Genomic DNA, 72,089 nt, shown 5'->3' with positions numbered 1-72,089 from the left:
GGGAAGGGCAGAGTCGGAGTGGTCCAGCAGGGGGCGCTGTAGTTGGGGAAGGGCAGAGTCGGAGTGGTCCAGTAGGGGGCGCTGTAGTTGGGGAAGGGCAGAGTCGGAGTGGTCCAGTAGGGGGCGCTGTAGTTGGGGAAGGGCAGAGTCGGAGTGGTCCAGTAGGGGGCGCTGTAGTTGGGGAAGGGCAGAGTCGGAGTGGTCCAGTAGGGGGCGCTGTAGTTGGGGAAGGGCAGAGTCGGAGTGGTCCAGTAGGGGGCGCTGTAGTTGGGGAAGGGCAGAGTCGGAGTGGTCCAGTAGGGGGCGCTGTAGTTGGGGAAGGGCAGAGTCGGAGTGGTCCAGTAGGGGGCGCTGTAGTTGGGGAAGGGCAGAGTCGGAGTGGTCCAGTAGGGGGCGCTGTAGTTGGGGAAGGGCAGAGTCGGAGTGGTCCAGTAGGGGGCGCTGTAGTTGGGGAAGGGCAGAGTCGGAGTGGTCCAGATTTGGCGGAGGGGGAGGTGTGGCTTGGGACTTAGTGAGAGAACTCAAAAAATGGCGGCTGTGGTGCTATAACTCTGTGTGACCTGTCTAACACACGAGAGCGGATGAGAGGCTAGGGGGCAACTTGGAGGAGGAGAAAAGGAGGAAAAAACAGGGGGGGAAGGAAGCAAAAACAACAACGGAGCCTAGAGACGTTATTCAATACATCCAGATATTCCTCATAGCCAATAATCGTTATCTATCTTTATTGATTAATCTGTTTCAACAGGCTAAATCGCCAACCAACGCGACAAAGAGATGTTGTTTAGTATCGTAGTTTATCTATGCGACAGGTCCAGTAGTAATTTTAAAGAAACACAGTAAAAGATATATCCTTTATCTTTGTCGACTTATCTAGGTCTGGTTTTAACGGGTCAAACAGTAGATTGAAGCAACGCAGTAAAAAAGTTATTTATCCTTGTCAATTTATCTAGGTCCGCAGGTTAAGCCATAGACCGAAGCACTACGTCAGAGAGACATTATTCATTATTATCTGTCCATTCTTTCCTTTACCCGTTTTAACGGGCGAAGATAGAGCGGACCACGCATACACTCACTGACTCACTCACAGATCCTCTCTTTCACGCAGACGCACACAGACACACATCAACAGACCTTTCGTTCAGTCTCTCGCAGATGCACACAGAAACATATCAACAGACCTTTTGTTCTGTCTCTCACAGACGCACACAGAAACATATCACCAGACACTGCAAAATAGCGTTGAGCACAACAAAGCAAGCAAGCGCTGCACACATAGCGTTGAGCATAACAAAACAAGGGAACGCTGCACACACACACCCGGGTTATCATTGAATGATTTATTTCTATATTTAGCCGGCTCACAGATACGCTTGTTCTCTTTTTTTTTTTTTTTTTTTCTCTGGGCCTCTCACACACACACACACACATAGTCTCTCCGTCTCAACCTCTCTCTCACTCGTGCATACACACACTGTCTCTCTGTCTCTCTCTCACCCATGCTCTCCTATTCTTCCACCCACGCTGACTCTCGTTCTCGACTCCATACACACGCACTTGCTCTCTGGTCGTGAAGGTGGGGGTGAGAGGTCTCTGCTATCCCTAGTCTGCGTCAGTTCAGGTGTCTGTCCGTCAGTCCCCGCATATGCAATGAATATATAGCTTACCACATAGAATTATTTAATATACAGACAAAGAAGGGGACTCTAACCCCCTCTGGGGGACTCCAACCCCCTTAATACACAGGTGGGGACTCTAACCCTCTTTACACAGGTGGGGACTCAAACCCTCTTTACACAGGTGGGGACTCTAACCCCACTCTGGTGGGGACTCTAACCCTCTTTACACAGGTGGGGACTCTAACCCTCTTTACACAGGTGGGGACTCTAACCCTCTTTACACAGGTGGGGACTCTAACCCCACTCTGGGGGACTCCAACCCCCTTAATACATTGGTGGGGACTCTAACCCTCTTTACACAGGTGGGGACTCGAACCCTCTTTACACAGGTGGGGACTCGAACCCTCTTTACACAGGTGGGGACTCGAACCCTCTTTACACAGGTGGGGACTCGAACCCTCTTTACACAGGTGGGGACTCTAACCCTCTTTACACAGGTGGGGACTCTAACCCCACTCTGGGGGACTCCAACCCCCTTAATACATTGGTGGGGACTCTAACCCTCTTTACACAGGTGGGGACTCGAACCCTCTTTACACAGGTGGGGACTCGAACCCTCTTTACACAGGTGGGGACTCGAACCCTCTTTACACAGGTGGGGACTCGAACCCTCTTTACACAGGTGGGGACTCGAACCCTCTTGATACACTGGTGGGGACTCTAACCCTCTTTACACAGGTGGGGACTCGAACCCTCTTTACACAGGTGGGGACTCGAACCCTCTTTACACAGGTGGGGACTCGAACCCTCTTGATACACTGGTGGGGACTCTAACCCTCTTTACACATCCATTACTTGGCCATCGGTAGTCTTGTATCACTATGCCCGATTCTTATAGGCCCTATGGTCTCGAGGGTATTCTTTCACCATGCAACGAGCCGATATTCGATGTGTCACGCGTTCAGGGTCAATCGGGTTTATGGGGGAATGCTGGGATGGAGCTCTATTCGTCCCCACGAGATATCCCGTAGCGAACCGCTCTCACAGTCTCACCTCCTAATGTGGTTCCTATATAACTATGCAGAGTTTGGATTTTATCAACAGGTTCTGCCTACCTTTTGTTGGGCCCGAGGTGAGACTGCAGGAACCGGTCCGGTGCTCCGGGGTCCCGAGGTCGTGCCGCTCTCCGTCTCTCGTTTCCCAGTTGCGTGTTCAATTCAGAAAAAATCACGTCGGGGTCACCAAATTGTTGGGAAAAACGGTCTGTCTAGCTACTGGACCAGATAAAATGAGACGGAGAGGTAATAAAGTCTATCGGCACGAGGACCTTGGATTTATTAAGTAAAGTGGCAACGGTTATACAGAGTCATAAAGCGTGAGAAATCGAATATGTCTAAGTCCCTAATCAGCGCTGATGGTTCGTCCAGAGCTTCGCCTCCGTGGAAGGTCTGCTGCAGAAGAAGGAATGAGTTCCTGTGTGATACACTCTTATGCTGTATCTTCCTCTCGATGAGGTGTGTGCGTTTAAGATGTGTATGGTTCTGTGTGTCTTTGGTTGACCTTGCCTCCCAGGCTCTAGTGTATGCATGTATATCTTCTTGTGTTCCTCCTGACGGGGGAGAGTCTCACAGAGTCTCCTGCTTGTGGCCCTCCCGTTCTGAGGATGAAACGGTGCATTGTCTGAGTGTTTACCATTTGCCGGGAGGAGAGATGGGGCCTTGGTTCTGGCTTTCACCTGACCATGTTCTCATGTGTGTGTTATGTGTTAAAAATGGACTATATTGTAACGTGACAGCCATGTGTTGTGCTCCTCAAGCTAGGGTGGGAGTTAGCTATATTTATAATGTACATGTGATGTGCTCAGCAGGTTATTTTGCCCAACAACTGTAAACAGAGCGAATGGTACCGTGGCTGCAAGCTGCTCAGGGCCACACCCCCACCCTCCTCCTTGACCCGCCTCGCTCCTCCTCATTTGCATTATAGCTACAGCCACCAAAACAGCGCATTTGGGGGAAGCTCAATGTGCGACTGGCTCGGAGTGGCTATAACTCTGCACCACGGCTGAATTTCGGGAACGTCGTTATGTAACTTACTGTTTTGTTATGCACCTTCAGCACCCCTACACACACAAACAATCACACACCCAGCATGCAACACTACTGATACCACTGATGTTCACACCCCATCGTATGTTCTGTTCTGTTCATTTCTAATATATTGTTCATGCTAATTCTACCCTCTGATTCCAGTTTCTTTATTGTGTGGTCTTTCTCTGCTGACATTCATTCCTTAAGGCTTTGTAGTTATACTTGTATAACCATCTGATACTAGCCAAGAGTTAAGCATATTCATCTAGCAAACTATACCTACCTTGGAGTGTTACAATAGCCAATAATCATTTTATTCCATGTGTCCATCCAGGCAAATTGGTGGATCCAAATGTTATTTAAAAACAAACATACATATATGATGTAATTTCTTTGTAATCATCCAAAATAATGTTAAGTGTATGGGTATTTTTCCCAGAAGGCCACTGACTGTTCGATACGTGCGATCCATTGAGTGGGCAACGCGGCGTGTACTTAGTGGGCCGCGCGCCGTGTATTGAGTGGGCCGGTCTGACAGAAACTCCCGGGCCACTTTTTTCCCCCAGTCCGCCCCTGACCGTGGACACACGCACACACACACACACATACCCTCAAATATTATTACTTTCCAAACATTGGGCAAAATGGAATATCTTTTTATTTGGGCTGCTTCTGGGACATTTTGGGTGGATTTTGAACGGTATGTGGCCAGGACGTTTTTTGCAGGACCTGGCAACCCTGCGCTGTTGCCCGAGGTGCTACAATGCTCCGAAACCAATCTGGATCCATGGCCAAAAGACTTGTATGCCCCCCCTCCCTTTCAATAAATACTATGGCAGAATAAAGAATAAATTCATGCATTATCATTCAACTTGAACATGTGTTTTTACAGTATAGAGTGGTTGAGGGATGACGTATGTTGGCCAACCCGGAAGGGAGCGTCGCCCTGGTTCCCTTGACAACAAGCCAACAGGTTTTTCCATTCGATTGTGGATTATTGTGGAAAATTTTGCATTTTTGAAGCACCTCCTCAAAAACTGAGAATAAATAAAAAACAACGGTGCTCCAAATACCGAAATGTAAACCAATGCATTCTGAATGGGAGTGTTTCTCCGATTTTTCCATGCTACACAGAACGAAATGTAAATCCATGCTAATAAAGGCTCCATGGTCATAATAATTTAAATATAATTAAGTGTGTAGGGCAGGGGTGCCCAACCAGTCGATCGCGGTCTACCAGTAGACCGCCGACAGATCCCAAGTCGACCGCGAGGGGTGAAGAAAAAAATAAAATAAATTAAATAAAATTTGCGCGGGACACATACGCGCGGTAGCGCATGCGCTGTCAACAGCAGTTGAAAGCCGTCAACAGTAGTTACGCACTCCTAAACGTTGGCATGGCTGAGGGGAAACGAGCTAAGACCTACCATTTTCACCCTGAGTGGGAGGAAGATTATTGATTATTGTTGAGAAGGTGCCGTGCACAGACGGAATGAGACCCCCACTGAAGTCCCCCCCCCCCCGCTTGAAGGTAGGTTTGCAATGTTGACACTAGGTTGGTAGATCTCGGGAGGTTGGCTACTTCAAAAGTAGATCTTGGGTCAAAAAAGGTTGGGCACCCCTGGTGTAGGGTATGTATTCTATTTTTTTCCAATGGGGCTGCGTTCACGTCACTTGACTGTCATGGTTGCTATTGGTGGTTGCTATCGACCGCCCCCTCTAATCCTTACATGGCTCTAAAAAACACGCGGCAAAGGAGCTGCCGTCAATTGTGTTGTTTTTGTCGTAAACTAGGGTCCGATGGTTAAAAAATAGACAGATATTCCAAGGTATCCTTAAAAGGCAGTTTGGATGTTTTTATTTTCTGCAGTTTAGACTTCTTCTATAACCTATTTTTGAAAGCAAAACACCAAGCTCATTGATTTAACGAGGCAGGGTTATTTGAAACAATTTATTAAATAAATATTTGTGGGAGGTCATTCCTTCTCCTGAGTTTGCTTCCTATTTATGTCTAGTGTACACCCCTACTGTCCACAAGCATCCCGCCCCATATGGATTTGGAGAATTGTTGCCACGTCCCAGTGGCGGAGGTATCATATATATGAAAGAGGGCATTAAATTATACTCCAATGATCAATTAGGAGGCCGAAGCCCTAAAGGAAGTGATGCAATAGGTGACTGAGTCGAGAACCTTTAAGTAAGCTGTACCTTGGGGTCTCTTATACATCAAAGGGGGTCTCAAAGGATGCATACGCTTAAACCTGTGGCTCCAGCCCTACAGGAAATGACTCAGCAAGTGCTCCATCTTGTTGCACCTCACCCAGCGGCTCACTTGCAAGATTTTGGCCTGAAGTTCTTCCCAGACCTACACCCTAGCCATCCAACATGCATATCCGAGAATCAGGCCTCTCTTTAATAATGACAAAAAGTTACGCGAGAAATTTACTTTTTGTTATCTCATAAGCAGCGTGGTGCCGGCTCCTTTTGACCTTTTGACCCCAGACTTCAAAGACATGGCTCTAAAAACCACGCGGCAAAGGAGCTGCCGTAAATTGTGTTGTTTTTGTCGTAAACTGGGGTCCGACGGTTAAAAAATAGACAGATATTCCGAGGTATCCTTAAAAGGCAGCTTGGATGTTTTTATTTTCTGCAGTTTAGACTTCTTCTATAACCTATTTTTGAAAGCAAAACACCAAGTTCATTGATTTAACGAGGCAGGGTTATTTGAAACAATTTATTCAATAAATATTTGTGAGAGGTCATTCCTTCTCCTGAGTTTGCTTCCTATTTATGTCTAGTGTACACCCCTACTGTCCAAAAGCATCCCCCCCCCCCCTCCCCATATGGATTTGGAGAGTTGTTGCCACGTCCCAGTGGTGGAAGTATCATATAATATGAAAGAGGGCATTCAATTATACTACAATGATCAATTAGGAGGCCGAAGCCCTAAAGGAAGTGATGCAATAGGTGACTGAGTCGAGAACCTTTAAGTAAGCTGTACCTTGGGGTCTCTTATACATCAAAGGGGGTCTCAAAGGATGCATACGCTTAAACCTGTGGCTCCAGCCCTACAGGAAATGACTCAGCAAGTGCTCCATCTTGTTGCACCTCACCCAGCAGCTCACTTGCAAGATTTTGGCCTGAAGTTCTTCCCAGACCTACACCCTAGCCATCCAACATGCATATCCGAGAATCAGGCCTCTCTTTAATAATGACAAAAAGTTACGCGAGAAATTTACTTTTTGTTATCTCATAAGCAGCGTGGTGCCGGCTCCTTTTGACCTTTTGACCCCAGACTTCAAAGACGTGGCCACAGGCCAGCTGTGTCTACACACCTTAAGCAACAAATGTACAACAAAAAATGGGGACTAGAAACTAACCTCTGTATTATGTACATTTTCTGTACTGTTGGAGGTCAGGCCCCTTTTCCGGCCTTTTCGAGATAGCTAGGGATCCTAAAATGTTTACACACATTTCCCGGGGCCCCGAGAACGACATATCCGAGATATGGAAGGGGGGGCCCTTCCTGCCCGAAACTTGGCCCGGTCAGACCCCGAGGGCAGGCCCCCCCTTCCGGCCCTCGGGGTCCGACCGGGCCAAGTTTCGGTGCGGGGGTTCCAGTTAGGCCCTAGAAGAAGGTATTCAAATTTGAGGGCGGTCGGACCTTCCTATCTCAAAAACAGTTTACACCACATTCAGAACCATCAGGTCTTGCAGGCAACACTTCTGAGGGGCTTTGTCCAAATGACAGTCCATTTGGGAAAACTTTTTTTCTCTAAGGGCTGGAACTCCAAATCTCGGATATGTCGTTCTCGGGGCACCGGGAGATGTGTGTAAACATTTTAGGATCCCTAGCTATCTCGAAAAGGCCGGAAAAGGGGAGTGACCTCCAACAGTACAGTAAATGTACATAAGACAGAGGTTAGTTTCTAGTCCCCATTTTTTGTGGGATGGAGGTGTACATTTGTGGTTTAAGGTGTGTAGACACAGCTGGCCACGTTTTTGAAGACTGGGGTCAAAAGGAGCCGGCACCACGCCGCTTATGAGATAACAAAAAGTTAATGTGTGTTTCTCTCATAACTTTTTGTCATTATTAAAGAGAGGCCTGATTCTCACATATGCATGTTGGATGGCTAGGGTGTAGGTCTGGGAAGAACTTCAGGCCAAAATCTTGAAAGCGAGCCGCTGGGTGAGGTGCAACGAGATGGAGCACTTGCTGAGTCATTTCCTGTAGGGCTGGAGCCACAGGTTGAAGCGTATGCGTCCTTTGAGACCCCCTTTGATGTTTAAGAGACCCCAAAGTACAGCTTACTTCAAGGTTCTTGACTCAGTCACCTATTGCATCACTTCCTTTAGGTCTTCGGCCTCCTAATTGAATATTGTAGTATAATTGAATGCCCTCTTTCATATATATGATACCTCCACCACTGGGACGTGGCAACAATTCTCCAAATCCATATGGGGGTAGGGGGGGGGGGGATGCTTGTGGACAGTAGGGATGTACACTAGACATAAATAGGAAGCAAACTCAGGAGAAGGAATGACCTCTCACAAATATTTATTGAATAAATTGTTTCAAATAACCCCGCCTTGTTAAATCAATGAGCTTGGTGTTTTGCTTTCAAAAATAGGTTATAGAAGAAGTCTAAACTGCAGAAAATAAAAAACATCCAAGCTGCCTTTTAAGGATACCTTGGAATATCTGTCTATTTTTTAACCATCGGACCCTAGTTTACGACAAAAACAACACAATTGACGGCAGCTCCTTTGCCGCGTGGTTTTTAGAGCCATGTAAGGGTTAGAGGGGGCGGTCGATAGCAACCACCATAGCAACCATGACGGTCAAGTGACTGGATGCAGCCCCGTTGAAAAAAATAGAATACCACCCTACACACTCAGGAGATTAATGATATTTAAATTATTATGACCATGGAGTCTTTATTTGCATGGGTTTACATTTCGTTCTGTGTAGCATGGAAAAATCGGAGAAACACTCCCATTCAGGTTAGTGAGGTCCCCCCTTCACTTTAGGCGTCTTTGAGTGTTATTAATTATTATTATTCTTCATGTTTAACCTCTGTTTTCCTTTTATTCCTAGTCTGTTTTACATAGTTTTGAATGATGACTATATGCTCTGTAAGGTGACCTTGGGTGTCTTGAAAGGCGCCTCTAAATTAAATGTATTATTATTATTATTATTAGAATGCATTGGTTTACATTTCGTTCTTTGGAGCACGGTTATTTTTATTTATTTATTTATTTTCAGTTTTTGAGGAGGTGCTTCAAAGATGATAATTTTTCTGCAATAATCCAAAATCCAATGGCAAAACCAGTTGGCTTTTTGTCAAGGGAACCCAGGGCGACCCTCACTTCAGGGTTGGCCAACATACGTCATCCCTCCACCACTCTATACTGTAAAAACACTTGTTCAAGTTGAATGATAATGCAAGAATTTATTCTTAATTCTGCCATAGTATTTATTTAAGGGGGGGGGGGGGGGGGTGGGGCATACAAGTATTTTGGCCATGGTGGATCCAGATCTGGAGCATTTCACCACCTCTTGTTGTTTTAGCAGCGAAATGCATTGTGTGTGTGTGTGTGTGTGTGTGTGTGTGTATATACCACACTATTTTATGTTGAAATGCGACGTAATCCAGTGTTTACGAAAACGTACACTGTCAACGTATGCTTTTGGCGACTGGTTTGGCTCTCAGATAAACGTGTTTCTAACAAGATGATATCATTAAAAGTTACATAAAGTAACGGTTAACGATAAAATCTTCCTAATAACTATAAAACTATAGATCAGACACAATCACTGACTGAAGATTATGCAAGTAAAAAGTATATTTCTCGCTAGAAATGTTATAAGCAGCACGTTTAACGGTCAATCTGTCCTAAAATATTACATTTCCCATTCAGATAATAAAGATTAATAAAGATCATACTCATTCACTTACTGGAGATTATGCAAGGAAAATGTATATTGCTTGCTAGAAATGTTATTAGAAACGCGTTTAATGGAGTATCTGTCCTAAAATATTGCATTTCCCATTCAGATAATAAAGATTAATATAGGCTACGTAACAATTTCACCAAATGCTAGGAGAACGTCCCCTGTTGGTGCTATTCCTCAGTGGCGGTTCCTTAGAGGAGGCAACGGAGGCAACTCCTCCTCGTGATTTTCGTAAAAAAATCTAAATAAATTATTATTAAAAAATATAAAAAAAATTTAATTAGCTATGTGCAATGTGTGTTTATGACAGAATAATTGCATGAAAATGTTAAAAAACAACTGCAAAGTGCCTTTGCAAGCGCGGAGGCTGGCCTACGTTACTCTCAGCATGTTGTTCTTGTGTCCAGGGTTGGCCACTGAAGGGAGCGGAGGCAAAGAGGCCAAAACTCACTTTTGCCGCCTTTGAGAATAAAAAATAACCAATCACAATTCAGTTTCACTGTTGCGAGGTAAATCATCTATACCATGTTAAACATAGGAAGGGAGGCCAGCCTCATCTTCTCCTTGCAACCAATCACAAATCAGTATTTTTTTAAATAATGTTCTGAGCAAATTCGTTCTTTCTAGTCAGTTGCCGCGGCTAAGAAAGATTACGACTAACAACGATATCAACATGGAGGAGAATATAATTCAATATCTACAAGAACACAATTTTCGAGGCTACAGTTTGAGCATAAAGAGAATGGAAGATCAACACCGAGGCTGAACTTTATCCAGACCACAAAAGCAGGTGGCTCACGAAGCTTCAAGGAGGAGAACTACGCTCGGACGGAATGGCTAGCTGGCTCTGATCGGAAATTATTCTGCTGGCCTTGCATTTTGTTTGATGAATCACCTACACCTAACCCATGGATTAGCATTGGATTTGATGACTTAAAGAAGAACTTGCAAAGAGCCATGGAGAGACATGGCAAGTCAAAGAGCCACATTAATTCCAACTTAAAGTTGAAACTGTTTGGACGTGTACAGATTGATGAAGCCCTCAGCCAGGCAGCTAGCATCGCTACCCAGCGCCACAATGGACTTGTGAGAAGAAATCGGGAGATACTACGTAAAATGATTATTGCAGTGGTATATCTTGGGAAGCAAGAGCAGGCCTTCCGTGGGCACAATGAGTCAGCTGAATAGCCTTAATAAGGGGAATTACGTTGAATTGGTGAAGTCTTACTGTGAGGTAGATCCTGCTAGCTCAACATCTAGAATCAGCCACATTTTTCAAAGGGACATCAAAAGCCATGAAGAACGACATCATTCATAGCATAGCAATGGTGATTAAGGCAGACATCGATCGCGAAAATTCATCGCCGTGCAAGCTGACGATACAACTGATGTGTCCTGCCAGTGTCAGATCTGTCATCCTTAGATAATGTGAATGAGAAAGGGAATGCGTGCGAACGATTCTTCGGATTTGAGGATGTCAGTGCAGAAAGAGATGCCGCGGCTTTAACTGAAGTTGTAACGGGAACATTAAAGATCCCATGCCATGCTATTTATGGATGCTTTAATATAGGTATTAGTGGGCCACAAACACAGTATTCAAAGACGTCCCCGAAATTCCAACCCAGTCGCCAAGAAAAAACGTCAGTGGTGTACGTTTCCATGAACACTGGATACGTAGCATTTCAACGTAAAAAATAGCGTGTTATACCTACAATATCCACGTGTGCCGCTGTGGATGCGGGTTTCGGGGTTTGGGTTTCACGGCTTTCGCGGCAAATTGTGGACACGATTGTTTAGGGGGGGGGGGGGGGGGAGACTGTTGATGACCGGGGAGGGGGGGGGGGGAGGGAGAGACACGTTTGTTGAGGGGGGACAACGACACACGATTGTAGGGGGGGGGGGACACGTTAGTTGAAGGGGGGGGGGGGAGGCACGTTTGTAGGGGGGGGGGGGGGGGCACGCTCGACAACGAGAGTTGGTTTTTATTGAACGCTCGACAATGAGAGTTGATTTTTATTGAACGAGACTTCAACACGGAACAGCTGCGCGAAACGATGGTCACGTCACTCTCGGTGACGGTGTCGACAATAATGAACACACGAACAATGTTAATAGAACAACACACAACCACATAACATCCCGAACCCATTAACCCCACTTAATCCTAACAACAAAACAAGTTAACAAAAGCCCCATTTGTCAACTGAGAACCCCAATTCCCAGAATCCCCCGCGGCTCCGGAACACGGCGTAGCTTATATTAATCTTTATTATCTGAATGGGAAATGCAATATTTTAGGACAGATACACCATTAAACGCGTTTCTAATGACATTTCTAGCGAGAAATGTACATTTTCCTTACATAATCTTCAGTCAGTGAATGTGTATGATCTTTATTAATCTTTATTATCTGAATGGGAAATGCAATATTTTAGGACCGATTCACCGTTAAACGTGTTTCTAATAACATTTCTAGCGAGAAATATACTTTTTAATTGCATAATCTTCAGTCAGTGATTGTGTCTGATCTTTAGTTTTATAGTTATTAGGAGTTGATCGGCTCGCTCGCATGTTTCAACGACGTCAGGTTGCTTTCGCTAAACTAGCAGCTCACGTGCTTCCTGCGTTTGTGTTATTAAACTGTTACTTTATGTAACTTTTAATGATATCATCTTGTTAGAAACACGTATATCTGAGAGCCAACCCAGTCGCCAAAATCATACCTACGTTGACAGTTTACGTTTCGTGAACACTGGATTACGTCGCATTTCAACATAAAATAGCGTGTTATACACACACACGCACACACACACACACACACACACACACACACACACACACACACACACACACACACACACACACACACACACACACACACACACACACACACACACACGGTGCATTTCGCTGCTAAAACCACAACAAAAAAATATTCCCTCAAATATTATTACTTTCAAAACGTTGGCCAAAATGGCCAATAATATCATTTTTTTTGGGATGCTTCTAGGACATTTTGGGTGGATTTTGAACGGTATGTGGGGGGCACGTTTTTTGCAGGACCTGGCAACCCTGCGCTGTTGCCCGAGATCTGGATCCACCCCGGCGTGGTGCCGTCTCCTTTTGACCTTTTGACCCCAGACTTCTGGGGGAATAGCTGAATCAATTCATTAGTCAATCAGAAGCATGTAAATATCTTTCCGGTGGCGTAAGAGGACAAACAAGGTATCCTTCAACATCTACGCTTCCAGGCAATTGCAACGGTGCCACACATGAGCATATTCGAACATGTTTAATGGTAGTAATTAGCTGTCGAAATTGGAGGCCTTAATCAATACTGAGCAGCTATTGATTTGCATCCCGATAAAGATTTGTCACAAATGACATGTTATTTAGCATCTACACGTTGAGCTGAGTCCAATGACACCAAGAACGACACTCTAGCTAATGGTAACATGTATTTTACATGGTACACCTAGGTCTAGGACATGATGTCGGTGTAGCAAGAGGCCGAGCTTGATCTCATTGGACTCAGCTTAACATGTAGATGCTAATTAACATGTAATTTGTCAAAAATCTCCATCGGGAAGCAAATCTATAGCTGGTCATTATTGATAAAGGCCTCCAAAATCGACAGCTAATTACTACCCCGAAACATATTCAAATATGATCATGTGTGGCACTGTTGCAATCGTCTCGAAACGTAGATGTCAAAGGACACCTTGTTTGCTCTGCTGCACCACCGGGAAGATATTTTCATACTTCTAATGGATTGATTCATATTTTAAGGTTCTCGGAGTGAGACTTTAAGTGGCTGCAGCAGAAGTGTTGAGACGAAAGATGATATCAAGAGATTTATAGAATATTCCCATTCACATTATGATTCTTCGTCGTAATATCCGACCAAACATCCTTTACATTCACAGAGCGAAGATTATGAAAGTCCAGGCTCAGCAAGTGCTCCATCTCGTTGCACCTGCACCCAGCGGCTCGCTTGCAAGATTTTGGCCTGAAGTTCTTCCCAGACCTATACCCTAACAGTCCAACATGCATATCTGAGAATCAGGCCTCTCTTCAATAATGACAAAATGTAATGAGAGAAATACAGATTCACTTTTTGTTATCTCATAAGCGGCGTGGTGCCGGCTCCTTTTGACCTTTTGACCCCAGACTTCAAAGACGTGGCCACAGGCCAGCGGTGTCTACACACATTAAGCCACAAATGTACACCTCCATCCCGCAAAAAATGGGGCCTAGAAACTAACCTCTGTCTTATGTACATTGACTGTACCGTTGGAGGTCACGCCCCTTTTCCAGCCTTTTCGAGATAGCTAGGGATGCTAAAATGTTGACACACATTTCCCGGGGCCCCGAGAACGACATATGCAAGATTTGTAGTTCTAGCCCATAGAGAAAAAAAGTTTTCCCAAATGGACTGTCATTTGGACAAAGCCCCTTCAGAAGTGTTGCCTGCGAGACCTAATGGTTCAGAATGTGGTGGAAAAAAAGTTTTTGAGATAGGAAGGTCCTACCGCCCTGAAATTTGAATACCATATTCTAGGGCCTAACTGGGACCCCCGCACCGAAACTTGGCCCGGTCGGACCCCGAGGGCAGGAAGGGGGGGCCTGCCCTTGGGGTCTGACCGCGCCAAGTCTCGGGCAGGAAGGGCCCCCCCTTCCTGCCCTCGGGGTCCGACCGGGCCAAGTTTCGGTGCGGAGGTCCCAGTTAGGCCCTAGAATAAGGTATTAAAATTTCAGGGCGGTAGGACCTTCCTATCTCAAAAACTGTTTTTCCACCACATTCTGAACCATTAGGTCTTGCAGGCTACACTTCTGAGGGGCTTTGTCCAAATGACACTCCATTTGGGAAAACTTTTTTATCTCTAAGGGCTAGAACTCCAAATCTCGGATATGTCGTACACGGGGCCCCGGGAAATGTGTGTAAACATTTTAGCATCCCTAGCTATCTTGAAAAGGTCGGCAAAGGGGCGTGACCTCCAACAGTACAGTAAATGTACATAAGACAGAGGTTAGTTTCTAGTCCCCATTTTTTGTGGGATGGAGGTGTACATTTGTGGCTAAAGGTGTGTAGACACAGCTGGCCTGTGGCCACGTTTTTGAAGTCGGGGGTCAAAAGGTCAAAAGGAGCCGGCACCACGCCGCTTATGAGATAACAAAAAGTGAATGTGTATTTCTCTCATAACTTTTTGTCATTATTAAAGAGAGGCCTGATTCTCAGATATGCATGTTGGATGGCTAGGGTGTTGGTCTGGGAAGAACTTCAGGCCAAAATCTTGCAAGCGAGCCGCTGGGTGCAGGTGCAACGAGATGGAGCACTTGCTGAGCCTGGACTTTCATAATCTTCGCTCTGTGAATGTAAAGGATGTTTGGTCGGATGTTACGACGAAGAATCATAATGTGAATGGGAATATTCTATAAATCTCTTGATATCATCTTTCGTCTCAACACTTCTGCTGCAGCCACTTAAAGTCTCACTCCGAGAACCTAAAAATATGAATCAATCCATTAGAAGTATGAAAATATCTTCCCGGTGGTGCAACAGAGCAAACAAGGTGTCCTTTGACATCAACGTTTCGAGACGATTGCAACAGTGCCACACATGATCATATTTGAATATGTTTCGGGGTAGTAATTAGCTGTCGATTTTGGAGGCCTTTATCAATAATGACCAGCTATAGATTTGCTTCCCGATGGAGATTTTTGACAAATTACATGTTAATTAGCATCTACACGTTAAGCTGAGTCCAATGAGATCAAGCTCGGCCTCTTGCTACACCGAGATCATGTCCTAGACCTAGGTGTACCATGTAAAATACATGTTACCATTAGCTAGAGTGTCGTTCTTGGTGTCATTGGACTCAGCTCAACGTGTAGATGCTAAATAACATGTCATTTGTGACAAATCTTTATCGGGAAGCAAATCAATAGCTGCTCAGTATTGATTAAGGCCTCCAATTTCGACAGCTAATTACTACCATTAAACATGTTCGAATATGCTCATGTGTGGCACCGTTGCAATCGCCTGGAAGCGTAGATGTTGAAGGACACCTTGTTCGTCCTCTTACGCCACCGGAAAGATATTTACATGCTTCTGATTGACTAATGAATTGATTCAGCTATTCCCCCAGTAGTCTGGGGTCAAAAGGTCAAAAGGAGACGGCACCACGCCGGGGTGGATCCAGATCTCGGGCAACAGCGCAGGGTTGCCAGGTCCTGCAAAAAACGTGCCCCCCACATACCGTTCAAAATCCACCCAAAATGTCCTAGAAGCATCCCAAAAAAAAAAGATATTATTGGCCATTTTGGCCAACGTTTTGAAAGTAATAATATTTGAGGGAATATTTTTTTGTTGTTGTTTTAGCAGCGAAATGCACCGTGTGCGTGTGTGCGTCTGTGCGTGTGTGTGTGTGTGTGTGTGTGTGTGTGTGTGTGTGTCTGTCTGTGTGTGTGTGTGTGTGTGTCTGTGTGTCTGTGCGTGCGTGTGTGTGCTTGTGTGTGTGTGTCTGTGCATGTGCGTGCGTGTGTGTGTGTGTATAACACGCTATTTTATGTTGAAATGCGACGTAATCCAGTGTTCACGAAACGTACACTGTCAACGTAGGTATGATTTTGGCGACTGGGTTGGCTCTCAGATATACGTGTTTCTAACAAGATGATATCATTAAAAGTTACATAAAGTAACAGTTTAATAACACAAACGCAGGAAGCACGTGAGCTGCTAGTTTAGCGAAAGCAACCTGACGTCGTTGAAACATGCGAGCGAGCCGATCAACTCCTAATAACTATAAAACTAAAGATCAGACACAATCACTGACTGAAGATTATGCAATTAAAAAGTATATTTCTCGCTAGAAATGTTATTAGCAACACGTTTAACGGTGAATCGGTCCTAAAATATTGCATTTCCCATTCAGATAATAAAGATTAATAAAGATCATACACATTCACTGACTGAAGATTATGTAAGGAAAATGTACATTTCTCGCTAGAAATGTCATTAGAAACGCGTTTAATGGTGTATCTGTCCTAAAATATTGCATTTCCCATTCAGATAATAAAGATTAATATAAGCTACGCCGTGTTCCGGAGCCGCGGGGGATTCTGGGAATTGGGGTTCTCAGTTGACAAATGGGGCTTTTGTTAACTTGTTTTGTTGTTAGGATTAAGTGGGGTTAATGGGTTCGGGATGTTATGTGGTTGTGTGTTGTTCTATTAACATTGTTCGTGTGTTCATTATTGTCGACACCGTCACCGAGAGTGACGTGACCATCGTTTCGCGCAGCTGTTCCGTGTTGAAGTCTCGTTCAATAAAAACCAACTCTCGTTGTCGAGCGTTCAATAAAAACCAACTCTCGTTGTCGAGCGCGCCCCCCCCTACAAACGTGTCTCCCCCCCCCCCTCAACAAACGTGTCCCCCCCCCCCCCCCCCCCCCCCTTCAACTAACGTGTCCCCCCCCCCCTACAATCGTTTGTCGTCGTCCCCCCCTCAACAAACGTGTCTCTCCACCCCCCCCCCCCCCCCTCCCCGGTCATCAACAGTCTCCCACCCCCCCCCCTAAACAATCGTGTCCACAATTTGCCGCGAAAGCCGTGAAACCCAAACCCCGAAACCCGCCTCCACAGCGGCACACGTGGATATTGTAGGTATAACACGCTATTTTTTACGTTGAAATGCTACGTATCCAGTGTTCATGGAAACGTACACCACTGACGTTTTTTCTTGGCGACTGGGTTTGAAATTCAGCCGTGGTGCAGAGTTACAGCCACTCCGAACCAGTCGCACATTGAGCTTCCCCCAAACGCGCTGTTTCGGTGGGCGTGTCAAGGCAGGTCAAGGAGGGGGGTGGAGGTGTGGCCCTGAGCAGCTTGTAGCCACAGTACCACCATGCGCTCTGGTTACGGTGGGCGTGTCAAGGCAGGTCAAGGAGGGGGGTGGGGGTGTGGCCCTGAGCAGCTTGTAGCCACAGTACCATGCGCTCTGTTTACGGTGGATGTATCGCAATGGCTCTTAGAAACCCATATAATGCATAGATATCTATATCATATAATATATAATATATATTATCACCTGGCCCTGATTAGCTTGTAGCCACGGTACCATGCGCTCTGTTTACGGTGGATGTATCGCAATGGCTCTTAGAAACCCATATTATGCATAGATATCTATATCATATAATATATAATATATATTATCATGGCCAAAAGCTGTGTGAGCCTCCAGACGATAGGCTATTATGAATCTCTAACGACCGCGTCTTCTTCAGATTGATGTGGAAGTGGAAGAACCAGAGACGTCGGAGAACCCGACGAAGTCCTTTGTGATTCATTATATCGTCTGGAGAGGTGCACACAGCTTGAACTCCCTGAAGTACATGAACCACGACATGGAGGAGAAGGGGATTGTTGGCCGCGAATGTATCCCGCTTGAGCCCTGCTTCCCGCCGCCTCGGCAGCGGTCAGCGCTAATCACCGCCTCCTGAAGCCGAGGCGGTGGTCCATCGGCAGCGAGGCTCCGGCGGGAGACGACCGCGGTCAACAATCCCTTTCTCCTCCATGTCGTGGTTCATGCCTACTTCAGGGAGTCAAAGCCAAAGTTCCTTTCCCCCAATTCATTCTCAACCATGGCTGAGATAACCCCCACTACGAGTCTCGTTGTAGAAATACCAGAGACGAGAGTCCGACGTGTTATGCGCCATCACACCAACAGCAGAACGGTTATCCAAATAACAAGGAAGTGTACAACACTTGCGTTACAGTCCTGGAGCTCTACATCTAAATAATATCATATAATACATAGATATCTATATCAAATAATACATATTATCACGGACAAAAGCTGTGTGCACGTCCAGACGATATAATGAATCACAAAGGACTTCGTCGGGTTCTCCGACGTCTCTGGTTCTTCCACTTCCACATCAATCTGTAGTAGACAGAACCGCACGCTGCCTGCTGCCGGCGCGAGGCACCACCGCCCGGCTGCCCGCTGCCGGGCGGTGGTGCTTCGCGGCGGTGGTGCCTCGCGGCAACCGGCAGCAGGCAGCATGTCGCAGTTCATGTACTTCGATGTCGTTCTGCCATTGCATTCAAAATTCTGTAACTAGCCTGTTACTACGATCTAAGCAACTACCATACACGTATTAGCATTGAGCACTAGCTCAATCACGACTCCTTCAGAATTCTTGTGGGTGGTTACGAACCAACCAAGTGGGCAGGGCCATGAATAATAGTTTGACAACGCTACGTCACAGTGTCACCTTATCCAGATCGGCTCATTTCTTCTGCCTTTTTCCTTTCATTGCCTATTGCATTCAGCAGACAAACTGCATAGATTTCAAACTTACCACAGCTCACAAACTTATTCAGACCTATGTTATTTAACAAACAATAGGAAAAATGTGATTTTAATGGCATGGGCTCTTTAAGAAAGTACAATCCGGAGGAGAAATTAATATAATCTACACTGTTGTATGCATATCGTTTACTCTGTCTTGGTTGTTCAGGGATGGCTGTCCCATTAAATGTTAGTTTACTGTTTTGGTTTTCTAACAAAATAAACAATATTTTATTTATGTGATGGGAAGATACGTGTCGTTGACCCTGTAGGCTGCCATGCCATGCATTACATTTAAGCAGCACGCTCGCACCATGAATGAACTTAACTTTATGAAGTTGAACTTTGTCTGCACGTTTAATTAAAAGTTTAGAAGCATTGTACTCTGCTGATACACTGTTAAGTGTCTAGTTTATTTTAGTTATTATCCTTCGACGCCTCCAAACGACGCGTCACGCGAGTATGTTTTTTTTTAAGTTGTGTAGAAAAGACATGCATGTGCGGGTGCACTGCACGCGTTCATGAATGCGCGTTCATGTTTGCCTCCCTGGTGAGCTCGGCCAGGAACCGCTACTGCTATTCCTCCATTCATTTGGAATGGAGAAGAAAGCGTGTTCAGGGTCACGCTTTGGTCAGGCAAAGCGTGACTCTGAACACGCCTTGCGATGTGGACCAACGTACCTATTTCACACCTTGGCGTGATACCGGGTTGGTGTGTGCCACGGAATATCAGTGTCATCAACTTGCATTGGAGCAAATTCCGTGGCCACATCACGGACAATTTAAGTGATTCCGTGAGACCACCACAGACTTTGAGTTCAGCGCCCATGGTCGACTCGCTCGTTGAAACGGGGATCCGTGTGTTAGCCACGGAATAACAGTGTCATTTACTTGCATTGGAGCAAATTCCTTGGCCACATCACAGACAATTTAAGTGCTTCCGTGAGACCACCACGGAATTTGAGTTAAGCGCCTGTAGTCGACTCGCTCGTTGAAACGGGGATCCGTGTGTGAGCCACGGAATAACAGTGTCATTTACTTGCATTGGAGCAAATTCCGTGGCCAAATCACGGACAATTTAAGTGATTCCGTGAGACTACCACGGACTTTGAGTTAAGCGGCCGTGGTCGACTCGCTCGTTGAAATGGGGATCCGTGTGTGAGCCACGGAATAACAGTGTCATTTACTTGCATTGGAGAAAATTCCGTGGCCACATCACGGAAATCGGCGTGTTTCCGTGATGTGGCCACGGATTTCGAGTTAGGCGTCCGTGGTCATTTCACGGATTCCCGTGAGACCAAGTTGCAAGTAAATGACACTGATATTGGTGGCACACACGGCACGGAATATACTCCAATGCAAGTAAATTACACTGATATTCCGTGGCACACACACGGATTCCCGTTTCAATGGGCGAGTCGACCTGGTCTCACAGGGATCCGTGAAATTACAATATATATATATAAATCACCTATACCATGCGATTGCGTGCCCATGCGCACAACCGTTAATCTATTGAATCGTGTCCAAGAGCACGGTTGCACCTTTTTCGTCTTCCACAGAACGGAATGTCAAACCATTAATTTTGAGAGGTTGAGAGAGAGAGAGAGAGAGAGAGAGAGAGAGAGAGAGAGAGAGAGAGAGAGAGAGAGAGAGAGAGAGAGAGAGAGAGAGAGAGAGAGAGAGAGAGAGAGAGAGAGAGAGAGAGAGAGAGAGAGAGAGAGAGAGAGAGAGAGAGACCCGGTATCAAGCCAAAGCGTGTAATAGATACGTTGATCCACATTGCAAGACGTGTTCAGCGTCACGCTTTGCCTGACAAAAGCGTGAGGAGTAGACGCTTTCTTCCGCTCATCTAAATGAATGAAGGAATAGCACCAAGAAGCGAGAAGTTCTCCCAGCATTTGGTGAAATTGTTACGTAGCCTATATTAATCTTTATTATCTGAATGGGAAATGCAATATTTTAGGACGGATACACCATTCAACGTGTTTCTAATGACATTTCTAGCGAGAAATATACTTATACTTGCATAATCTTCAGTCAGTGATTGTGTCTGATCTTTAGTTTTATAGTTATTAGGACTATTTTATCGGCTCGTTCGCATGTTTCAACAACGTCAGGTTGCTAGGGACGCTGCTTTCGCTAAACTAGCAGCTCACATGTTTTCTGCGGTTGTGTTATTAAACCGTTACTTTATGTAACTTGATGTAACAATGATATCATCTTGTTAGAAACACGTATATCTGAGAGCCAACCCAGTCGCCAAAAGCAGACGTTGACAGTGTACGTTTTCGTGAACACTGGATTACGTCGCATTTCAACATAAAATAGCGCGTTATACCTACAGTATGTATTGTATAATCTTTATGAAAACTCAGTCAGAACTATTAAACACCAGAGGATGGGCGGGGTTGGGCCGTGGACACACACACACACACACACACACACACACACACACACACACACACACACACACACACACACACACACACACTTCTCAGATCTACACCCTAGCCATCCAACATGCCAACCTCTCTTTAATAATGACAAAAAGTAATGAGAGAAATACACATTCACTTTTTGTTATCTCATAAGCGGCGTGGTGCCGGCTCCTTTTGACCTTTTGACCCCTGACTTCAAAGACGTGGCCACAGGCCAGCTGTGTCTGCACACCTTAAGCCACAAATGTACACCTCCATCCAACAAAAAATGGGGACTAGAAACTAACCTCTGTCTTACGTACATTTACTCTACTGTTGGTTGTTGCTAATATATTGCTTCATTGTTAAACGGGATGCAATTAAATGTCCCTTTTACTGTACTGTAAAAGGCTTCCTTTTACAGTACAGTTTCAGCTTACTTACTGGGTAAATTGTCATGTTTTACTTAGTAACGTTACAGAACATACATGGTACAAGTTTGTGTTGATTGAATGGAAAAGGGAATAATCTATTACAAATTATATGTTAAGAACCTGGTATTACCATGGAAACAAATGAGGCTTCCTTTTACAGTACAGTTTCAGCTTACTTACTTGGTAAATTGTCATGTTTTACTTAGTAACGTTGCAGAACATACATGGTACAAATTTGTGTTGATTTCATGGAAAAGGGAATAATCTATTGCAAATTATATGGTAAGAACCTGGTAATACCATGGAAACAAACAATGCTTCAGTTTACAGTACTGTTTCAGCTTACTTGCTGGGTAAATTGTCATGTTTTACTTAGTAATGTTGCAGAACATACATGGTACAAGTTTATGTTTATTGCATGGAAAAGGGAATAATCTATTGCAAATTATATGGTAAGAACCTGGTAATACCATGGAAACAAACAAGGCTTCCTTTTACAGTACAGTTTCAGCTTACTTACTTGGTAAATTGTCATGTTTTACTTGGTAACGTTGCAGAACGTACATGGTACAAGTTCCAGTTTACTGCATGGACTGGAATGTATCGATTACAATTATATGGTAATAACGTGTTAACACCATGGAAACAAACGGCTTCGTACCCAGTATTTAAGATGTACCATGACCCTAGAGGAAAACTGTTTCTGCTGAGGTTGTTACCAGGTAAGTAATTCCATAGTTTCTAAGGTAAATCTAATAAGCCCTTTCTAAATGGGTGTAGCTATTAATTATAATTATGTAAAAAAAATATATATATTGGGATGTACTATGCTAACTTCCAGACATGGGGGACTCGAGTCACATGACTTGACTCGAGTCAGACTCGAGTCGCAAATTTGAGGACTTGAGACTTGCTTGACTAACACTGATAAAAGACTCGACTTGACTTTGACTAAGGCCCAATCTCAATACTTCCCCTTACCCCTTATCTTCCCCCTTACCCTTGAAGTTGCGCGTTCATGTGAGAGCTAGTGGTGTCTCAATACCCAATTTGATCAAGATTAAGGGATAAGATTGAGTGCTATGTACCCCTTATTTTTAAGATGATTTGAGAGCTCACTTGGGCCGAATCTCGATTCTTCCCCTTGCCCCTTTTGCTTTGTCTTTGTCTTTGTCTTGGTTAAGACAAAGACAAAGACAAAGCAAAAGGGGCAAGGGGAAGAATCGAGATTCGGCCTTAGTCTTCATGACTTGAGACTTGACTTAGACTTGAGACAGATTACTCGAAATGACTTTTTTAATGTTAGATTAAAGGTTGGATATGGGATTTGCGATATGCCAGCAGATTTTGAAAACACACAACTCAAATGGTCCTACCCCCTCTCCTTTAACGCTGACTCTGACTGCACCCATTCCAAGTTGGACGCGCATCACGCACGAGCGCGAACACAGATGCGCGAGAGTGAGCCAGGCTAGCTAAGTTGGAGTTTAGGGTTGTCTTCTAGTGCTAGGTCCAAATGTGGATTAGCTAGTTAGCTAGCTCCAGTTGCTACCGCAGGATAACAACAAACAGAAGCTTGCTCTGGGTCACAAGCTTTGAGTACATGCGCGTGCACGAAGGGGTCACTCGCGGGGAGCGGGGGAGGGGGAGTGCAGTACGACCATTTGATTGACGTACTTACTGTCCAATGCCACTTGGTGGTTCTGCAAATCATTGGCTGGAGTTTTTTGAGCCCTGCCCGTTCCACAGATGATTGAATTGTTTAATTTTCATGTCAGTAGGCTACTTCTAACTCAGTGGCTGTAAGTGGGTTATGATAAGGATTTCAAGTGATTTTCAAGTAGAATTACTCCGTCAGAGCCAGAGCATCAGACTGGACTGTTCTCAGCATACCGCAAAAAAATTAAGAGGGTTCAAGTTCCAGTCCCCAAATTCAGTTGAACCACTACCTGGACATTTGTGATGGACAGAGCTGCCTTCAGTTTTGGGCCATGAACGGGCGCACCCTCCCCTCTTTGTTCAAGGTGGAGGTAAGAGTTATGGCAGTCCCTGCATCAAATTCACCTGTTGACCGTGTGTTCAGCCATGGTGGGGTGATAATGTGACCCCATCATTCACAACTCAACAATTTTTTTTTTGCAAATGCAATGCATTTTAAGTCGATGTTTGCTGCGAGGCAGCAAGATTGCTACCAGCTTTCAGGCTTGTGTATTACTATTTCCCCTTCCTACAGTATGTGTATGTGATATTACTTTTGAAATATTCATTTTTTTCCATGTCTGATGCCATGTGTTGCAAATAATATTCTACAACATGTAGTGAGATGGAGTGATTGACTTGAACTGTTCTTGTATACAGCCACCTAGAGGTTCTACTTGATTCTGTTTATAGGTTTGAGGTAATGATCAAAAAAACATTTTCAAAGTTATTGTTAATGTTAATACATTGTTCTTGTTAATGTTGAAATAAAACTCTTGTGACTTGCTTGACCTGAGCAATGACTTGACTTGTGACTTGCTTGATTCTCACCACAGTGACTTGGGACTTGCAAGAGACTTGAAGGTTATGACTTGAGACTTGCTTGTGACTTGCACATGAGTGACTTACCCCCACCTCCATTATCTTCTAGATAGTACATCATTGAACTGGTGCTTTTACCAACATAAACCTTGGATAACTACAAGTGTAACTTGAATTGATAGGTGTTTCTAAGAATTGGTTGCATAAATTCCTAGGAAGTACACAATCATATTTGAGTTATTACCAACCTAAAACAGTTACAGTTAATACACAGTACTTAGTTGAGTTGATGGGTAATAGTGGAGGTTTTACTGAGTACTTAGGAAAAATCTGTAAATCTGTAAACCGTTCCTTCTGATCCCAATCCGTGCTAGATAGATTCGATTTGGTTCGTTCTACACAGCAGGGATTCCCCATGAAGCATTGTGACGTCTTACTGGTCCTACACAGGCCTCATGCATGAGTAGAAGACATATTAAAGATGAGGCAAACAGTGTCTTAGTCAGAGATTTGTTTATTTTTCAGCAAACATTAAAATATCATCATTCAAAGAACTCAGCAATATATTAAAAATAATGTTAAAATATAACAATATTTGGTTTACAATTAACAGAAATATCATTCATGATATACAGCGAGATTCGCTTGGTTCAGTTTATGGACACAATTGCTGCAACTCTATAGACTATAGCACACGAGAAGGCGCTAATATGATTGTAAAGTATGTAAATGCTCCTGATGCCATTTTGTGAAACAATAACTAGATGAAGTAAACAAATACCTTTATTTAGAGTTAGGCACTGAAATTCTGGCATGAAGCCAGGGGAAGGGTGAGTGTTTTTTACATGGCCGTCTCGTGGAACACCAGGTTGCCGTTGGTGGCACTGCTGTGTTTGTTGCTGGGGTGACTCCTGTTCTCGTAGGTCTGTGAGCAAGAGGGGGAGGGATTTTGAAACGTTAATTTTGCGTTCTTGTAAAGGAACTAATCCCGGGATTCTACTCAAAATGCAGCGTTCTGTTGCCGTATCAATATTTGTGACCAAACCCCCATCAGAGCACTGAACTCTGCAGTTATTTTTGTCAGTTTTGAACCTCTTAGTGGACCTTGTACAATATTTTAGATCAGGCTCAGACACTTTCAGTGCTTTTTACACACACTTGAATGTTGTCCATTGCATTGTCTGTATCACATGTCGTAATGCGCTGTAACTCGTACCATGCAAATTTGGTAGGATATGGAAAATCTTTTTTCAGCACTCATTGTGGGTATGAATCTTAATTTTTGTCACCATTTGATTTGGATTCTTGGGTAACAATTCTAATCGAACCGATTCTAGATTAAAAATTGATTCTCGATTCAGTACATAGGGGAGCTTATTTCCTGTTCTACTCCAGGCTCAGTGTGCTAGGAAAGACGGTGTGGCAAATCATGGCATTAAGTGTGGATAAAATTATGTATTTTATAAAGTAAAATCAACTGATTGCAATAATTTAAACACAGAACCCCTAATATAAATGAATGAATTAATCCAAACTCACTTGCAGGTGTCTTGAGATTAAGTCTCAATGAGGAGCAGCAGGACTCACCTGCTTCGCGGAGGCTAAGAGGTCCTTTGCCTCCTGCTGGCCGGTCTGCTGCACCATCTTATAGAAGATGCCCTCAGGGTCTTGCAGGAGGGTGTAGGGCGCGTCGTAGGCCTGGATCTCCCCTGCGTCGAGCACCTGGCCCAGGGATGGAAATTAACTTTTTTGTCCATCAGCCACCCATCTTTTTTACCAGCCACTTTTTATACGCTATATATTTTCTTAATATATGCGTACATTTTAAACAATATAATAGTAACAATAGATAAGAAAAGTGTTTTTCATACACATCATTTTCTCCATCAGAAGTGATTTTTACTGTAATTAGGTGCTACCAAGGAACTGAGTTGAAAATGTTACACTCTTACCGCATATGATAAACAATACACAGGTATCTGCCATATTAAGTCATGTTTATTTCAAAGGTGTTATGATGACAAGTTTGGGGATAATTCATCTACACAAAGTATTTTCAATAAAAAACCAATTGACATATTTCCCACAGACCAAGGACCAATGTGTGGTGCGCGGGGGGGCGGGGGGGGGGGTGGCGGCGCAGTGGCCGTCAGTGAGTGTGCATGTAACTCCGCGTTTACATGCGGACACATCTGATTCGCATAGATGTGGAAGAACAGCTCAATCGGAATAGAAAAGTATCATATATATACGACTCAATCGGTTCGGAATACAATTCTATGCGGAATAGAATAGGTGGTGTAGTCCGCTATAAATACTTCCGATTAGTTTGGGGTTTAACTTGGAGCAGCTGCAGTAGTTCGCAATTGGTCCACTCCGTCTGTACTTTAATGCACACCGAACATTACCGCTGTCAAGGAAATTGGATTTATTGCCTGATTCACGTCTTTGATATTATCACTCCGTAGTAGTTACAGTAGTCCGGTAACTTATCAACCCCAGCGTGTCCGGTTGCTAAGCGACGGGTGACATCGGTGGGTTCATGTGTTAGCATCGTCGCTCTCGCTCCGTGTGTGTGTGTGTGTGTGTGAATGACAGGGCGAACGAGTGCTATGCAGAGATGAATGGACGGAACGATTTTTAGATTTCAAAATCGCGTTATTGAGAAAAACTTTTTTTTATAAAAAAAATAAAAAATAAAAAAGACAATTCAATTCGTGGCGCTCGATGTTGATTCTGTGGCGCCGCGCCACACAATGGTCTATGTATGGGAAACACTATAAAACAACATGCATGGCTACACCATCATAAGTCAATAGGAACATTTGTTTTTTTATATTTGTATATTATATGTGACTGCATACAAATGTGTCCACAGACATGGTAACTAACGTATGATGGTAAGCATTATTGGCCCTTAACATTAATATTCAGAAAAAAACACTCCCTCTAAAGGCTATTGGCTTAAGCAATACAAGTAGAGGCATATACTTGAACTTTATACCCTGAACTTTTAAACGTTGCAAACGTGCAAAAACATAATTATATATTTATGTGGCATTCAGTCCAATGCTGAAAATATATCTGGGATTCAGCAGGCCAATGCTGTGGTAAAGTGTGTAAAGCATGACCAAGTGTTTCTTTCTGTTCAATAGATAGAACTTTATCGATCCCCTGTAGGGGAAATGTGTTAATGTTTGTCCCTATAAAACAATAATGGTAAAAAAAAAACACAAAACACAAGGGTAACTGAGTAAGTCAAACCGTCCAATCTGAAGGCTCTACTTAACCACTCCCCCTACTTACTTCCACCAAAGCAAAGCGAACAGAACTGAGTAGGGGAGGGCGTAGCCCAACTAGTTTGTGAATGACCCAGAGAAACGCAACGCAAATTCAATGTGAACTTGTACGAGTCTTTAATAAAATCCCGGACGATTTTGAAATCCCGCCACACATTTTCTGAAAAAGTGTCTGAAAAAGAGGGCATGTCCGGGCAAAATAGGATGTCTGCTTACCCGACGTACGGGAAACCCATTTCATTCCTAACTGTAACATTGTTAAATAGCGGCCCAATTTGGTGGGCGTTCTCCTGGTAATTTCTCTGCGTGAGAAATATGAAGTGTGGCGTGTGAGCGTGTGCATGGGTTGAATTGCGTGTGTGTCTCACGCTGAATGCGTGAGACTTGAGAGCCCTGTTACACCCCGTGCCCACTGCCTCCCTCAGTTGTCCGTTGCCTGGGGATTTGCATGGGGATGGCATGCATTGCAATGCATTGTGGATCCGTCCGTTCAGTTGGAGCGTTCGCCACCGTCAGAAAGTTGAAAAATGTTCAACTTTTTCGGCAGCGACGGTTCCGTCATCCAATCAGATCGCGTATGCAAATTTAAGCACTGTGACGCGACTCGGGCTCTGACGATACTGGAAAGCGGGAAAGCGGGTCATCTTGCCTCGCAACAAGCAGGAAGAAGCGGGAAGAACCCGGCGAAGCGATTTGATTGGCTGACGGATGCCTCTGCAAAGACTACTCCCCCATCCGTCAGCCACGCCTTCCCACGTCCGTTGACTGACGGTGCAGTGGGCACGAGGCGTTACTGGTATATTATCCCGGATGTTGACATTCGCAGTTCAGCAAAAGAGGCGTAGAAGAAGAAGGGGGCCAGATGTTGACAGTAATGGTTGTGGAACTGTGCGGCGCCGTATGACGAATGTATTAAATATGCAAATTTGATCAGACCGGACTGGAAAGTTTTACCCGCCACCATACAAATCCACGCGCAAATGGCGTGTGGCGGGGGTTAATTTCCATCCCTGACCTGGACACACAGTGGCCTCTCAGGTCAAAAGCTGCTCCGTAAAGACAGGTCAGGAACACTAAAGAAGAGCTGCTGCTATGTTTTTTTTCCTTTTGTCGACCCAATGCTGACTTAAGTTTGCTTACATGGTTGTGTCTGATCAACAGATTTCTAAAGATGTTTGCGGTTGACCAATCAAAGGTCCTCGGATTCACTAGATTCAGCCTTAACGCACGGTTAGTACTCATGGTAACTGGTCAAGAACCGCAGCTTAAAACCAGCATGGGTGGTATAGTACAGTAGACTAAGGTTTCTGTAAGGTAAGGGGAGGAGGAGTTAGGAGGAACAAGCAAGAGTGAGGAGTGGTGGGAGGAGGGGTTGCTAGAGGAGAAGAGGGTCACTCGCCATGATACGGTCGCTGTCTATGATGGTGTTGAGCCTGTGAGCGATGGTGAGAACTGTGCAATCTCTGAACTTGTCCCGGATCGTCCTCTGGATCAGCTTGTCCGTCCTAGGGTGGGAAATAAAAAACTCATACTTCAAGAGCAACCGAAACCAAGGGGGAGCAACAGCAGCACCCCGCTGGTCAAACACACTCTACTACAAGCGCAGACTCCATCTCTTGGCAGTACCTGGGGTCTACGTTGGCTGTGGCCTCATCGATGATGAGAATGCGGTTCTTCCTCAGGATGGCTCTGGCCAGACATACCAGCTGCCTCTGGCCCACGCTAAAGTTGGAGCCCGACTCGGCCAGTAGCGTCTCCATCTTGGTCGGAAGCTCCTCTACCACAGACTTCAGCTGAACCTGCAACCGGAGTACACAGAGAACCCAACACACGGAACCACTTCCTTCAACACACAGAACAACTTCCTTCAACACACAGAACTACCTCCTTCAACACAAGGAACTAATTCCTTCAACACATGGAACCACTTCCTTCAACACCCGGATCCAGTTCCTTCATCACACGGATCCACTTCCTTCAACATAGAACCACTTCCTTCAACAAACAGAACCACTTCCTTCAATGTGTGTGTTCATAGTGTAACTGTTCTGGAGACAGGGTTTGTGTTAAGGATTTGTGCAGGGGCAGAAGGGCTACTAGCCTCTTGCAGAGAGTTCCAGAGCTCTTCATCAGAGTGCTGGCTGAAAGGGTCCAGGTTCTTCCTCATGGTGTCAGTGAAGAGCACAGGATCCTGGGGAACCAATCAGAGGAGAGCTCAGCAACAGACCCTCCAGAATCATGTTATGAGCCAGCCGTCTCCTCCCAGAAGCAGGAGTAGGAGGAGTACCTGAGGAATAATGGACATCTTCTGGCGCAGGTCGTGCAGGCCGAGCTCAGAGGTCAGTATTCCATCCACGTAGATCTTCCCCTGGGGTTCTGCCAGGCGGAACAGGGCTGACACCAGGGAGCTCTTCCCAGCACCGGTCCTCCCCACCACGCCCACCTGAAGGACACACACAGCATAACCAATCACACTACAGATCTCAACCGATCATCCCTGGAAGTTGCAGAGTTGAGGCCGGCAGTCAACCAAGATGTCCCACCTTCTCCCTGGGTAGGAACGTGGCGTTCATGTTACGGAGGACCACAGGCCCATCTGCACTGTAGGAGAAGTTGACCCCGTCAAAGGTCACCAGGCCTTGGCTCGGCCAGTCAAGCGGGGGTCGCTTCTCGGTTTCCCATGGTGCTTCGCTCTCCAGCTCTGTGTACTCCATCACTCGCTCCACTGAGATCATCTTAAGAGAGAGAGTTATGTTTTAATCTGAACAAGGCCCCCAATTTTATACGTGAGGCCGGTTGGCCGTTTCAAAATCATGCGATTTGTATCCACATCACAGGTTGGGTGAGTGTCATCAAGATGAATGATGGATGGATCAACCCCACTGGTCACCTATCTACTGGACCGTACCAATTGGTAGGCTCGAGTTGGATCAATCTATCATAAATCAACATTCCAATACAGGACCTCACAAACACGTCTTAATTGCTTATTGACCCGAGTGGACCCCAGACTAAGTTAGGATCCAGCTGTCCTTCGTATGTCAGAGCAGAGCTTCTGGGGGAGACGGCACAGAGCCTGGGAAAGAAACTGAGAACTGAAAGAGGCTAGAGTTATGTCTTGTTTCCTCTATCATAGATCTTCTAAGAAAACGAATTTGCGTGAGTGGATAAAGCAAAGGAGAACCTGTTAAGGAAAAGGGCGAGGGGACACAAGCACTGGAAACAGGGAGGCAGAGACGGAGTAAAAGGAAACGGGGTTTATTCGGACACGGGGTAGGTGACAAGCTGGGGCGAAGCAAGCGGTAGTCAGGCAGGTGAGGGTTAGGCAACAGGGAGTCAGTCAGGCAGGCAAGGACTCGGCGACAAGCGGGTAGTCAGGCAGGCGAGGGTTCAGCGTCAGGCAGGCAGTCAGACAGGCAAGGACTCAACGACAGGTGGGTAGTCAGGCAGGCAGGGGTTCGGCGACAGGTAGGCAGAGTGACGGACGGAGAACTAGGGAAGAGGGTTATAATAATAATAATAACAATAATTCATTATATTTATATAGCGCTTTTCAATGACCCAAAGACGCTTACAGAAGGGGGGGACCTAACTCACCACCACCAGTGTGTAGCACCCACTTGGGTGATGCACGGCAGCCAATTTGCGCCAGAACGCTCACCACACACCAGCTTGAGGTGGAGAGTGAGGGAATTGATGAGTCAGCCAATTGTACAGGAGGATTATTAGGAGGCCAGATTGAATGAGCCTGGTTGGGCCAGAGAACGGGAACACTGAACTGGGTCTAGAGAATGCTGGTAGAACCGATACGAACTGGGTAGTTGTAAACGACGAACTGGCGCCGGTTGGATGGAGATCCCCGGCTGAAGTAGGAAGTGGAGATTGATGATTGAAGACAGGTGTGACGGAAGTATGAGGTACAGTGACGTCAAGTGGCCACTAGATGGGGGTGTTGGACCGCGCAGCAGGACGCGGCGTGACAGGACCCCATTGTAGTGCTCCAATGACCGTTCCACACAGTGTTGATTTGAAACCTTTTTTACAGTTAACTTTTGTGTGTCAACTTTGTGTACGCCAATTGCGAGCTTACAGATCCCAACAGCTACAAGATTGGTCTAAACAAATATGAAGTGAAGGTTCACTCAGATGTCAGCTCTCGCTCTGATGTGCGAGCCTAACAACAGACTTACCAAGTTTTCCACTTCTGCTGACTGCCGGACCCCCCACTGGAACATCCCCACGATGGAGATGGCGTAGGACAAAGCCAACCCCACATCCCCTGCACCTAGGTCTAACAGAAGAACAAAAGCATGACACGTTAAGCCACCAATCAAACATGCATTGAGAACGCTCAGGCCATTAATTTGATAGCTTTTGTGTTGAGCTACCTCAATCCCAAAAGTTTCGTCTTGAACCTGGAACAGAAGGGGTATTGAACCCAGACCCTGGCCGTTCAGAAGTGGTATTGAGCCCGGTACACAGAAAGCCGTACAAGCAGAGTTTTCTTACCATCTCGGATCGACATGCAGGCAAATGTGAGGATGATGACAAAGACGGCGCACAACAGGTCCAGGCGCATGGCGAACCAACGTGTAGTGCACAGTAACAGGTACCAGGTCTCTGAAAGCAAAAGTAAAGTTTGTATCACTAAATTGGACTGGGCCCAGCAGTGTTATGCTTATGTTTGATTTCCAATGTGTCTAATACACGTCATTTGCACAGTACACATAGTACAGTGATCCATGGCATCAAAGAAAAGGGGCAGGGCACCTGAGTGCCGGTCCTGGTGGGCGTCAAACACGTTCTGGAAGCGCTGCTCGGCTCTGAAGGCCCTGATGGTCCACAGGCCATGTAGCGAGGAGGACAGGTGGGAGAACATGGGACTTCGAGCTGCAGGAAGGAGCACAAGGAGCAGGAAGTTGACCTCACATAGGGCAGGGAGGTAAACCCCCTCTTGGAGGATCATATCATGTGATACTTGTATGTTAAGCAACGGTGGCACTAGGTCCTCAAGGGTTCCATTTTGGAATACCCGTGGCTCTAACTTCGTGTTCTCTCAACCAATCACAGCATATTTCAAGTGACAAAATAGACTATGGTTAACATGATGGACCACAGCAAAGGTCTTGGCTATTTATGTGCTAGCCTTACACCTGTGTGCTAGCTGTGGTAGTGCTGTGAAAATGAGAAGGAACTGCTGAATAACATTAGCATAAAGACATGAGCCTAAGGCCTATTGGGGGTAATTACTCGTTCTCTCAAGTCGCTTGATGTCCCTGGAGGTCTTCAGGAAGTAGCGGCGGAGGATCACAAAGATAATGAGGAGCGGTACGACCAGGATTAAGATCCAGGGAACGACTGACGCCGCCACCGCGATCACACCGACCATATGCAGGGAAATCTGCCGGTGACAACACAGACAATTAATTTACTACATTGAACCTTATTTACCCATCCCTATATCTTTGTACAACAAGTGAGGTTGAACACTTGATTCTGATTGCAGCACTAAATGTGTCTAAGGCAATCGGATTCTGAACAGCACCTGGCAGGCGTCCACAAAGGTCCAGGGGAGAACCAAGTCCATCTCACCGATGTCCTTGGAGAACCTGTTCAGAACCCTGCCTGAACCACATGAGCAAATGCAGAAAACCACGTCAGGTCCGAAACTCTCAGAGAAATGACCAACGTCAAAAGAATTATTGTCATTCCTCCAGCCTTCTTTTTTTTCTTTATTGATGGATATGTTTTGTATTTCACCGAAGCGAATGTGGATTGAATCACTAATATATTTCCTAATATATTTATATGTATCACCTGCTTACACCTGCATGCATACATAAATACATAAGGCTTAGGAAATGTATATTTAGCAGCATAATCATTATGATCAACAACGGTTTTCCATTATCAAAACAAACACGATTAAACGTTTGATATACATCTAGACATGAATGACTCCATTCGGATTTCAATAAGAACAAACTTCTCCTACCGATGGGGTTCACGTCGAAGAAGTGCACGGGCGTGCGCAGTATAGCGTTGAACATGCGTTTGTGCAGGGTCTCCGTGCTCTTCACCAGCACATAGATGAAGAGCATTGCCCTGACGAGCCCAAAAATGAGCGTGGCTGCAGTCAGACCTGAAAGCACATCAGCATAGTGTTTTGCAATGACCCCGAGACACATGTGGAGGCACGTTTTAAAAAAAGATTTGGAGGTACCGAATACATTTAATTGAAGTATTTGCTTCATCAATACAGTGTCCCTTTGATCTTCGAGACAACTTTTTCATTGTCTTCGAAAACCTTACACTTTCTGGTCACCACTTGGGACCAAAAGACCAATTTAAGTTTCTCATATGTAGGGAATCTTAACTTCCCTTTCCTGTGTTTTTAGGATAAGTTTTATTTATTTCATGGTCAATGTATATTTTAATGACTCCTTGTGTCTATAGAGGTGCACTGCTGTACCTAAATCAAACAGACTCATTATTAATGGCAAGAGCTACACCTGTGTTTTACCTAATTTGAAAAGGTCCCATTAATGGTTCTTCCAATGGGCGGCGTTTTCATCTTTATTCAGGGTCACTAAACCAATCTAAGTGTCTGCTAAGTGACTAACCTGATTGGTGAATGGAATGGATCGCAGCAAATGTGATCCATCTCATTAAGGCAAGCTACTTATCGACTCAAAGACAAGATGGCGTCGACGGGTGAACTACTGATGGTATTGTGTGTATAAGATATCCTTTTTAGTAAACAATCCGTACACTTACAAAGTTATCAATGCCTCATTTTATATGTTAAGACCCTTATTATACTACCAAAGGAGTGTTGGGCTACTTCCAGCCTTGTAAGTGGTTAAAAATAGCGAATACTTTTTAACCATGAGACATGCCCCGATTTTATAGCGTTTTGGTAGAATCTGCTAAAAACCGCCAACATAAGAATGCGTCTATGTGCTGTGTTTGTGCTATGAAAACAAGTTTTTTTTTCCCCTCACCTCCGTAGATTCCCAGGTAAAAGGGTATATCCAACACTTCAGTGGCGTTGTTGGTGTGATTTTGGATTGAGGTGGTGCAACCCGTCAGGTTGCTTTGCTTATCGGCCCTGATGAAAATAAGGTCACAAACTTATTTTAATGCTGACTTTCGAGACTAGATCCAAATAGATGGCTATTTACAATCCCAGTTTTTATCGATTGTGGTTAATCTTTAAGGTACTCAAGTTCTTAAATGCTATACTTTTATTCAAGTTAGCTGTCAAACCTAAAGTAAAAGGCTTGCGTGAAAACATGAGTGGTTATAGATTTACCAATAAGACATCCACCAGTCCTGAAGGACGTAGGCCACCTAGGTGGGCGAAGAGCAGAAACAAAAAAAATAAACAAAGTACATCAACTGTTTTTGATTACAGAAAAATCATTTTTACCGATAATAATCACCATTGACTCACTACTCTTCTACCAGTCACTCGATTGTGTTCATGATGTGTTCATGATGTGTGCAAAGAATTCACGCAAGAAACTGAAACAATTCTGAATGTGCTTTCGGCACCTAAAAAAATCCTTGATCAAGACTTTTTTTGGACGCCCATTGCTTGCAAATGTATCTGCTTGCTAACAGCTGGCGGTAACCATTTAGCTTACCTGAGCGGATATGTTGACCACAAAGAGCAACAGCAAAACAAAGACGTTAGCTCCAGCACGTATGTACTTGTAGTACATGCCAATCCCGATAGTACCCTGCAGACGGCTCTCCTCCACAGCTGTCTGGGTGTGTTCTGCCTTTAGAGATGAAACAATAACACCTACTAATGTAGCGGCTTAGATAGTTGCCCTAATGTAGCAGAAAAAATACTTTTTAAGCAGTGTTATCAAAGACAAACCGTGTTAGCATTTGTGTAATGGACTGTGTTATCAACAAGCTATACAGTGTTAGCATGAAAGAGACAGTGTAAGCATTAGAGACAAACAGTGTTAGTATCAAGCTATACAGTGTAAGCATCAAAGAGACTGACTAAGCATCAGAGGCAGTGTTGCGACATCGAAAGCATTGGTGTCAGTGTCCCACCGGAATCTGTTCTGCTTCATCGTTGACCGTGGGTGAGGAGGTGCTGGAGACGGTTCGGCTGCGAGCCAACTCCTCCGACATCGCCTGCTGTTCCTCTTCGTCCTCTTTTTTCAGCAGAGAGGTGAAGTCCAGTCCAGACTTCTGCAGCTCTGTGTACCCCCCCTTGGCCACCACATTACCCTGAGATGGAGACATCACAGGGGTTGGCTAACGTTTCACATTTTACATACATGACACGAACAATATGACTATCTGGGTTTCAGATCAAATAACAAAATCATTCAAGTTTTTACTTTTCTTACTTTGAATGGCAACATAAAACCCAAATGCTAAATGCTAAATCTGGTGTAAAATGGATCTGGGATATGTTTAGTATGATAATGAGTTGGAGTGTTTGTTTGGGAGCAAAAAGATTCTTATGTTGGCTGTTTTCAGCCGATTCTACCAAAACGCTATAAACTTGGAACAATCGGGGTATGTCTCATGGTAAAAACTAATTCGCTATTTTTAACCACTTACAAGGCTGGAAGTAGCCCTGTGGGGAAAGGAACCAGAGCTTGTGAGGGAGGTGGAGCGCTATCAGTTAGATCTGGTGGGGCTTACCTCCACGCACAGTCTCAGCTCTGGTACCGTACTCCTGGATAAGGGTTGGACTCTATTCTTCTCCGGAGTTGCCAAGGGCGTGAGGCGCCGGGCGGGTGTGGGGATACTCATAAATCCCCGGCTGAGCGCCGCGGTGTTGGAGTTTACCCCGGTAGACGAGAGGGTCGCCTCCCTGCGCCTAAGGGTTGTAGGGGGGAAAACTCTGACTGTTGTTTGTGCGTATGCACCAAACAGCAGCTCAGAGTACTCGGCCTTCTTGGAGACCCTGAATGGAGTCCTGTATGGGGCTCCAGTAGGGGACTCCGTAGTTCTGCTGGGAGACTTCAACGCCCACGTGGGCAACGATGGAGACACCTGGAGAGGCGTGGTGGGGAGGAACGGCCTCCCTGATCTAAACCCGAGCGGTCGTTTGTTATTGGACTTCTGTGCTAGTCATGGATTATCCATAACAAACACCATGTTCGAACATAAGGGTGCTCATAAGTGTACCTGGTACCAGAGTACCCTAGGCCGAAGATCGATGATCGATTTCGTGATCGTGTCATCTGATCTGAGGCCGCATGTTTTTGACACTCGGGTAAAGAGAGGGGCGGAACTGTCAACCGACCACCATCTGGTTGTGAGTTGGATCAGGGAATGGGGGAAATTTCCGGAAAGACCTGGTAAGCCCAAACGAGTAGTGCGGGTGAACTGGGAACGTCTGGAGGAGGCCCCCGTCCTAGGTATCTTCAACTCACACCTCCGGCGGAGCTTTTCTGGCATTCCTGTGGAGGTTGGGGGCATTGAGCCGGAGTGGGCGGTGTTCAAAGCCTCCATTGCTGAAGCTGCGGTGGCTAGCTGTGGCCTCAGGGTCTTAGGCTCCTCAAGGGGCGGTAACCCTCGGACACCGTGGTGGACTACGGTGGTCAGGGAAGCCGTCCGACTGAAGAAGGAGGCCTTCCGGGATATGATATCCTGGAGGACTCCTGACTCGGTTGCAGGGTACCGACAGGCTCGAAGGGCTGCAGCGGCTGCCGTGTCGGAGGCTAAGCAGCGGGTGTGGGAGAAGTTCGGAGAGGCCATGGAGAAGGACTTTCGGTCGGCACCAAAGTGTTTCTGGAAGACTATCCGGCACCTCAGGAGGGGGAAACGGGGAACCATCCAAGCTGTGTACAGTAAGGATGGGACTCTGTTGACCTCAACTGAGGAGGTCGTCGGACGTTGGAAGGAACACTTTGAGGAACTCCTGAATCCGAATAACACGCCCTCTATGTTGGAGGCAGAGCTCGAGGTTGATGGTGTTTCGTCGTCAATTTCCCTGGTGGAGGTCACTGAGGTAGTCAAACATCTCCGCAGTGGCAAAGCCCCAGGGATTGATGAGATCCAGCCAGAAATGCTAAAGGCTCTGGGTGTTGAGGGGCTGTCATGGTTGACACGCCTATTCAACATCGCGTGGGAGTCGGGTACAGTGCCAAAGGAGTGGCAAACCGGGGTGGTGGTTCCCCTGTTCAAAAAGGGGGACCAGAGAGTGTGTGCCAATTACCGGGGTATCACACTTCTCAGCCTCCCTGGTAAAGTCTACTCCAAGGTGCTGGAAAGGAGGGTTCGGCCGATCGTCGAACCTCAGATTGAAGAGGAACAATGCGGTTTTCGCCCCGGACGTGGAACTACGGACCAGTGAGGGTACAATGGAGCGTGAGATTGGCCGGAGAATCGGAGCAGCGGGGGCGGTATTGCGTTCGCTTTACCGCACCGTTGTAACGAAAAGAGAGCTGAGCCGCAAGGCAAAGCTCTCGATCTACCGGTCGATCTTCATTCCTATCCTCACCTATGGTCATGAGGGCTGGGTGATGACCGAAAGGACGTGGAAGGGTGGCTGGCGTCTCCCTTAGGGATAGGGTGAGAAGCTCAGCCATCCGTGAGGAACTCGGATTAGAGCCGCTGCTCCTTTACTTAGAAAGGAGTCAGCTGAGGTGGTTCGGGCATCTGGTAAGGATGCCCACTGGGCGCCTTCCTTGGGAGGTGTTTCAGGCACGTCCAGTGGGGAGGAGACCTCGGGGAAGACCCAGGACTAGGTGGAGAGATTATATCTCAACACTGGCCTGGGAACGCCTCGGGATCCCCCCGTCAGAGCTGGTCAATGTGGCCCGGGAAAGGGAAGTCTGGGGCCCCCTGCTTGAGCTGCTCCCCCCGCGACCCGACCCCGGATAAGCGGATGAGGATGAGGATGAGGATGAGGATATCTTATACACACAATACCATCAGTAGTTCACCCGTCGACGCCATCTTGTCTTTAAGAGTCGATAAGTAGATTGGAAAACACAGTGCTTGCGTGTTGTTGAAGGAAGTCACAAGCTGTGTTCGCCAAGTTTATAGCGTTTGGTAGAATCTGCTAAAAACAGCAAACTTAAGAATGTGTCTATGTGCGCTTTTTTGCTCCCAAACAAACATTCCAACTCATTATCATACCAAATATATCCCAGATCCATTGTAGACCAGATTTCTCCTTTAAGGGCTGTATGTGATTGGTCTGGTTTTGCCATACATGAGCAAACATGACACGTAGACTGCTCTGTGATTCGATGGAGGAGGAGGGGCATGTACAGACCCCCTTAAGAACCAGGATCTGGTCAGCGGCTTTCAGGTACTGCAGCTGATGGGTGACCAGGATCCTGGGTTTGTCCTTTAGAATACCGCAGATACACCTGGAGAGGACACACACGCAAACAGAAATGTCTGTTAAGGTGCGAAAAGACCTTGCAAAATATAGGCTACTAGTAGAAGCAGGCTAGTGCAGAATGGGTACCTGGCAGTAATACACAATATTTGTCAGGATCTTTGATGTTTATCCAAAGGTTGTTGAGGCAGAGAGTTGCTGCCAGATTAAGGACAACGAACATGTCCATTTGGTTACTAAAGCCTTGGTACTGCGGGATTGGATTTGCTTAAGTTCCTACCCAGGACTTTCTTCTCTCACCCCAATCCCAGCCACAAACCTATCGTCTGACAGCAAGTGAAGGATTCTTATTTTATATTGGATTATTATAAATAATAGTATCAGTGGTCACTTTTCAAACAGGTGCCTTCCGACCTCGGCGTCCACGGCACTGAGAGGGTCGTCAAGGAGATAGATGTCAGCATCCAGGTACACAGCTCTGAGAAGCACACACACACACAATACATACTGTACCATACTATATAAGGGAGGTGATACAGAAACTGATACTGTGGTACTACAGTACTACATCAGTCCACCCTGAGGTTCTACGGTACTATAAGCGGTAAAACCTGTGCTACTACAGTACTATTGCAGTCAACGCTGTCCATGGCAATGCAGTTTTTTCGTTTTATTACTGTGCGTTCGCAACAAACGCGAAATTTGACGCCCGTTCGCCTTGTCACCGAAGTTTTGTCGCGCCACACATCATAATCTGTCGCTGTGCAAGTTTTGTCGAATTTGTCGCGCCACAACAAGATAACCACCATTGCATGTCTTTACCTTTTGTGGAAGAGGGAGAGACGTCGGAGGACCCGACGCAGTATATTCATAATATTGTAATGACCACGGAAGAGGCAGTGAATGAAGTATTGAATAGACAGAGATTTATTAGATAGGCCTACCTAATAAGCCGTTGGAACACACCGGAAACATAGCCGGAAGACCGGAAACATAGCAACGCCGGTAAACAAACCCCGAGAAGCCCAATCCTTACTGTGTGTTCGCACCAAACGCGACAGGGCGACAGGATCCCATACACAGTGAACGTATAGACGCGTTTCGGGCGAATTTTTCGCGAGAGAAAACGGGCGACAAGTTTTGATTTGTCGCGCCACACTTTTGCCGTGCACAGGCGAGCACGTTCACGAGAATTTGTCACATTTGAACTTTGACGCGAATTTCGCGTGATGACAGCCAATCAGCGTTCAACCGCGTGGCCACTGAGTCACATGTGTAACGTAACGGCCAATCAGCGTTAAACCGTCAAACTCAGTGCAGTGCAGTCCGGGGTGAACTGCAGCATGGAGGAGAAAGTGAATGTTGCCGTTTGCGACTCCTGGAGCTCTATATATAATATAATAGTATGTAATATAATATTTGTATGCATAATATCACGGCCAAAAGCTCTGTGCGCCTCCGGATGGCCGTAGCGCGGGGAGCTCTCATAGGGATTGGGCTTCTCGGGGTTTGTTTACCGGCGTTGCTATGTTTCCGGTCTTGTGTGTTCCAACGGTTTATTAGGTAGGCCTATCTAATAAATCTCTGTCTATTCAATACTTCATTCACTGCCTCTTCCGTGGTCATTACAATATTATGAATATACTGCGTCGGGTCCTCCGACGTCTCTCCCTCTTCCACAAAAGGTAAAGACATGCAATGGTGGTTATCTTGTTGTGGCGCGACAAATTCGACAAAACTTGCACAGCGACAGATTATGATGTGTGGCGCGACAAAACTTCGGCGACAACGCGAACGGGCGAAAAATTTCGCGTTTGGTGTGAACACAGTTATGAGAGCTCCCCATGCTACTGCCATCCGGAGGCGCACAGAGCTTTTGGCCGTGATATTATATATACAAATATTATATTATATACTATTATATTATATATAGAGCTCCGGGAGTCGCAAACGGCAACATTCACTTTCCCCTCCATGCTGCAGTTCAGCCGGGACTGCACTGCACTTAGTTTGAAGGTTGAACGCTGATTGGCTGTTATGTTACACATGTGACTCAGTGGCCACGCTGTTGAACGCTGATTGGCTGTCATCACGTGAAATTCGAGTCAAAGTTTAAATATTTCAACTCGAGCGAATTTGTCGCGCCACAAATCCCCGTGAACGCGCTCGCCTGTGCACGGCGAAAGTGTGGCGCGACAAATCAAAACTTGTTGCCAGTTTTCTCTCGTGAAAAATTCACCCGATACGCATCTATACGTTCACTTTGTATGGGATCCTGTCGCCCCGTCGCGTTTGGTGTGAACGCACAGTTAGGTGAAACGGTAAACCATGGTTAAATTATTGTCAAGGATCTAATGATAATTAAATTTGACACGGTAATGATGACTATTATTTTTATTGTTAAAACCAGTTACCGTTTCATCCCTATTGGTAACAAATGTTTTAGTGATGCCAGGGGAGACGGTTACAGTGGTTGAAACAGCCAGGATGGTATCGTCCTTTGGCCCCACCCCCTGGGTTCACCTCTCCGGGGTTCAGCTGAGGTGAGCATCAGACTCACCTGGCCAGGTTGACACGAGCTTTCTGCCCCCCACTGAGTGTGGCTCCCCGGTCCCCGATCAGAGTCAGGTCCCCGTCTGGCAGCAGCTCCATGTCCTGGAGCAATTGGAAAAGAACTTCAGAACACAAATACACACTTCTTTCACACGGCCTCACGACATATCAGGACTTAAGAAGTATAGCTGAACCCACGTAAAGCCTTACACACTGATACTTCAGTCCTTCTTACAGGACTGCCTAACAGTACTTTGACATGCAGATGGAAAACTTCACTTTGAAATGTACATAATTTTATTCCGCGGGAGAATGCCAGAGGACACCCATAGAGGGTCCCAGGTCCACCCACCATAGACTCCTGTGGGAAACACTGGCAATGCAATAGTGTTGTTTGCGATGTTTATGTGCTTGGTATGCCTCGTTTAGGACTATATTTGGAAACTAGAAAATTGCATTTCCTGCAGAAAATGTGGTGACTGCTGTAGTGCAAGCCAGTGTTAGTGTTACTAGCCAGCCAATCAGGTCTGAGGAGCATGATGAAGCACAAGAGAAGTAAGATGAGGCACTGGATGGGGCAGTGATGTAGAAGAAGGCACTGCAGAGAGCTGACTGAACCTCATTCAGGAGATGGCATTGGGTGAGTCATGAGGTCTGGATTCATGGATCAAGGATATCCTGATACATGATCATAAATATTCAATCAAGTTGACCTTCCTACATACAAATATATATGTATATACTACCGTATCCAATACAAAACCCTACTCCTCACCTACAAAGCTCTCCACAACCTAGCCCCCAGTTATCTCTGCGACCTCCTCCAAGAATACACTCCCTCCCGCTCCCTCCGCTCAACCTCTGCTGGACTACTATGTATCCCCACATCACGACTCACTACAATGGGTGCCCGGTCATTCAGCTGTTCAGCACCCAGGCTCTGGAACTCCCTCCCCCCACACATAAAACAGTCAGACACCATTACAACCTTCAAGTCACAACTCAAAACTCACCTGTTCAAACTCGCACACAACGTCTAACTGATCACTGTTTTGATTGTTTTGTTTTTTTGTTTTGTTTTGTTTTGTCTTGTTTTTGTTTTATTTATTTATTATTGCTTATGTTTATTTATTTATTTATTTATTTTTTCCACAATGTCTTGTTTTTAAAAAAATGTATGATGACTATATGCTCTGTAAGGTGACCTTGGGTGTCTTGAAAGGCGCCTCTAAATGAAATGTATTATTATTATTATTATGTAATGTAAATATACGAGTTGAAGGCGGCAGTAAGTTACCACATAAGCATAATTTGGAGCAAGGAAAAAGCCTGCTCTTGCCATATTATTTGTTTAATTTTTATTTACATCCAGGTAATTAGCAAAAAAAAGTGCCACAGAATACATGGAAAATTATGCAGTGTTAGGATTGGGGATTACCTACACTGGGTAATCCTGAACAAAACCTGGTTTGGGCTCACATGGCAGTTTGGAAACTGGTTTCCCCTTTGCATGTCACCATACAGATTGTGAAAGATCCTTAGGCCGTAGTGATGAGCATTAATACCATCATCATCATATCACTGTGTGTACACGATAATAAGTCTTAAAATTATTAGAATTTAAATGTCCTTGAGGGGCTGTCAACAAGTCCCAGGTTGAGCCAGGTTGTCAGGGTGTGGGCGAGACCACTCACCCTCTTGAGGGCGCAGGCTCGCAGCACTTCCTCGTACTTGGCGGGGTTTAGCTCTTTGCCGAACAGGATGTTGCTGCGGATGGTCCCGGGGAACACCCAGGGCTGCTGGCAGGCGTAGGTCAGCTGACCCTTCACCTTGAGCACCCCCTTGTCAAGGGGCAGCTCCCCCAGAATGGCACTCAGCAGGGAGGACTGAGGGAAGGAAGCAAGGACAGGTGTTTCAGTTGGAATGGTTGAACTTGACGAAGATTTTTTCTTCAATGCTGTCCACCTGCCACAGGGAATAATATACCTAACAAGCAATGGTTCTTATACCTAACCTGGGTTGTATGACCTGCCAACTGGTCAGATCTACCAGCCATTAGCAGGAGGCAGGAGTTCATTTTACGACTCTGTTCTTAAGGCTTTTGGATGGAGGACAAATTAAAAATTCCTTAATTATGAAAGAACAATGACCAGACAACACCTTTCCTGTATAAAATGCTGAGAGCGCTATAGTGCAAAGTGAGGTTGAAAAGATGTTTGTATAAAGTGACACAATTTAAAACATAACTTTGAATAGCTTAAATCAAGTGCAAAGATTTGAACAGAGGGTTATCCTTATCTTGCCCTAGGCGAGATTAGGGTTCGGCGACCCAAAAATAATTTTATAATTATTATTCTATTTTTATTTTTATTCCTTTGGGGCAACCGCCTATATGGCCTATGCCTATAGCCAATTAAGCCTCAAACCATAGATGATCAGTGTTCCGAATTCCCCTACATATTTGTTTGATATTTTTTAATTCTGTCAGGCAGATAGTAATGCGCCCTTACCACTAGGTGGGTTCCTTTTCCATTTGTAAACATATATAATCAGGATAAGTAGAAGTAGCCAAACATGTCCAATAAGTTTCTTTCCCTTCGAGTGTGTGAGTTTATTCGCAAGTTGAAAAACAGTAGGATGACTCAAGAAAGAAGCAAGTCTCCATTGGGGAACAATTGTAGTATAAACTGGGAGCGACACACACAAACGACAAGGCTCAACAAACATAGTTCCAATCAATGAATCATTTTAGCGCCAGTAAAACAAGAAATAATGCTGCTATCCATTTGGATGTACGAAGTGGTAAAGTCGCCAATCTCCCAGCTTTCTTGCGGCATTTCACTGAGGCACGCCCCCTTTCGGTCGTAGTATCTCGTCGCTTTCAAAGTAGAGCGAGCAGATCTGTACAACTAGCAAACAAGATGGCTGCGCCCATAGTCAATGGGGATCGAGCTGTATTTTCTTTGTATTTGTACCACGTTGGGGGTTGTAATGTCGATTTTAAATCCTCTTACACTTGATTTTATTGCTGCTTTAATCCGGTCACCAATTTATGGTCTTGCTTTGCGTGAAATTCAATGTAAAGTTGTGTTTTCAAGCTGGTTTGCCAAAGAGGCTATGTTGCTAATGATGACTAGCCCGCTACTACCCCTCGTGGCTCGACAGAAACACGACAGCACTTGTTGAAATAAAAATTGGCGAAAATGGCAAAATATTATTGCAATGTAAAAGGCTTGCAATGTTAATGTTTCTGTAAAGGCTGGCAACCATTATACACTTGATTATTTCTTTTTTCCAAAATAGTTTTCTTCTTAAACTCGTCGGACACAAATAGCAAACTGGAAGGCTGGAGCAAGGGAAATACGTCACGTTCTCGCTGAAGCTGGTCGTTCGTACCAGCCTACCATCAAAATGGATAGCAGCATACGAGTTATTGGTTGAAGTAGTTGAAGTGGGAACTTCCGGTTTAGCGACTAATGGAGTGAGACGCACCTGCGGGAGCTCCTGTGAAACTTTTAATTTATCGTATAGGGCCTTTTTCACGAACTCTCTTTTTCCACATTTCGACTTCACAAGCTCATTGTGACTGTATTATAAGCCGTTATGCCTCCAAAACTGAAAAATACGAACAACCCGGCGCCTACACAAATGAGGCCTACCCCCCAGGCTACATCCTCCCTGGGGAGTAGTGAGGCCGCCCCGCCGCGGGCGCCCGCTAAGCCCTCCACTCCAGAGAAAACCGCCGCTGTTTCGAACATGACCTTTAAGGCTTAACTCCTCGCCGCTCTTGGTGGGCATTTTTAAGGCAGAATTTGATGCGGCATTGAAGAATAATTTCGCTCAGATAAAGTCCGAACTACAGAGTGTGAAGGTGGAGCTAAATGCTAACATGGCGGTCATCCGCTCGGCGGTGGATGTGCTAAAGGTAACTGTGACGGACATGGAGGCAAGGGCGTAACCACGCATTCTTTGGGGGGGTCGTGTCCCCCCCAATGTTGAGAAAATACTAACCTGTCCCCCCCAATATACAGCAGGATAAAATGTAAAATATATGTTCTCTTTTTATGAACCCTGTCAATGGATCGGTCTCTTGTTATGTCTTATTTATTTTCAATTTATTTCCGTTTGTTAAGTGTGTGAATCCCCCCTCCTAATTGAAACCACCTCGCGACTTTCTGCGTTGTCATGGTTACCCCACACTCTTTCTTCAGTGAGAGCCAAGAAAGTAAAGTTGAGTAATGGAGGATTTGAGGTTACCTAAAAAGCAGAAGAAACTGGACCAACAGCCAAGCATACGCAGTTTTTTTCCGACAGTAAGTAACTTGATACCGAGCTTTGAGTAAGCAAATAAAACGAGTAGCCTCGTAAAAGCAGAATATTAAATATAGCTCATGAAGGTCAGTCGCTGTTCTTTTGATAAAATGACATGGTTACGATGCAGGCAGCACAGAGAGAGAAGGAGAGAGACAGGCATGCTGAAAGCAGTGGCCAGACAGGGACATGCTCTGAACTTGCAGGTGATCAGGTGAGTCATTTGAATGTAAGTAACGTTATTTAACGTGTTGGAGAGGAGGTAACGGACAATTTAAGGTTACTTAAAAAGCGGATAAAACTGGACCAGCAGCCGAGCGTACGCGTTTTTTTTTTCTCCAGACAATTAGTAGCTTGATACCGAGCTAAATGTGTGAGCAAATAAAACGAGTAGCCTAATTAAAATATGAGTCGCTGTTTTTTCTGATAAAATGACGTGTGGTCACAATGCAGGCAGGTGTGTGTGTATGTGTGTGTGTGTGTGTGGGGGGGGGGGGGGGGCGGGGCAGACATTACATTATTACATGCTTTGGGTATGTGGTATTTTTCCATTGGAAGCTATCCTTTTTGCTACAGTACTACTGGAAGAGCATAATTGTAATTGGTAGGTGTGTTTAAGGTCAGTAAGCAACTAACCAAAACAAAGTGTGTGTGTATGTGTGTGTGTGTGTGGGGGGGGGGGGGGCGGGGCAGACATTACATTATTACACTATTCCTTTAGATGTGAATTCAAATGGTCAATGTAATCCTCGAAACTATGTTCTAAATGTCCACATTTTCATATATAAATATAGAATTGTAGGCAATGCACTTAACAAATAATAATAAAAAATTGGACCCCCCCAATGTCTAAACCATGGTTACGCCCTTGCATGGAGGGCTCGCTGTCGACATGCACTGACGATGTGCTTTCACTTCAAAGTAATGTGGTCAAACTTCCGGCCCAACTTGTTACTTAGGACAGCAAATGTGAAGATCTGGAGGCGAGATCTCGCCGTAACAACATCAGGATAATAGGTCTACCCGAGGAGTTCGGCGCGGTTAACGCGACTACGGTATCCGCCCTGCTGAAAGACGCCCTCGCCTTAGGTAAAGAGCCGGTGGTGGACCGGGCGCATCGATCCCAACAGCCCAAGCCGAATCCCGGTGAGCGCCCTCGTCCCATAATAGCACGTCTACACTATTATGCAGACTGTGCCGACATCCTACAACGTGCTAGAACCCAACGGCAGATCAAGGTGAAGGATTCAACCATCTCCATTTTCCCGGATTTCACTGCACGCACAGCCAAAGCCGGTGCAGCCTTCACTGACATTCGACGCCAGCTCAGGGGCATTCCCGACATAAGATTTGGGCTGCTACACCCAGCGCGTCTCCGCATCACCAGAGGGGATGCCACAAGGGAATTTACATCACCGGAGGACGCCGCTGCCTTTGTGGAAGCACTCAAGTAAACATGGGTCTGCTACAGCATAGTTATTAAAACATAAGTAGGTGCCATTACAGTTATACCATTATTATTATAATCGTAATTATTGTTATTGAAGATTATTTTCTATATAATAATAATAATTATATTATTATTATCATAATTTTTTATTTTTTATTTTTAAGTATATATATTATTGAAGCTGAAACGGTTATTGATCTACAGCATGTTCTACGAAATAACTGAGTAATATACCATTAATGTAAATTTTGTCATAAATCAAGTTGGCAAATAGTTGGCACCATAACTACTGTTGTTTTAATAAGCAGTATTAGTACAAATACTAAGTCACTACGCCTAGGCGCATGCAGATTTCTGATGGTTCGGATGGTTCTGAGCCTTGTGTTGTTTATTAATGCACGGCCTGTCTTTTGCTTTTTTTATCTTCCCATTGTTTCCGGGAGCTCCAGTTAAGTTGGAGCGAGGGTAAGATGACTGTTTGGTCCAAAGCCTGGAGTTTTTTTGTTTGGATTATGACTCCTTGTGGTATCCTATCGTTTGGGGATGGGATAGTGGTAGGTGCACTGGGGGGAGGGTGTGGGTTCTGGGGCGAGTTCGATAGGTTAGTGTGTGTGTGTTTGTGTGTTTTTTTTTGTTTGTTTTTTGTCTTGTTTTTCTTTCCTTTCTTTCCCCTTTCCTACCTTTCCCTCTCCTTCCCCCCTTGCCCCTGAAGTGTGGGACAGGAACCTGGTTGCCTCTTATTTTCATCCACTTTCCACATGGCTAATGTTTCGGGCCCAAATGTGAGATTCATCAGTTGGAATATTAAAGGCCTAGGATGTGCTGTCAAGCGATGTAGAGTGCTCTCCCATCTGAAGCGGCTGAAACCAGACATTGTGTTCTTGCAGGAAACCCACATGAGGAACAAAGATCAAGTCAGACTGAAATGTCCCTGGGTTGCTGAGGTGTTCCATTCTAGTTTCAACTCAAAGGCCAGAGGGGTGGTTATCTTGATAGGTAAATCGGTCTAATTTACTCGGACTAATATCATTTCGGAGAGTGATGGCAGATATCTGATAGTTTTAGGTACTCTATTTCGAGTGCCTGTCCTGTTAGTCAATGTTTACGCACCAAATTTTTGATAACCCTGATTTTTTGAACAAGCTGTTTGAAAATCTGCCCTCTCTGAGTGACTGTTTTTTTATTTTTGGAGGGGACTTGAACTGTGCTATTGATCCTCAACTAGACCGTTCCAAACCCGGCTCATCCCAATCACTAATGACTAATGCTCTTTGGAGTTTCATGTCTAGCAATGGCTATGCAGACCCCTGGAGATTTCGGAATCCGAGCAGTAGGCAATACTCTTTTTATTCGCATGTGCACCAGACCTTCTCTCGAATAGATTATTTCTTTGTAGACGCTAAACTTATGTCAAAGGTGACAAATGCCTCGTATCACCCAATCATTGTTTCAGATCATTCACCGGTGTCCATAGACGTTCAGATCTCCTCCGGACCTCACTATCCCACCCAGTGGCGATTCAATACCTCACTTCTATCGTATGACAAATTTCATAAATTCATTGCAAGCGCAATAGATGATTATATTGCTCTTAAAGGTCCCATGACAAGCTATTTTATGTATTCTTTAATATAGGTATTAGTGGGCAACTAACACAGTATTCAAAGACGTTCCCGAAATTCAGCCGTGGTGCAGAGTTACAGCCACTCCGAGCCAGTCGCACATTGAGCTTCCCCCAAATGCGCTGTTTTGGTGTCTCTAGCTATAATGCAAATGAGGAGCGAGGCGGGTCAAGGAGGAGGGTGGGGGTGTGGCCCTGAGCAGCTTGCAGCCACGGTACCATGCGCTCTGTTTACAGTGGATTTATCGCAATGGCGAGGCGCACACAGCCTTTAGCCGTGTTCTGTAAATATTCTAGAACACACGGGAGCCCTGGAGCTCTATATCTAAATATGATCATATAGCCTACACAGATATCTATCATATATCATATCATATATCATATAATATATATTATCACAGCCAAAAGCTGTGTGAGCCGATATTATGAATCTCAAACGACCGCGTTGGGTTCTCCGACGTTCCTGGTTCTTCAACGTCCACATCATTGTGAAGTAGACACTGTAACGCAAGTGTTTCTTGTCGGTTCTTTGACGTGTCTTGTATTTCCACAACGAGACTGTTGTGGCGGTTATCTGAGCCATGGTTGGGAAGGAATTGGGGGAAAGGAACTTTGGCTTTGACTCGCTGAAGTACATGAACTGCGACATTCTTTTTTTTTTTTCTCTCCTCTTTTATTATTATTTATGTATTTAATTTGTTATGTCAGGTTGATTGTTATGTATAGACTATACTAAAGTATCAAACACTGTATAGTCTATTTGGTTTTATCTCTGTAAAACTGTTAAAGCTGTATGCAAACATGTTTATTGCTGATGCCAACATACCATGTAAGTGCCTTTGCTACTTTTGTATACACTTTAATAAAAAAAAGTGAAGTGTCAAAGACCCATTGACTTCTATTAAAAAGTTTGACATTTTAAAAGTAGAATATTTCAAAAACAAACTTCTACTAAAAGTACGAGCAGTCGAATCCAGTGAAGGCTGAACAGTATGAAATTTCAATGAAATCTCTCGCTAAAGGAATGAACGAGTGGTTGAGTGACAAACTATTGGTAAGAATAAGAAAGCCTCAGAAGAACAATAGTGCGGCGCTGCATGCAGCACCTAATTAGAAATTGAATTCATAAATTCTTAAGGATAAAAGGACAAATACAGAATTTCAGAAATTCCACAAATGGCTGAATGGATGGATGAGCCCTGACCTTTCCGGCGCCCACAGGTCCAATCACCGCCACCAGCTGCCTCGACCCGAGACTCAATGAGACGTTCTGGAGGGAGGGTGGGTCTCGGTTCTGCACAGGGGAGTTAACACACAGATGCACACGCACCTGTCAGCACCTTTATTTCATCATTTAGTGATTGGATTCACTCCCGGGGCACAATGCGCAAAAGATCCCTGATAACATTTGATGTTCATTTTGTCAATGCACCAAACAACCAGATGTCTTAGAATACGGACGAGTAAATTAGCATAACTGGATAATTACGCTCTTTGAGGAATAAGTAATAAATGAGTAATAAGTACTGAGTAATAAATACTGGAGCCAGGGTTTTGTGAGGGTGTGTTGGGATAGGAGAACACCATATATTCATATATTAGTTACATTTTAGTTTTCGAAAAACATTACAAACTATCCAGGACATTTTCCATAACCGGTCTGACTATCAGAGGTTCATGTTTCATCAACCAAACTCTTAGTAGCAGTCATTCCTCAACAAATAAGTAGCATGATAGACTAATAAACAAACAGTCAGAGGAGATAGTAAAGAAAGAGGCAGGGAACAAGTGGAGGAGAGGGGTTGAAGGTTTGAAGACACAATGCTGGAACTATCATGACTAAATCCAATACTGTACCACAGTAATACACCAATCCACCCAAAGTCTATCATTTTAAATAAACTGATGTTAAAATAAACGGTTGATAACATTATGAGGCAGCATTGTTTAATGCATGTGCAAAATGGATGAAGTTGAAATTTGTAAACTGCCAAAAGCTAGACAGAAGCCACCCCGGCCCTTGCCATCATTGCGGCCACACACAAACAGATGAACCGGGTGCTTTTAGGTTTAGGTTGTGATTATGACCGCCAGATATGTGATGAACATTAAATGTGTGGTGGAACTTGCCAATTTCCATGCAAGTTCTTGCCTTTTCCAGAGAATTGATGAATTTTTACCTTTTCCATGTTTTCCATGATTGGAAAGATTCCTTTTAAAATCAAGGTTTTCCAGGACACCTGGGAACCCTGACAATACTTTCATGGCAATCGTCGCAAACAGTCAAAAGTCTATTCATTCTGAGTAAACATGTTACAAACTGATTCTCAAAATGTATTAATTGTTGACGCTTGCCTCTTTCTGAGACCATTTTGATTTGGAACACTCCTTGCTAATTTCTGACCAATCAGGGTGTCTGTTCCCTGCTGAATCGTGGAACCAATCTTGCCAATCCATCAAATAAGTTTGAAATGCAAAACTGCACAAAAATGTTTCAACTTTGAGAAGATGGCGAAACGTAGAGAGGGATGGGATGTTTTGGCAGTTTGGTTTCAAAAGCGTGCCCTTTTCTGCTCCCTCGCTCTCTTTACAGACTGGAATCTTACCCACAGCCCCTTCAACCCTTCTCTCCAGAACAACACCAGGGAACAAGACGATTTGCTGACCTTGTCCCAGTAGCAGACGAGGTCCTCGATGATTACAGAGGCATTCTTTGCCTGGGAGACCAAATCGCTGCACTTGGGCAATTCCTCCAGCATTAGGAAATTCTTCAAAAAAAAACAGACAATCAGGTTCATTAATAATATAAAAGGTCCCATGGCATGTAAATTTCACTTTATGAGGTTTTGTAACATTAATATGAGTTCCCCTAGCCTGCCTATGGTCCCCCAGTAAAACGAGCACTAGGTATCCTGCTCCGCCTCTGAAAAATAAAAGCTCAGACGCTCCAATTTTCAAATATGTCGTCATAAGGGGCCAAGTTACCTCCCATTTCTCTGCCTTGCCTGCCCAGAACATTTGGCCAACCAATGAGACAATGAGCCTACGACCGTGCAACGCCACATGTGTGTGTGAATATATACACACTGTAACGCAAGTGTTGTACACTTCTTTGTTATTTGGAGAACCGTTCTGCTGTTGGTGTAATGGTGAATAACACGCAACGTAAGCTATGGTAAAGCTCCCATTTGATGAAAAGACTAGACTGTGTCGGGTTCTCTGACGTCTCTGGTACTTCCACAATAAGACTTGTAGTAGGGTTATCTCAGCCATTGTTGAGAAGGAATTGGGGGGGAAAGGAACTTTGGCTTTGACTCCCTGAAGTCTAGATGGAAGCGCAACATTGAGGAGAAAGGGATTGTTGCCCGGGATTACCCCCCCGCTTGAGCCCCGCTGCAGGGCGGCGGCGGTGGAGCCCCGCAGGGGTGGTGCCCCGCGGCACAATTTGAGATTCATAATATCATACGGTGGCACACTAAGCTTTTGGCCGTGATAATATATATTATATTATATTATATAGATATCTATATGCATGTATTATTTAGATATAGAGCTCCACGACTCCCGCCGGAACACCCGGAGTGTTCGGATGATATTATTAATCCGAGCCATTGCGATACATCCACTGTAAACACTAGCGCATGGTACCGTGGCCGCAAGCTGCTCAGGGCTGTCACGTTAAAATTGTACCGGGGGCGAAAATTGTACCGGCCTACGTCATTGTTTGTTTACATCCTGACAACCTGCCCGGCAACAGACGACGCGATGCAGAAAACATGTTTCCAAACGACGAAATAACATAATACAGATAGCGGATCGCTATCTGTATTATGATAGATAGCGATAACACTTGTTTTTACTTTATATTTGTATTGTATTTAATTGTTTAATCGAAACAATAAAAAAATTTGCCCGCGAAACGGGCGATCGCGTCAAATGACAAATGTTTTGCCCGCGAAACGGGCGATCGCGTCAAATGACGTAGGAGGGTTCTTGAAACATAATACAGATAACGGATCGCTAGATAACACTTGTTTTTTCTTTATATTTGTATTGTATTGAATTGTTTAATCGAATTTAGCTAGTAAACTGAGTGTTTTAAGCAGGTTTCATAGTCTAGAATGTTCAAGAACCTTCCTACGTGATTTGACGCGTCATTTGACGCGATCGCCCGTTTTGCGGGCACATTTTTTTATTGTTTCGATTAGACAATTAAATACAATACAAATATAAAGTAAAAACAAGTGTTATCGCTATCTATCATAATACAGATAGCGATCCGCTATCTGTATTATGTTATTTCGTCGTTTGGAAACATGTTTTCTGCATCGCGTCGTCTGTTGCCGGGCAGGTTGTCAGGTTGTCAGGATGTAAACAAACGATGACGTAGGCCGGTACAATTTTCGCCCCCGGTACAATTTTAATGTGACAGGGCCACAACCCCACTCTCAATCTTGACACACCTCTACGAAACGGCACGTTTGTGGAAAGCTCATTGTGGGACTGGCTGAAATTCTGCACCAAGGCTGAATTTCTGGATTAGGGGCCCACTAACACCTATATAAAAGCATCCATAAAGGAGCATGCCTTGGGACCTTTAATAGTAATAATAATCATAGTACATCAAATTAAAATAAAAAAAAAGGTGAATAAGGAGACGTACATTATGCACATGTCTCAGCAACACATTCAAAACTCACTAAAATACTTTGTCTAAAGAGTATCGCACATCCCAACGGATAATTCAACGGTTCCCTCCCTGGACCCAAAAGCCAAACAGGAGGATGATATATTAGAGGGCAAATCTATAGGAAAGTACATTGAGGTTAGGCAAAATGTAGGCAGAATCGTAGATTACATGTGAGCATGCTTGAAGCACCCCAAGAAATCGTCGAGAGGTGTTTAAACTCGTCAGGCTCCTAATGGCCAATCAACTTCATACCTGGTGGGGAAATATGGGCGCTAACCCTCACCTGGATCCGTTGTACGCTCACATAACTCTCAAAGAGAAGCTCGATGGCCCTGGGGAAGAAGAGGTTGACAGTGGTGGCTGTGTTACTGTACAGCGACACAGTAACAAAGACGCTGCTGGCCGTGATGGTGTTGCCCAGCTGCACGTAGATGGCGAAGGTGATGAAGATGATGACCTTGCTGGCCGAGAAGAAGGAGGCTAGGTTTAGGGCTTGCAGCATGGAGCTCTTCATCACGTTGTTGATCTCCTCCCTATGGCGGGACAGGGGGGTTTAGAGACAGCATCATGTTTTTAAATTACATTTTATTTGTTGGGCTAAATGTATGATGGAGAGACTCCAGCTTCCTAGAGTTTGTACAGTCCTAGGGCCGGTACAGTGTAGGTCTACCCATCATACATCTGGGTGGAGTACACACACACACATACACCACAAGTGGACAAATTCACACCTGGGGGTAAGATTTGGTGCCATTTAAATTGTTGAAACCCCTCCTTACCCTCTGAAACGTGAAACCAGAGACGCAAAGGGCTTCTCCCAGGCGTACATCTTGATGATGCGCATGCCGAACACCACTTCGTTCATGGTGCGAATCCTGCTGTCGGTGAGCACTGCCATCCTGCTCCTGCAATGCATCATAGGTCAAATACTTAACGTAATGCGTATGCGGATGTAATACCCTTAAATCGATGTCATAAAAGCTCAAGGTAGGATAGGCTATTTATTTTACAAGCATAGTTGTAGGGTCATAGTTGTTGAAATACATAAAAAAGCCTTTACCTGTGGCTGTCACAGGCCTGTAATAAGTCATCCAATCATTTGATTCAGCCGAAAATGCTAAAGCTAGTTTGTTAGGCATATGTTTAGGGGAGTGGCTCAGTCTGGCAGGAGAGGATTTCAGTTGGAGAATTGCCCTCTGAAAGGTGCTCTATGATTAATGATGAAAAATAATTTCATTTACGACACAGTATTTTTTTTTTTTTTTTTTTTTCTGAAACCCTGCTGCAGATTTGAATGCATTGTATGATGTCGCTGGGTGAAGGGCATACAAGATACCTGAACATGGAGAACAGCCTCCCAAACAGGGTTTGCAGGGGCATCAGAATTATGGGGACTAGTATGCCAGCCAAACACGAGGGCCCGATTTCTGCCCACAGTAGGGCGACCACCACTGCTACCTGGATAGGCGCCACCCACAGGGCTTGCAGCCACATAGTAAGCTGGAGAGGAAAGGAAGAAACAAATTAGGAGCAGCCTTCTTGTTGTGATGGAGAAAAACGCTAAATAGTGAGTGAGGGAGAAGAAAGATCATAGATTATATCATAGGTTGTGACTTTTTTTGTCAGGGTCTATGATATAATGAACCCATTTGACAAAAGAGTAGGTCAACAAATGAGTGAATAAACACTTTTGCGCATGCAGTTTTCTGGCCCCCATCTTTAAGAGGCTTCAGACATTTTTGTAGCCTTAAGAGGCTCACTTATTTTGGCCATTTAGAAACGCTTTTAGTAAATAGACTTTACACACTGTAAAAAAATAGGCAACTTACTGCAATCAATTTTTGAGTTTTGAGCCCATCAAAAGATCATTTTCTTCTTTAGACAAACTTGAAAGTTAGTTATACCAACTAAGATTTTTATATTTTACAAAACTCAAAAAAATAAGTCAGGGGTGTTAACTTAATATTTCAAATTAAGGTTAATATTATTTAATTTATTTTATTTTTATTTATTTTTGCATTGCACAGTTGATATGAATACTTAATGTTTTATATTCATTTTACTCAGAAATCATAATGAGACCAACAATTTTAAGTTTCGTTTTTACAGTGCAGGGAATTTAGTAGATTCATGTCAATGAACAAGGAGCAGAGGCCACCAAAATATTTCACACTAGTTGCCAAGCTCACTAATTAAAATGCAAACCGGAACTTGAATAAGTGGGACTGTTCTTGGCAGGCTGTCAGGTAATGGCCGCACTATTACGAATAACATGCTGACACCTAGAGGAGAGATATCTGCGTCTGTTGCCCAAGTGTAGAAGACACAGGGGATAGTCTACTGGGTTTGATCCCCCGATGGCTGCCAGTAGATTAATGTTACTGTCATGATTGATGTTTTCCAGGTTAAGAGAGAACCTTTCCCTGGACTATATGAGCTGTGAATGCTATGTTAATTTGTCTTTAAAATGGACTACATTCAGCAACTTTGATCAAACGTTTCGGAGATTTCACATACTTCGTCAAACTTGCCAACGTCGTTGGAGAGGAGATTGACGATCTGACCTGTGGTCGTTTTCCCTGTGGCCGAGTTGCTGAGACATAGGGCCTGGTTGGACAGAAGAACAACATTAAAACTTAAGACACTCAGGGGTCTCAACATGAATAAATAACCCAACCACGACCTTGACCCGTAAAAAAAATCTGTTTCCCTCCCTCTTCACAGTGGTTCCAGGACGTGAACTTCAAAAGCTCCAAGAATCTCCATTTCTTTCAGTCTTTATAATGACTTCTTATCTTGAGGAAATGATTCATATTGCTTAATTGCTCGCCAACGCTCAAGCCACCTACAGCTTTAGCTCACTCTCAGAATTCCGGGTAAAATACACCCCGTTTCAAGCAACATCCACTCCCTCCAGCCCAGTCCAATAGGCTCACCTTCTTGTAGATCATGTGACACAGGGCAACCCGTATCTTCATGCCCACCTTCTGATAATGGAAGTACAGGTGATGCATCACCGTGAGCAGAAGGGAGCATAGGGATATGCCGAAGGCGTAGCAGAATGCCAGTTGCAAACCATGGTAGTCGTTGGGGTCAAAAGTCTCAAAGTAGTGCAACAGGTACCCCAGCAGCACCGGCTGGACCAGCTTGGTCGCCTCCTGAGGGCAGAGAGTGGTTACGTTCAGACGATCCATTAAGTTACATTCAGCAGACGCTGTCGCTTCAACGCAAATCTGCCGATTCTCATTGAATGCCAATTGATTATGTGGAGGTATTAGGTTAAGGTAAAGCTACATATGCATTTAGGAGGAAATAAAAACACCAGAAGAGTCTGCATGTAGATGGCATGCCATTAATGAAAACTGTTTGCTTGGGTTTCAATTTAATAAGTTGAATTTCACTAGACTTAAAGAGCCAGTAAACTCAAAACCTTTTTGTTCTGTTTTGAAACATTTGAATATCTCTTATATGATTGACATCAAAGTAATCTATGCCATTTTATCACTGTAACTAAAGTATGACTGTAACTTACGGAAAAAAATAGTAACATTCTATCTTTTTTTCCGTCAACGGCAAACAGTTTGTGAGGGTTCCGCTCTGCTTCAAACACAATTTGCATTCTTTTCGTGATGTCGAAGGGCCGACCAAGGGTCACAGGCGACGAGGTGTTGGGCAAGCCAATTTGACATCAATTCACTAGACTGGATATGTGTGGCAGATATCTGCAATTCAGTTTTGCCTAGTCAAAAAGAACATTTCGGATATCCGCAACTACATTCTATCCTATCCACAATTGTCATTTCAGATATCCACAAAGACATTCCTCCTAGGAGAAATTATGTCACTTTTGCCATTCATTTCTATGGGGTTTCTCATTACAGATATCTACAGCTCAATTGCAGATACACAATATTTGAATTATGGATATCTGCAACTGAACTGTAGATATCTGTAATTCCAGTTTGAGATATCTACAATTTGATTATGACTACCCACAATTCCAGTTCAAGATATCTTTAATTCATCTCAATTCAAGATATCTACATGTCCCTTTTCAGATATCTTAAATTAAGTTTTCACTAGGCGTAATGACGTTGTAGATATCTCGTACTGGAATTATGACTAGTCAAAATGACGTAGTAGATATTTCAAACTGGAGTTAGGGATAGTCATAATTTAATTGCAGGTATCTTTTATCAAGTTATAGATATCTTGAAATTTATTTTGATTAGATATATCTAACATTGGGGATGTCTGTAACTTTCATTCCGCCACCAAATGTGACAACAGATATCTTAAATTAGAGTTTTGGCTAGGCGAAATGACGGCAGCCGGAATTGTAATTTAGCAACCAGGCACAGGTGAATTGTGAATGATGATTTGAACGACAACAACCTGCTCCGCTTCCGCCTAAAGTGGGAGGCGGGCCTATAATTTGTCTTGAATTACAGATATCTACAACGTAATTTTGCCTAGTCAAAACTTAATTTAAGTAATCTGAAAAGGGACTTGTAGATGGCTTATATTGAGGTGATTAAACTGGAATTATGACTTGTCAGAATCAAATTGTAGATATTTCAAACTGGAATTGCAGATATCCGTAATTCACATGATGGATGCTTGCATTTGAATTGTAGATATCTGTAATCAGAAACCCCATAGGCATGAATGGCAAACGTGACGTCATTTCTCCTAGGAGGAATGTCTTTGTGGATATCTGAACTGACAATTGTGGATAGAAGGAATGTAGTTGCGGATATCCGAAATGTTCTTTTTGACTTGGTAAAATTGAATTACAGATATCTGCAACACATCAAGTCTAGCGAATTTATGTCAAATTGGCTTGCAATATTATGACGTTTGAGTTATTTTTAACTTTCATTCTGCCTAGTCAAAACTGAACAGATATCTGCAATTGGCATTTAAGATATGTGACGAGTTGAATGTCGTTTTCAGTGCCGTCTTTGCAGATATCTGTAATTCAGTTTTGCCTAGTCAAAACTGAAATACAGATATCACTATCTGTCCTTTCGACTAGTCAAAATTACGTTACAGATATCTTAAATGAAAATTCCAACTATTTGAAATGTAAAAACAAACGTTTCTCAGGGTGAAATAAAACAACAAGCCAACTCTTTGGTTGAAAAAAATAGGATTAAATAAGTGATGAGTCGGCCTGCAATGCGTAAATTACCTCAATGAATGTGATGATGGTCAGCACTGCATAGAATTTCCAGTGGCAAAAGATGATGGCTCTGGATAAGCTTGGTTCTTCCAGGTCTTTGGATGCCTTCAGGCACTCTTCATCCCAGTATCTGTTAAAGAGGGTTAAATGGGCTTCATTCATCTGTGCCAGGAATTAGATCCCTCCACCCAGCTAGAATTATAACCAAGATGGCCGGCATTTAGAAACTGCTATTCTTAGCAAAAAAGCTATATGCTTACCTCAAATGTTAATTTTATTTTGATTTTTAACATGTTGCGTTGTTTGGAGCTTAAAATACGAATAATATGAGTAGTCAATTATAAAGTGTTATTTATGGGTTCCATGGCATTAAAATGTCACTTTATGAGGTTTTCTAACATTAATGAGTTCCCCTAGCCTGCCTATGGTCCTGTAGTGGCTAGAAATGACGTTAGGTGTAAAATGAGCACTAGGTTTCCTGCTCCGCCTTGGAAAAATGAAAGCTCAGACGCTCCGATTGCGAATTTGGCCCCATATGTCGTCATAAGGGTCCAAGTTACCTCTCCTTTCTCTGCCTTGCCCGCCCAGAGAATTTGGCCCGCCAATGAGCTACGACCGTGCAAGCACCACGTGTGTGTGTGTGTGTGTGTGTGTGTGTGTGTGTGTGTGTGTGTGTGTGTGTGTGTGTGTGTGTGTGTGTGTGTGTGTGTGTGTGTGTGTGTGTGTGTGTGTGTGAATACACACACTGTAACACAAGTGTTGAACACTTCTTTGTTATTTGGATAACAGTTCTGCTGTCTGTTGGTGTTATGACGCATAACACAACGGGTTCTCTTACGTCTTTGGTATTCCACAATGAGACTCGTAGTAAGGGTGATCTCAGCAATGGTTGAGAAGGAATTGGGGGAAAGGAACTTTGGCTTTGACTCCCTGAAGTATGTGAACTGTGACACGGAGGAGAAAGGGATTGTTGCCCGCTATTGTCTCCCTCTAGTTGTAATTAAACCCATAGCAATAATGTGGAAACCCCCAACGATAATGTAACAAATTTCTGAGCACATAATATAATAACATTTTGCGTATAATTTTACAAAGTATAACATTCGTTCACCACAAATGACTCTTATAAGCAGTGCCAACATTTATATATTTTTTAACCATTCAGCAAACAAAAGGCAACAGACTGATTATCATTTGGGGGGCCATTCAATGACCTGCAGAACTGTCATCAACACGCCCACTGAAGTGGTGTGAAAAATACATAACATACTACCTCAGGGGTAGTATTATTCAGGAGATATTCAGGGTACAAATGTCAGGATATGTTGTTCACACATGGATGTGTGAGCATTTGATTACATTATAAAATTTGTCAATTTATGGTAACGAGGTAATTGTTTAATGGAAAGTGTAGTAAACTATGCATGCAAATCAATTATTAAATAGCTTTTACTGTTATTCAGGGCTGAAAAGTGCATTGACATTTTAAAATGTAAGGCAAGTACTATTGGTTAGTTGAAAAATAATAATCATCATTTTGATTAAACATCTCTTCCAGTGTCCTGGCCAAGATAGGCAGCAGTATCCTAAAGTCACACAGCATACACACAAAACATAAGAAAAATAAAACAACTAGAACAGTCCACTGGCGGGAGGGGCCGAGGGGGGGATATCAATATCGCAAGACATTTGGGAGGGCTCAAGGAGGAGAGTGATATTAAAGGGATACTTCACCGGTGGAGATATGAAGGTTATATGAAGTTAATAATTCTATGTATTATAAATGTGCAAAGAAAATTTAAATCGGTTCATCCTAGCCTGAGAAAAGGCTAGGAAAGTGTCTATCTGGCTCAAAAGTAAGAAATCCTCAAACTACCACAGTGCATTGCGCTCGCTGCACTGCCCGCCTGTTTCTGTTTGGAGGGAGAAGGACCCATGGTCCTAGCGCGAGCAAATTTTGTGTAAACATATCCCCGTGATACGTTGAATTGTTTAGACTTCTGCCCTCGTTTGCATCATTTGTATATTACTGTACAGCATAAAAACATTAGCTAATTACAGTAGCTCAGCATATCAAGTATTTCTACTCAACCTTTTCTCCCCAGTTGAAATAAGTGTTTATCTTATACAGTAGGCCTACTTTAGTATAACAGCACTTGGGTAAGTAAACAAATCACAACAACCAAAATGTATTTGAAGTTTTATTCATGAAAAAATATGAACTATTTACAAAAATAAAACGTGTATGCTAGAGTCAAAATAGTCACAGCACATCTTGAGCATCTACTGTCTCCTGGTAGCCACGGTAATGCCCATCTTGTTCTGGGTAATTAGCTCTGATGGCCTGGACAACACAGGAAGCCGATACTGCCGAAACTGAAAGAATTAGAAAGAACATTAGCAAAGCAAGATAAATTATGCCTTGAGTAGCCTATACAGCATTACACAGACTTCAAGCTAACGTAACGTAGCCTATGATCTCCCAATAAGATCGGCTACTTTCAGATAACTACATTGTCACGTTCCCCGGGACTCAAAACAATTGTAGCCAATGTGTTAGTTAAAAAAACAAACACTTACTCTACGCTCAGACGTCTGTTTCTCTCGGCGGGCTGTGGCTAGTTTCCAGTTCAATCTCTGAGTCGGGAAATATGTATCCAATACCCAACTGTTCAGATGAGGTGTAAAGCCTGGGTGATAGGTTACACACATGGGTCTGTCCTCGCCAGATTCAGCCATTTATTCTAGAATAAACTGGCATTGCTGCAATTCACTGCAGCACAGGGACTCTGTTAGTGTCTAAAGCCGAACAGAGCAAACCAGCACACTCCGGCTCCTCGTCCTCGGCAACAGGCAAGGCTTGTTCAGCTGCAGCAGCCTCTTCCTCTATTTGTGTCAATTCTTCCTGGCTGTATTCTGTCTCGTATTAATAGCCCTGAATGTCCGAATCCAACAATAGATTTTTAAAATCCACTTTGGCTGTTTCACATTGCAAATTTGTTCTCTAGCTAAGCGGTGAAGAAACATGGCGGACATTGTGTTTACATCTCGTACGTGAGCTCCCGCCCCCCCTCATTCTTTATTGGTGGGCTCACAAATTTGCTGAACCACTGGTTTGTAGTCCTCGGCCCTTCTAGCAGGCAAGCAAAGTTCGCCCGAGATGACGTCAAACGCGTCATTTGACGTCCTCTCGGAGAAAATTAGATCAGGAAAGCTGGGCCAAGGGAAGACTGGGTTAGACTGAGGGAAAAATAACATTTTTAATATATTAGAATAGCGATTTGATAATGATAAAATGCCGGTTCTGAATGGGTGAAGTATCCCTTTAAGTTTGAGCAACAAAGTGTAAAGACATTTCGGGAGGCTCAAGGAGAATAGTAATATTACATTTGAGCAACAAACTCTTCTGGTGGACTTTATAGACATAATTCACCATACTGTGTTATTGACATGTTTCGTTCTGTGTTACGGGACACCGTCTCCTTAAGTATCACGTGACTTCTGTGTTGATAGGCCGGTCGGTGCGATGTTTCCGTTTTTTATATGACAAAATGAACGACCCGCCATTGCTTGAGAGGGGTGAGCAATTGTCTCTTCCCTTATTTTATCGCAATTTCTACAGAAAGAGAAAGAACATGTTACCTGGCAGAGTTTGTCGACATGATTAAAAACATAACGTCTTACCTGGGCGAGTGTCGCTTTGGTGTGTGCGCGTGTTTGTTCTTACCTGCGTGTGTGCCGATGGCGGAGCCGTTAAACGTCTTTACCTGTGTGTGTGTGCGCTCGCGCGCGTGTGTGTGCATCCGTGTATGTGTCACTGCCTTTGTGTTGACGTGCGGTGTGTGAGCGTGCTTGTGTGTGTGTGTGTGTGTGTGTGTGTAGTGTGTGCGTTTCCGTGTATGTTCGTGCGCATGTGCTAGCTTGCGTGTGTGTTCTTACCTGCGCATGTGCAAATGGCGGAGCCGTTAAACATCTTCCCTGTGCGTGTGTGTGTGTGTGTTTGTGCAGGTGTGTGTGCGTGCACTTCCGTGTATGTGTCGCTGCCTTTGTGTTGACTTGCGGTGTGTGTGTGTGTAGTGTGCGCATGTGTGTGCGTTTCCGTGTATGTTCGTATATATATATATATATCGTGTATAGATGCGTTCGTGCTTGGCACGTGCGCACTTGAGTAACTTCAGTAACTGGTGCGACAGGCCTGCTATTATAGTAGTAAGATACAGAGCTCCAGGACTCCGGAGCCCCCGGAGTTCTCTAGATATTTACAGAACACGGACAAAAGCTGTGTGTGCCTCGCCATTGCGATACATCCACTGTTAACACGAGCGCATGGTACCGTGGCCGCAAGCTGCTCAGGGCCACACCCCCACCGTCCACCTTGACCTGCCTCTAAAAAACGGCACGTTTGTGGAAAGCTCATTGTGGGACTGGCTCGTAGTGGCTGTAATTCTGCACCAAGGCTGAATTTCTTGAACGACTTCAAGTACTGTATTAGGGGCCCACTAACCTATATAAAAGCATCCATGAAGAAGCATGCCATGGGACCTTTAAGTTTTACACACATACACACAAACGCACCTTTGCAAGGTCTCCCCCAATGTTTTCGAGCGGTATTCCGGCAGCACGTTGTACAAGTCCTCTCCTTCCAGGGACCGTTTGTAACCGATACGAAACAAGGGGTTCATCCAGCTGGTGGCAGAAGAGAGTTTAGAGAGACTTAGATCATGGTAGACTATTGGCTACGCACCACCAAACATTTAGTCAGGTCAAGGCAAGACGTTCAGTGGATGATATGTTATACCATGATTTATTCACACAACATAAATATCTGCATTTTGTCAAAAGGTGTGGAAGTCCGATGGCACTTCCAGATTCAAAGATTTTTTTTTATCTTGATAGTGTCTCACCTTCCAAGTAAGAAACTCTAACAAATAATAATTGAGTATTGTCGAACCAAGGGAACTACTTTTCTCATTGTCTCAACACATATACTTGGCATTCTGGTCTTCAGCCAGCGCTGCATGAGCGTTTAGCAGCAGAGATGCAATTGTTTCTTTACATAAACATTAAAATAATACAATGCAATGTTGATAATATAAACTTGATGATACACAAAGAGGTAGATATCTTGAGAACCCAATTTTTGGCACTTGAACCCCCTTTTGAAAGTTCAGGGCGAATGTAATTGAATGACACGCCAAAAAATAGCAATAGCAACTAACGGCCATTAGATAGCGCTGAAGAACATGTTTCCTGATTGAAGGCAATTTTCCTATTTCCTCTGAAACCCTCTCTAAGCTGCATTACATTGATTATAAACAACATTGTTAGTTGCAAAATGGTGCCCATGCGACAAAGGGAAAGATAATACACTAATAGCATAGTAGGTAAAAAAGTTATATAAGTTCATGGTCTGCGAGGATGTTTAAAAAGGTTAAAAAGATTACACGACTAACAGTTCAAACGGATTGAAAAAAAAACACAATTAGGTCAAAGTTAAAATCGATCACATGTTTGAAAAGGGTTAAAACACAAAAAAATTGCTTATTGTGGACTTTATTCTTGTGTAATTTTTAATATGTGATTGGCTGCCTTTTAATCTGCTAGCCTGAGATCGATTGATTTTGTCTCCGCCCACGTACCTAGGGAAATCGCAGGATCTTCCTCATGAAACTAAAGTTACCGTTGAGGAATCAACACCGTATCACTCTCTCACTGATTATTTCTCCCCCTTTTCAGGAATGTTGTCGATATTAAACAGAGTAAGCTTGACTGTAATAATTTGATAACATGTCAAGAGTGTCGAGAGTGTTTGAGGGATAGCTTGAGAGTCACATTGTGGAGTATAGTAACGTGCGCGTGTGAGCAAAGTGACGGGACAGCTCGTAACTGTTCCGTGTGCAGCCGCCATGTTGTTATCAACTGTAAAATCCTGTGTATGCATTTTGTTATGTATTTAGCATATCTACATGTGTTTCATGCACTTTAGTTGAGATTCTTGTGAAGGTTTTGAGAGTTTGCTGTTACTTTCACCGGTAATATTTGAGGAATTGAGTATGTAGTATGTTTCAGTGAACTACAGTCAGTGTTGGGAAGGTTACTTTTAAAATGTATCCAGTTACAGAATACAGAATACATGCTAAAAAATGTAATATGTAATGTATTCCGTTTCATCACTCAATCTGAGTATTGTATTCTGAATACTTGGATTACTTCCACATTGAATTGCATTTTATAAGTGTAGGAATGCGGCATCAAATCCTGCTTACTAAACAGGCCTTTTCTGGTGTGTTCTTCTTCGGTGTTAGGCCCAAGTCTCCCTGAAAGTGAACTATTTTCTATAATTTGCTGTAGTGGAACAAAGACTATCAGGGTATGTTCATGAGAAAGATATTTGCTATTACATCTAACATTTTTTTCACTGAGCTAAGTGCATAGGTGTTGCCTATAAAATCGCCTTAAAAGAGAGAGAGAGAGAGAGAGAGAGAGAGAGAGAGAGAGAGAGAGAGAGAGAGAGAGAGAGAGAGAGAGAGAGAGAGAGAGAGAGAGAGAAGATCGTTCAATCATCTGAATTTTTATGTGTGTTTTCCAGCATACGTTTTATGTGGGCGTCTGACTGTCAAATCGCTGGGATGTCTCGGTCGGCTGATTTGGTTCACATCGAAGGGAGGTGGTTGCATTCACACCAACGCAAACGTACCGAACCAAGGGGACCAAACTCGTTTAGTGTGCACCAAATGCTGTCAGTGTGAAAGCACGAATAAACTGCTGAGACAGAAGTATCGTCATGTAAGCCATTGATTTCAACAATGTAACTGTATTCTAAATACCAACTATTTAAATTGTAACGGAATACAGTTAGCTATAATTTGTATTCTGAATTAGTGGTGGATTTAATGATTAGTTTCCGTGACCCAGTTCGCGTGATTCAGTTCGCCAAGAGGAGTCGTTCGCGAATCGTTCGTTCAGTCGAGTTTCCGGTAGCACTAACTCCCCTGAGTCTGACTGACTCAGCTGAGAACCGTGCAATGGCGTGCATTCCATGATGCAATTTACCGCTACCGGAAACCAGGCTGAACGAACAAACGATACGCGAACGACTCCTCCCAGCTCAGTCGAGTTTCTGAACTGGGAGGAGTCGTTCGCGAATCAGCCTAGTTTCCGGTAGCGGTGAATCGCATCATGGAATGCACGCCATTGCACGGTTCTCAGCTGAGTCAGTCAGACTCAGTGCTACTGGAAACTCGACTGAACTTGGAGGAGTCGTTCGCGAATCGTTTATTCGTTCAGTCATGTAAGCCATTGATTTCAACAATGTAACTGTATTCTAAATACCAACTATTTAAATTGTAACGGAATACAGTTAGCTATAATTTGTATTCTGAATTAGTGGTGGATTTAATGATTAGTTTCCGTGACCCAGTTCGCGTGATTCAGTTCGCCAAGAGGAGTCGTTCGCGAATCGTTCGTTCAGTCGAGTTTCCGGTAGCACTAACTCCCCTGAGTCTGACTGACTCAGCTGAGAACCGTGCAATGGCGTGCATTCCATGATGCAATTTACCGCTACCGGAAACCAGGCTGAATGAACAAACGATACGCGAACGACTCCTCCCAGCTCAGTCGAGTTTCTGAACTGGGAGGAGTCGTTCGCGAATCAGCCTAGTTTCCGGTAGCGGTGAATCGCATCATGGAATGCACGCCATTGCACGGTTCTCAGCTGAGTCAGTCAGACTCAGTGCTACTGGAAACTCGACTGAACTTGGAGGAGTCGTTCGCGAATCGTTTATTCGTTCAGCCTGGTTTCCGGTAGCGGTAAATCGCATCATGGAATGCACGCCATTGCACGGTTCTCAGCTGAGTCAGTCAGAATCAGTGGAGTTAGTGCTACCGGAAACTCATTTGTTCGTTCAGTCGAGTTTCCGGTGAATCGAATGGTGAATGAGACGAACGAGAGAAACGAACCGGTTCGGTTTGTTAGTCCTAAAGGCTTGTTCATTCGAACCGGTTCGCGAACGAACGAGCCAACACTATTCTGAATGCGTAACGCCGGTACATGTATTCCGTTACTCCCCAACACTGACTACATTGTATGCTTTTGTAAGGGGGTTGTGCTCTCTGCAAAACTACACATTTCCTCTAGGTCTGTGTATTTTTGATGACCCAAACAATAAAGGTAAGAGTAAGACATCATTTTCGGTTGCAAATGGAGAAGTTTGTTCTTGTTAGGGGGGGACCAAGCGCTGCTTGGTCCCCTGTTGTTTCTGTAACGTTTTTTTTTCCCTCAAATTCTGTAAAAGCCTATACCATAAGTCGAAAACTCTTGAAATGTTCAGGTATGGTTACAAATAACCCCCACTACCCATTAACCCAAATTTGTGGTAATGCACCCAAAGGTGGCGCTATAGTAAAAAATCATGAATTAGACTTATTTCTCCACTTCTAGATTGACGTGGACTCAAAATTCTTTCATAATATTAATCTCTAGAATCTTTAAACATCATTGAAGATTCACAGGCTACAGAAATTATCAAATATTCACCAACATTGCCGCATACAATCTTTAAACCAAGCCTCACAAAAATCATCAAACAGAATTTGTTTTATTTAGTTCCATTTGAGAAATATTGGCCAATAAAGTTGAAGCAGTTAGCCCATTTTTCTTATATTACCGTTTTGTTATTGCATAAAATAACATGCAACCATCATCAGGGGGATACCAATACCCATAAACCCAAAATGTGGTACTGCACCCAAAGGTGGCGCTATTTAAAATAATTATGAACTAGCCTTATTTCTCCTTACCAGATTGACCGGGACTCAAAATTCTCTAAAATCAGATGCATCTTCTTCACCCTGGTCTTTTGCTATAATTTTTTACTTCTTTTTAAATAATTTTTTACTTTTCCCACAATTTCATAGAAAAGCCTAACGTCCACAGATCTGTACTCTTTTAAGAAAGCCTTTAATTATTTTGTGAAATGTGTGCTTGGAGTTTTCTTGATGTTGTGTGCTTATCAATAGACAGTTTCACCATGTGAATGAGGCTTTGTGCAGTTCAGGAATGTCAGTGGCTCAACTGGATAATGTCTTGTACTGGTGATCCTTAGGTTGAGAGTTTGAATACCGACTAGAGCATTATGAACAAGCTGAACATGACATTCTGTCATTGCCACCCATTTAAGAAACACAACATTGGCAGCACCTGAAATGCATCAGGCAATCAACATTCCAGCTCATTAGTTTCCAAGAATCTGACTCCCAAGACACAGCATGGCATTTAAGGGGAACTTATTTTTTAACCATTTTTCCTTCATATTTATATTTCTTCCTTTAGTATTCTTGACTACCAATGTTTAATTTCCCCAGAATTTCAAAGATTTTTTAGGTGTTTGCTTGTTGTGTGCTTATCAATAGACAATTTCACCTTGTGCCCACTCACCTGAAAGCTGAGGCACAGTATGGCATTAAGGGGAACATCTTTCCTTCATAATCATGTCATATTTATATATCTTTCATTAGTGTATTCTTGAATTTTCATTTTGCTCGGACCCCGTTAATCACCGCTTGCGGTTATATTTGTTCTGGTTTTTTGCCTCTTTTTTGCCTTTGTGGAGCTCACATGACGTGAAAAAGATCGCTTTTGCTGTGCATGTGCAGCTTTAAAATACTTAACTCTTTTTATTCCATGCTTATTTTGTTTGGGGTTGGAATTGTCTTTCGTGTTTCTAACAATGATTATCCAATGGCCTAATTTATAGGCCAATTTCCCTGTGCAGTCTCTTTGCTGAAAGCGTAGTTGCTAAATGCCCAAAATCAGAACTGGTGTTAGCATGTGTTGTCCTGATGTTACCTTTAATATCGTGTGGTTTAATAAGGCAGAGACCCAATTAATTAATAATCAGGCAGAGATAAAAAATCGGTTGAATCTGTGTCATATCTGACTTCCAAAACCTTTGTCAAAATGTTGTTAATTATGTTACATTTAACATTTTGCCATATGTGGTTCGAAAAGGTTTTGTTATAACTAGTGCTGTCAGTTTAACGCGTTATTAACGGCGTTAATGCAAACCAATTTTAACAACGTTCATTTATTTATCGCGCGATTAACGCTATTTTGGCTTGGCAAACGTTGTAATTTTTTCACCTGCTGTCTAGCAACAATTTGTCACGTTAGAAAAACGACATCACCATACCGGATCTAACAACACCGGAAACAAAACAACAAGCACGACGCACAAACTTGTTGGGGCAAGCAAGGATACGGGTGAAAAACTCCTTAAAAGTGTGTGTGTGTTTGCTGTCACTCTGTTTGAGCCTGCACGAGAGTTCAATGTTGTCGCAGTTGAAGACCCACCTGGGCTGTACCACCTTGGGAGGTCCGCTCAGTTAGTCCCCTCTAGACAAAATCGACTTGGTTGCGACGTTGACAGTTTGTAACGCCCCGTGCCCACTACCTCCGTCCGTTGCGTGATCCCCATTGACTTGAATGGGGACGGACGCGCAATGCATTGTGGATCCGTCCGTTCCGTTGGAGCCTTCGGCTCAGTCAAGAAGTTGAAAAATTTTCAACTTTTTCGGCAGCGACGGATCCGTCATCCAATCAGATCGCGTCTGCAAATTTAAGCACTGTGACGCGACTCGGGCTCTGACGATACTGGAAAGCGGGAAAGCGGGTCATCTTGCATCGCAACAAGCAGGAAGTAGCGGGAAGAACCCGGCAAAGCGATTTGATTGGCTGACGGATGCCTCTGCAAAGACTACTCCCCCATCAGTCAGCAACGCCTTCCCACCTCCGTTGACTGAAGGAGGTAGTGGGCACGGGGCGTAAGGGTTGCGGCTGTTGAGTGAGTGACCCGGGGATTCCACCGGACACGTTACGGCAACGTTACACCTGGATTCCACCGGACACGTTACGGCAACGTTACGGCTGCGGCACGTCTTGGCCGCGACTTTTGCCTTTGCTTGCATTTCCACCGGGCACGTTACGGCAGCGCAACGCTGCCTTGCGACTGGGAGCCAGCCGTATTCCCGCGAGATCACGAGATCACGAGATCCCGCGATAATCCTAAACCTAATGTACTCACCTTCCACTCCCAAAACTACTGCAATTAAATGCCAGGCTTTGTCCTTTCTGACATTGTTCTTATAAAAAGGATGATTTGAGACCCTTTGATTGATTGACTGCTGACCTGGTGCCACCGGTCATGACGTAATAATGTTGGTGTTTTATTTATTGTGTTTTATTTTGAAAATTGACCGGAATGCTCTATGGCTTTTACTTTTTCACTTCCTGCCCTGATCGATCTGCTCTGTTGAAATTTACGCGGTTCAGCAACGGCTTGCGGCAAAAATAGAAATGCTACGGAATGATAGCTGCGGCACGGCGAGCCGCTCCTGGGACGTTGCTGAGACGTTCCGCAGCCGCGCCCTGTGGAAATGGTCTCATTGATTAGAGTGGAACCTATCTGCTGCGGTGACCGCGGCCAAGACGTGCCGCTGCCGTAACGTTGCCGCAACGCGTCCGGTGGAATCGAGCCTTGAGAGGTTGCGGGCGCACAGCTCAGGTTGCCGGACTGCGCTGAACTTTTATAAACGCAATATTGTTATCCCGCAGTAATCAGCCGACAGCCCCGAAATGTTAACGGCCCACCCTAAATTCTCCCGACTCTCCCGATTACCACTCCGCCACCGTGTGTGTGTGTGTGTGTGTGTGTGTGTTTGTGTGTGGGCGTTATTCGATAGCCTGGTAATTAGGGCTGTAAAGATACGCGTGTAGTGACCGTAACATAATTCACCTACAGTATTTCGTTAAGTGTTGTTCTTTCAATTGTGTTGTTGTTTACTGCATGTCATTTACGTTCTTGGTGGTTCAGGGATCGCGGTCCCTTTAAGGATTACGTGCGTCTCATGACGTCACAGACCATGCTGGTTTTGTTTACCTTCAGCACGCTTTGATTTCCGGTTTTGCTCTTGGACAAAATAAACGAGTCACACGGCTGTGTGCTCAACGTGCAAAGTTGTATTCTTAACTTATTGCAATTTCCACACTGGTGACCCCGACGTGATGGCGATGGAGGCCGTGGGAGAAGGATGTGCCAGCATGGTGGCGTTCGCCAGGGCCGCCTTAGTGGCAACAAAAGCCTTGTCCCTGCTCTCAGTCCAGTCCACAGCATGCTTGGGCTTACCTTGCAAGGCCTCATGCAAGGGTTGCATGAGCTGGGCAGCTCGAGGGATGAAACGGTGGTAAAAATTCACCATGCCGAGGAACTCCTGCAGGGACTTGACAGTGAGCGGGCGTGGGAACTGCGCGACCGCCTCCACCTTTGATGGGAGAGGGGCTGCACCGTCCCTCGTGACTCTGTGTCCCAGGAAATCGATAACGGAGAGACCAAACTGGCACTTGGCAGGGTTGACAATTAGCCCATGTTGGCTCAGCCGCTCAAAAAGTGTCCGGAGGTGTGCCAGGTGCTGAGATTTGGACGCGCTCGCCACTAGGATGTCATCCAAGTACACAAAAAGAAAAGGCAGCTCCCGCAAAACAGAGTCCATGAGGCGTTGAAAAGTTTGAGCTGCGTTTTTGAGGCCAAACGGCATCCGCAGGAACTCAAACAGACCAAACGGTGTGATCACTGCTGTTTTGGGAACATCCAGTGGGTGTACAGGCACCTGATGGTATCCCCGGACAAGGTCCACCTTGGAAAAAATCACCATACCAGCCAGGTGTGCTGAAAAATCCTGAATATTCGGCACTGGGTACCGGTCAGGCGTCGTTGCCTCATTTAGCCGCCGGTAGTCGCCACACGGGCGCCAGCCGCCGCCGGGTTTGGGGACGATGTGGAGGGGTGAGGCCCACGGGCTGTCGGACCGGCGGACTATACCCAGGCGCTCCATGTTTGCAAACTCAGCCTTTGCAACGGCAAGCTTGGTCGGGTCGAGGCGCCGAGCACGGGCGTAGACGGGTGGACCAGTAGTGGCGAGATGGTGCTCCACACCATGCTTCACAGCAGACGCAGAGAAAGTAGGCTGAGTGAGGGCTGGGAAACCGGCAAGCAGACGGTGGAAGTCATCGGAGGCAGGGAGCATGCTAGACAGTCGTATGGAGTCCACCCCGCTGCGTGCACGCATATGAACAAAACGTGACGGCGTCCATCAAACGGCGGTTCTTGACATCCACCAACAATCCATGCGCACACAAAAAATCAGCGCCGAGGAGGGGAACGGAGACCTTCGCTGTAACAAAGTCCCAGCCAAACCGGTGGCCTC

The 72,089-nt window shown here is 44.5% G+C and overlaps 1 protein-coding gene across 1 annotated transcript; it reads right to left on the bottom strand.

Moving 5' to 3' along the window:
* Window positions 1-24,895: 24,895 nt before the first annotated feature.
* Window positions 24,896-63,519, bottom strand: LOC132456434 (ATP-binding cassette sub-family C member 4-like). The gene is made up of 30 exons (XM_060050783.1): window positions 63,405-63,519; window positions 58,839-58,959; window positions 56,581-56,802; window positions 56,162-56,251; window positions 54,981-55,144; window positions 54,424-54,549; window positions 53,928-54,177; window positions 51,621-51,722; window positions 50,159-50,248; window positions 43,267-43,458; window positions 41,580-41,674; window positions 39,411-39,497; window positions 38,951-39,047; window positions 35,761-35,940; window positions 35,337-35,474; window positions 35,003-35,040; window positions 34,692-34,798; window positions 33,683-33,829; window positions 33,233-33,312; window positions 32,938-33,088; window positions 32,458-32,577; window positions 32,197-32,307; window positions 31,878-31,978; window positions 30,231-30,422; window positions 29,975-30,130; window positions 29,789-29,878; window positions 29,314-29,486; window positions 29,087-29,192; window positions 25,976-26,110; window positions 24,896-25,313 (listed from the first exon to the last, which is right to left on the bottom strand). The coding sequence occupies exons 1-30, from the start codon at window positions 63,509-63,511 to the stop codon at window positions 25,230-25,232; spliced, it is 3,852 nt and encodes a 1,283-aa protein (XP_059906766.1). The 5' UTR covers window positions 63,512-63,519; the 3' UTR covers window positions 24,896-25,229.
* Between the last annotated feature and the right edge of the window lie 8,570 nt (window positions 63,520-72,089).

The sequence above is a fragment of the Gadus macrocephalus genome, chromosome 4 (genome assembly GCF_031168955.1).
Source record: "Gadus macrocephalus chromosome 4, ASM3116895v1".
Taxonomy (NCBI): Eukaryota; Metazoa; Chordata; class Actinopteri; order Gadiformes; family Gadidae; genus Gadus; species Gadus macrocephalus.
Note: the sequence above shows the minus strand (reverse complement) of the source record. Positions and strands in the feature narration are given on the sequence as shown.

Excerpts from the sequence above, each read along its gene's own strand:
- LOC132456434 (XM_060050783.1), bottom strand. The coding sequence starts at position 63,511 with ATGAACCCCTTGTTTCGTATCGGTTACAAACGGTCCCTGGAAGGAGAG. Across the intron at positions 32,578-32,937 it reads CAAGCGACTTGAGAGAACGA|CTCGAAGTCCCATGTTCTCC; the intron begins GTAATTACCCCC and ends TCCTTCCTGCAG. Across the intron at positions 29,487-29,788 it reads TCTGGAACTCTCTGCAAGAG|GTTCAGCTGAAGTCTGTGGT; the intron begins GCTAGTAGCCCT and ends CTCCGGTTGCAG.